General features: G+C 45.8%; 1 protein-coding gene across 8 annotated transcripts; it reads left to right on the top strand.

Moving 5' to 3' along the window:
- The first annotated feature begins 12,686 nt into the window (after positions 1–12,686).
- GATA3 (GATA binding protein 3) lies at positions 12,687–42,164 on the top strand. 8 transcript variants are annotated; one of them, XM_082763749.1, is made up of 6 exons: positions 12,687–12,797; positions 21,783–22,406; positions 25,050–25,586; positions 28,436–28,581; positions 33,680–33,805; positions 40,051–42,162. In XM_082763749.1, exons 2-6 carry the CDS (start codon positions 22,166–22,168, stop codon positions 40,333–40,335), a joined length of 1,335 nt encoding a protein of 444 aa, XP_082619875.1. In that variant the 5' UTR covers positions 12,687–12,797; positions 21,783–22,165; the 3' UTR covers positions 40,336–42,162. The 8 variants fall into 8 exon arrangements, with proteins under 8 accessions (XP_082619875.1, XP_082619878.1, XP_082619874.1 ...); XM_082763752.1 differs by lacking the exon at positions 12,687–12,797 and adding an exon at positions 20,218–21,148 and having other exon boundaries at positions 21,980–22,406; XM_082763748.1 differs by lacking the exon at positions 12,687–12,797 and adding an exon at positions 20,218–21,148.
- The last annotated feature ends 28,993 nt before the right edge of the window (positions 42,165–71,157 follow it).

Raw genomic sequence — 71,157 nt, 5'->3', positions numbered from 1 at the left:
TTGGATACAAGCTCTCCCTCCCCTTTTAATATTTCCACTTGGGGAGAACCCACAGCTGGGAAGGAGCTAGATTTGACAATCCAGGCTCATGAATGCCAGGAGTAGGTTTATCTACTGCCAAATTCTACAGCTGCCCTTGCAAAATCAGAGGCAGGCAGAAGAGGGGCACAGGTATATTCTGACCTTGCTTTGATGATTAGAAAAACTAAAAAAGGGGTAAAAAAAAAATACAAAAATACAAAATAAAGCATTTGCTTAATTCCCCCTTTCATTTTCCCTGCATTGTTTCCAGGCCAGTCATCTGCGAGGTGCATTTCTCAACCAGAGCCTCACATCAGCACTGCCTTTCCAGCAGGAACTCCATGTCCATGCACGCACGCAGCCAGCACGCGACTGTCAGGAGGGAAGACGCAGCGTGAAGCTGAGATGATCTCATCTCCATCAGAAAAACAGCCAAGACAGCCCGCATCTGAGAGGTTTTTTAGCAGGGGAGCCAGAGCTGGAGCCTTCCTTGTGCCCTTGCTGGGTGGGACGCACCAGGAAGGTGCCAAGTGGGGCATCACAGAGGCTTTCAGCATCGCCTCAGCGCAGTTCCCGCAATCTCCTCCAGCCCTCTCCTAAAAGAGACGGGAAGAATAAAACAAAAAAATCAGAGCAAATTACCGACTTCTCGGGAAAGATCACACTGGAGATAGCACCGTAATTATAATCCCTTTCAACAGCTGAAAGGAGTTTTGTTGTTCCACGGCCTCACTTCCAAACCCCGCTGGGTTTTGCAACCGTAGGCTTTGGCGAGGCTCTGCCGAGCACCTCTCCCCCTGCTGGTAATTTGTCGTCGGCTTCAGAGCGGCCTTGGCCTCATCGTAGGCTGGCGTTATGGTGGGGACACCCTTGGGTGTCAGCCAGTGGGGAGAGCTGGGCAGCCCCCCGGCCATGCCCCTCTCCTCCTTGCCATGACTCAGGGAGGGGGCGACCGACTCGCCGCTCAACAACACGTCCCACTGTTGTAAGAGGGCTGGCTGCGACCCGCCTTGCAATTACCAGCTTGTTTGGGGAAAAATGCTAATAAGCACCCTGGGGAAGGAGAACCAGGGAGGGAGGTGGATGCTGCCTTGACTCAGCTCCTCTTGGGGCGAGGGGAGAAGGAGGGCAATGCTCGAGGGCGGGTTTGCGTGGCATGGCCTTGCTCACCCCTCCGTGGTGCAGACCCTGTCCTTGGCTTGGCCATCCCGTCCTGGATGAGCTGGTAGAAAGCCCTGGAGAAGAGGTTTCCACAAGTTTTAGACAGGAGACGTACACCACCATCCTCTCCCTATTGATGCTTACAGCTTCTCTGCCTCTCTCCTTCCCCAGGCATCTTATTGCCGATGAATTTTTCCCTCCCTCACTTTTCTGGTGGCTGCCACTTTGCAGTGATGGTAGACAGCCACATCAGGCCACCATTGCTTCAGAAACAAGGAGCCACCACCAAAAACAACCCCAGGTCTTCGCTCCTGTAGCCCTCGACCCCTCTGTCCCCCCTTGCAGGTCAGCGCTGTGGGTTATAATTTGCACTACAGTAGCTCCAATCAGGATCTGGTGTATTATTTATCGCATTTAGTACCTGCCATCAGTCATGAAAACTTAACAAAGACCCTATTGGGTTTATCTATAGGCAGCTAAACAAACGTATCTTGCTCTCCCGTTATCTTCTTGTTAACAAAACACTATCAGGATGTTCTAAACATCAGCATTTACTGCACAAGAGTCCTTTATCTGGCATGATATATAGAGAGCCCATCAATTAGTGCAGGGGGCTCGGAAATACCTGCCACGCTTCGCTCAAAAGTCCCAGCTCCATCCCAGAGCTGCATCGCAAGCAAATATCCCTGCTTGCTTCCTCATTTCAGGCATTCCTGTGTGAGCTGAGAGAGCTCAGTGTGAGTGGAAATCATAAGAAATATCTAATTTCCACTTTTTTTTTTCTTTAATATCAGACCAGGCAGGATGGAGAATTTCCATGGAAGGAGCTGCACTAGGGCAGCATCAGGAAGCTGGGTAGTGCAGGGGGTGGTGAGAAGGAAATGAGCTTTTATTTTGCAAGGCCAGATGTTGTTTGGGATTGAAGCACCATGAGCTGGGGCATCTTTCTGGCAGCAAGGACTTGTCAGCAGGATCTGTCCCTTTTGGGTCCCTCCTTCACAATGTCCCCAAGCCTGGCTCCTGCTCAGCATCCTCTGCAGTCCACAGCATGGACACAGCAGGTCTTGGGCACAAGACCCAGGACAACTCCTTTCCCCAAATGTCTCCATTAAATCACCACAGGAGAGGAGGATTTGCTCTGCCCTACAGCATAAACCATGCTGCCATGTGTCAGCTGGACCAATAATGTTTTGTCCTCTGCAGTGGTTGAAAGCAATACTTCAGATAAATGACAAATCGGGAGGTCTAACCCCAAATCCATTTTTTTTTCTGAATATTTTGCAAATTGGGAACTTTTTGTAAACAGGCACCTGGCCTGGTTTGGAAACTGCAGTTGTGTCAAAGTAATGGTTTTCTCTCAGGAGATGTTTCCCTCTAGGTGGATCTCCATGCTCAGGGCTTTAGGCACTGGCAGAGGTTGAATACATGTGGAAAAGTGGCTGTCCTGGTCACTTTGGTGGCTCCATGCATCCAAAAGAAGGTGCAGAATGCTCCAAGGCTGTCATTTTATATTTTAATTTATTTATTTTATTTTATTCATTTCATTTCATTTCATTTCATTTCATTGTTTTTTAATTCATAAAATAATCCAAAAATAAGAGGAGAAATCTTGGAGGATCTGGGGCTGAGCCAACCTCTGCATATAGCTTTGAAGCAGTGGCAGCAAAAATTAAATGAAATAGCTGATAAAACCAGTGAAACCAGTGACAGGAGCCGGAGAAGGAAGATGGGATCAGAGCTTTGGGCCAGGTCAGTGCAATTAGGAGTGTGTTTTGCATGAAGCTGAGCAGGACACTGTAGGAGGGAGGCCAAAGGGGTGCAGCAGTACAGAGAGATAAGATCCCGGACTGGTGCTGGAGCTGTCTGGACAGAGACGAGTAGGAGGCACCTTAGATTTTTCCCGTGAGCTTATCGCCATAGGCCATCTTCTCCTCCTCTTTCACATCAGCAGTGGCCCTGATGCTTCAGAACCGTCGGAGCAGGTGCCCAGCCCTTGGCGCCACAGCTCCGAGCCCCCTTGCAGGGGCACAGAGCTTTTTTTTTGTCACTACAAGGTTGGAAACGTGTGGCTCTGGAGACACTGAGCTGCCTGCAAACAGGGTTGGAAAAGGTCAGTAAATGTTGTCTTTTCAAGGGATTGGTGGCCAGCAGGCACCAAATGTGGAGATTTGTAGATTTTGGGGTCAATGGTACACCTACAAAGACTAAAGATGCTTTACCTCTTTTTCCTTCCATTTGCTGAACTTGAGCCCGGGGATATTTCTCTCTTTGAAAACAGAAATAAATGCGGTGAAATGACACCGGTTATCCAACACCACCTCACCCCAAGGAAGAGCTGGGGACCTGTGCTGGCTCAAGGCAGTGGGGTGGCCATGGTCTCCTCCACAGGGCTGCTCCCCACAGTTGTACATCTCCCTGTGCCAGTCTGAAACCAGGACACAGTCCCAGTGGGAAAGGGGCTGCTCGCTAAAAGCCATCCCGAAGTGAAGAATCACATTTGGTCTCTGGAGGCAAAGATTGGGCTGAAATAAAATCCACCAGCATGGCCTCAGCTGGGAAAGGGCTCGTTGGTGCTGGCAGCCCCTGAGGTTAGCGGGGGTGCTTTCCATCAGCATCTTGTCCTCTTACGGCCAGAGCTGAATTTACACCCTTAAGCCATCCCTTAACACCACAAGAAGGACACCATACAACTTATACCCAAAGCCACAAAGCCCAGGTAAGGAACCAGGCAGAAATTTAACTTTAAAAAAAAAAACACCTGGGCAGGGAGTGGTCATTGCTGGATGCTAATTGTGTTCGGGAGGTTTTGTAGGGTGAATCTCCATGTGAGTTTTACATCCAGGTATTCACCTCTCCGCTCTCATCTTGCTGCTGTTGGCTGTTTTTTTCCTCCAGCTGCTATTAAAGTTACTATTTGATAGGAGAACAAAAGGCAAATAGGAATCATTGGTGCAAAACCTCACCATCTAAGCATGATCTCTCTGGACCAGGAACTCTAAGCCCCTGATTTGTATGATATACAGTTTGGGTACAATAATATCTGCTACAGTTATTATTACCTATATTACAAAGATCTCAAAAAAAAAAAAAAAAAAAAAAAAAAGAGCGATTGCACACGTGCCAGCTAGTTTCTCTGTTAGGGGGAGGGAAAAAAAAAAAAAAAGAATAAAAGTTTAATAAACGTGTGCTGTGTTGTGGATGACTTTGTGGCGACCTTTGTTGCAAATGGCCTATGCATGCGGAATAATGGTCTCCGTGCAGAGAGGGAAATGGCTTAGTGCTATCATCGTTGCCTCGGTAACCATCAGAGTCTCCATCTAGCAGAGAGAAATGAGTTATGAAAAGGCTTGAGTGAAGAAGGGATTAACACATGATCCCAGGGACAGCATGTCAATCAAAATCAGCGGAGAAATTACACTGCTCTATTTGAGAATGTCTCCGGAAATGCGCCCTTAGTGGCTGTACGTATGTGGATGTATGCATGGCTCTGATCCTCGTATGGAATATGTATATTGCTGTGTCTTGTGTGTACGGCTTGGGTGTTCACACTAATGCACAAGCTCACCCTGTCTTCCCAGGGACCCATAGGTTCGTGGCCAAGCACACACGGGTGGCACCTCTCCATAGGGACGTGTGTCTGCACCGATGCCCATAAAGTGCTCAGCCCCGTGCTGAGCAAATTAAAACCTTCAGGATAAAAAATAAAAATAAGAAATAAAAAATAAGGAGAAACAGCTCCCTTATTACACACCCTAAATACAAAAGCTGGGTGATGTGGCAAGGATGTCTTTCGACCGAAGATCTCATTGGCATCACTCAAATTTCTCACCTCATTTTCGCACTCCTGCAACTTGTAGGTCAAGGGCATGGGAAGCAGACCCACGCTGAACCACCTTGGGGTTGTAGATATTGCAGCCTCCCTGGTAGTTACAACCCCTGGTGCTGCTCAGCCATGTGTGGCTGTGCACACATTTCCTATGGCAATTGTTTGCCTTGACTCAGCCGACGAGCTTTACATTACCTGGGACCCGAGCGAGTTTTCTGCTAACCACGGGAACGAAATGGGATTGCTGTGAGGGGAGGGCTTCTCTGGGCTCATCGCTGTGCCTGGAAAAGGCCTCGGTGTTTGTTCTGTTCATTGGCCACCCCAGTAATAGAAAACTTTCTCTTCCAGGAAATTCTCTCTCTCTCTCTTTTTTTTTTTTTTTTTTTTTTTAATAGACGATCATCACAGCAAAAGCAAAATTCATCCTACTGCAGGCACCCATCGCCTCCCTGCCATGTGTGGGTGCCTGTCCTCATGTGTCCCATGTCCAGATCATCCTGCATCCCATGCACAGCTCAGGTTTTGGCTCTAGGGAGCATTCTCTGCTTCCCAGCCATACCTGTACATCCCCTACACGCAAAGGGTCTTCCTCTGCCCCCATCCTGATGTACTCCCACCAAACATCTCCATACAGACCCTTTTCCTGCTTATGCACAGAAACCCATGGTGTCTCCCTCAGTCCTCTCCCTCCAAAAACGTGTTCCCTGTGTCAACCTCAGGACCACAAGCCCACCCCAGGACCATGAACCCACCCCCAGTTACCCAGCCCTCTCCCCCAGCCCTGCTCTAATGCACCTTTTTGTGCAAAAGGTGCACACCCCCCTTGCACACTTCTTTGCATTCCTCCTCCATGAATCCCCTGCACCCCCAAAATCACCCCACATCTTCCCCAGGAGTTTCAAAAACCCACAGCTGCACCCACTCATTTGGGATGCACTGACTGGTGTTGAACCGACACATGGGTGCCACCCAAATGTCCCAAATGCTCCCCAAACCAGACACCAATAAAGGACACCCCCAGCCTGGCTAGGACCAGCAGGAAACCCTATGGCCGTGCATTCCCCACATCCCTGACTCTTTTTTGGGGGGGCTGCCCAAGCTCCCCATCCCTCCCCAGACCCAGTCCCTTGCTTTTCCCTGGGGTTTATCCCCCCTCTGCCCTTCTCCTTCCCTCCCCCAGCCTCCCCCCCAAGTTTAAAGCCACCAGCCCAGCCAACGGTTAACCAAATCGCCTTGACCTCGCTGCTATTTGATATTCGCCTCCTTGACACTCATTTAGGAGCGCGCAGCGGTAAAGCAGACATTGGACAAGTCCAGTCTGAAACCAAAGCCCTATGAAAGGAGGAGAGAGATCAGAAGAACCTGATAGCCAGGAACTTGTTCTCTCCAAAGGCTTTCTGGACATTTTAGCCTGGATCAGGGGTCCGTGGAGCGCCAGTTCGTCGCCAAGCAGGGTGTAAACGTTAAATGTTAGCTATTTGTTCCAGAGATTGGCATGAAGATCGAGCCTTTCTGCCTCCTCTCCCCCCCGGCCCCCCTCCCGCAGTCTCTCCAGCCCGTCCAGAGGCTCACAGACACTCATTCATTAGCGGTTTAATAACCCTCCCGACGTGATAACATCCTTTAGTCCCGGCTCTGTGAGCGGAGGTGACCCTAGAGGGAGGGGGGGGTGGGACGGGGACCGGGAGGGGGCTGCTCACTCGAGATGCTTCGTGGGGGGGGGGGGGCTGATCCCACTGCAATTGCCGGGTGAAGAAAAGCATCCTCCTCCTCCCCCGTAATAAAATGAATAAAATAAAATTAAATAAACTTGGTGGCTCCTGTCCCTAGAAGTCCATTGGTCACCAAAGGGGTCCCCAAACCCCCCGTCCCCCCGCCTCCGGGTGCCCGCATGGGCTGCAGAGATGCTGGCCATGCCTCACCTGAGCAAGCCCTATATTATTTTAAGTGGTTCTAATTCAACATTTATCGCCTTTGCCCCGTAACTGCGGATCCAGGCATCTGAAGCAACCTTTCGAAACTCCGATTAGTTCAGCCTCGTTCAGCGCCTTGTCCTCCCTCTCCTTTTCTCCCCACTTTCCTCGCTCCCTTTCTGCGCGACTTTCATGCGCCGCAGATAAGATATAAAATGCTCTGTCGGGATACTGTAATATTAAAGATCAAAAGTGGCATCAATTGAAGACCAAACGCCCGGAAAACAAAGGGGAAGGCTGGGAGATGTTCATCAGCTAATTACAACTGCAAATATTATGCAAATTTATCTTGGCAGAGCAATGGAGAAAGCGAGTTTAAGTGCGGAGATAATGCTGGAATATTGAATGTTCAGCTGAGGGTGGGACGTGGTCCAATAAATTCATCTAAGGGCGAGCCGGCATGATATATATATATATATCTGCATATCCCTATCAACCCATCTGCGCCTCAAATTGGGGGATCAAAAATCAGGGTTATAACCGATACTCGAAATTCCTCGACAAATATTGCACGGAGGGATGGTGGGGGACCCGAGATTGCCTTTCGGGTGGGATTTTGCGTGGAGAAACGGGAACCTCCAGCAAGCAGGCGGGCATCTGCACCGCGCCCCCCCGGCGGGGGGGAGCTGCCCCCACCCAAGTCCCCCTCGACGGGAGCATCCCCTGTAGGCAAAGGGGAAAACAAGTTGTTTTGCAACCCTGTTTCAGAAGCGTCTCCCGCTTCCTGGAAAGAAAAAAAAAATAATTATAATAGAGCCGGTTAATGATTAAACACTGTCCCTGTGCCGGGAGAGGCAAGAAGGGATGAGGGGGAGCCAGGGAAACTTAAACCAGGCAGAGAAGGGCTGGCAGCACCTGTCCCCGGAAATTTTACCATCAGGATTGCCGGGTATACGGGAATATCTATATTATATCTACATTATATATAAAAGCAAAAGCGAGGCGCAGCTCGAGCACGAATTGGGATTTCGACACCATTTTCTCTCCGGTGCTGCCCCAGAAATGAAAAGACAGGGATGCTTCGGGGATAATCATCCCCCAGCCCCTCGGCACGGTTTTGGGGTGCCTTGAGCCCGTATTGACTGGGACCAAGGCTGAACTTTGGGGATGAGTTCCTCTTGCTTTGGGAATCCCCTTTACCCCAAAAAGGGCAGAGAAAGGGATAACGGCGGCAGGAAAGGTTTGATTCGCATCCCTTCCTTGCGCAGGTGAGGAGGCAGCCACTGCCTGCGCGGTCCCTTCAAGGATTCAAAAGAATGCGTTCAAATCCAGCAAAATATCAGATCTCCCCCTCTTCAGGCACATGCCTACACCAATACCAATAATTTCAGGTGGACGCCCCTTTTCCATTCCTGCAGCCCGGAACACAGAGCAGCGTTCATTTGCATACAAAGCAACCCGCGGAATTTCTCCAGTTTAAGAGAAATGCCTTAAAAAAAAAAAAAAAAAAAAAAAAGGAGGCAAAGGAGGCAGACAGAGGGGGAGAGAGAGGGGAGAGGCTCCTAGCAGAAATCTTATCGATTTTTTGCTATGCATGTATTTATTTGGCAATGGGGCGGGGAGAAAATTGAACATTATTGGCAGCCCTCCCTTACACACACAGACATATAAGAAAAAAAAAAAAAAAAAGATGCAAATTATGTTTTATCTTAACCCGGCTCCGTGCTTTATTCAATGTTTATGATGCATTATCTCCCCCTTAAATAAAAAATAAATCATGTAAAATTAGGATCTCGCAGCCGCCGAGAGAAGCAGCTCCGGTCGATTTTCTTAATTTCAGCCTGAAAGTGACACACTAATTAAAGCGCCTCGTGTCCCCCCCCTCCCCAACTTCTTTTTATTATTATTGTTATTATCAGATCTACCTTATATTTTCCCAATTAAAAAAAAAAAAAAAATCCGTCTCGCTGCCCCCAGGATAAAACTAAACTAAAATAAGGACCCCGGGTTTTTTTTTTTTTTTTCCCCCAACGTTGCCCATCGCTTTCCGCCATCAGATTCATTGTGATGTATTAGATGCAATAAATTATCCCATGTAACAAAACATTGGGAGCTGAAAGGGTGATAATCTGGAAAGCAGAGATAAGGATTCATTATTCCGAATCATTATGAATCCAACGTTGCCTCTGACTTCTTTCTTAATCAGCTCCTCTGATCCTGGATATGTGAGCAGCACAGATAAGGAAAGAGTCATTTATAATTCTGTACCTCGTCTAATATTTTAAATAAAGTCAGAGGCAAGAAAACGCTATAAAACACAAGCAAGAGGCGGGCTCCGAATGAAGTATCACTTCGATGTTGTTAGAGCCGCAGTAAGATTTAATTAAAATTCCCCACTTCCACGTGCTTTATATATTTTTATAAATATATTTTGCACCTTGGCCGTAATTGATGGGAATTTGCAGTTGTGGCTATTTGTTGGGCTCTGGGGTTGACTTTATTTCCAAGCCTCCGCTTTGGATAAAGGCAGATCGGGGGCGATGGAGAGGGAAAGGGGGGCGGAAATTATTTTAATTTGCGAGCCCCCCCCTCCAGCCCCGCTCCCCCTCCCCGAGCTGGCACCAAGTCCCCGGGTCGATCGCACCGCTGTAGGATGCTGCGTTGAATGGAAATCGTTTTCAAGCGAATATACTCCGCGCACACAAAGCCCAGGATCAATGCCAAGCCGGCCGATTTGGGGAGATCGAGCCGGTGGGGGCTTTCTCCCCCCTTCCTCGGCAAGGGGGATCGAGGCGAGGATATTAAAAAAATAACCTCCGTGGGGCTGGGGTTTCACACCTGGAGGGGGGCATTATTGATTATATGGGCAACTTTTCTCCGGGGTGGGGGCCCAGAAGGGTGGGTTTTCTCCCCGGAGCAGGCTCGGCGGTTGAATTATAGCGAATAAACTATCCCCAAGCTCCTTTCTGCAGCCGGCCGAGCTCTTCTGGGGACCAACAATGTATGTATGGGACCGTCTTTACGGAGGGTCCGGCTGCGAATCTGGGCTCAGGCGGAGCCGAAATCGATTGTGTGTATGTGTGGAGGTATTTATTTCCATGCCTGGCCGGAAAAACGGGTGCCAAGAGGCGAGCAAGAGGTGTGCTCAGCCACACAGGCTGGGGGAATCACAGCATCCCCCTTTATTTGGCAAACACGACGCCCACACCGTAGATGTGCGGCTATTTAGTTATTTAAATGACTTCTGGCCATCTAGCCGGCACTTCAGCGGGAAGCTAAACTGCAGGCACCGGGGAAGGGCTGCGATATTTCCGATAAACCCCGGGTGCCGTTTAAAGCCTAATTAGTTATGTTTAACCTGTGAATCGCCAGCTCTCCGAGCTGGGAATGACCGGCCCGGGGCGGGGAGTGATGGCGAGGGGATGAGTGGGGATGGGTGGGGGCGTGCGTGGATGCGTGGATATGGATATATATGGGAATATATGGGTATATATATGGATAAAATGGGGATATATGGATATATATGGGTATATATGGGGATATACGAGGATATATGTGTGTAGATGTGTGTGGACGCGCCTGCGCCTGTGCCCAAATTCCCTTTCTCCCCTTGGTCCCCCCCCTCCCAGCAAGCCCCAGCCAGGGAAATAAGAAATAAGGAGACAAAAGCGCAGGGACTCCATCTCCTTGCTCTTCCCATGTGTCTTCTCCACGAGGATCCTTGAATTTTCGTTCCCCCTCTGTGCTCAGAACTCCGAGATCCAGCTGCCTCCCTCCTTATATTTATTTATTTTTGTTTTATTTTATTTTTATCTCGGTGCGATTTGGGAAGGAGCCGGCAGCATCGTCTTCCTCGCCGGTATCGCCTCCCCTCTCGCAGCTCGATGTGGGGGAGCACAAATCGCGGCGAGCAGATTTCCCAGGGATTTTCCCTGCCCGCTGATGGGGAACACACACCCCGAATGATTTAAGCCGCATTCCTATTTCTTTTTTTTCTTTTTTTTCTTTTTTTTTTTTCCCCGACTTATTCATTTCTTTATTCGTACGAATTTAGCCCCGGCTTCTCCACTCCTTTCGCTGCCAAACACAGCATCGTGGCTCCAAAACACTCCTTTGGGAAGGGTTTTTCGTAACAAAACCCCACTCGTGGGCTTGGGGCTTAGCCCTCCCCTTACCGTCGAGTGTCCGAGCCTCTTCCAGCGGCGTTTGGCTGCGGGAGGGCTCCCTTCTCAGCCCTAATGAGCCCCAAGTTATTACCTTAATTGAATGTGTTTTCTAAAGATAGAATTGGGAGGCGATCGCGTTACCTTTCACCTTACAGAGTCACTCTAGAAGCGGAGATAGCAAACTCCCAGCGTCAGCAGGAAAATTAAAAAAAAATCCTTCCCGGACTCGGAGTGTAAATATATCTATATCTATATATTTATTTTTTTTTCCCACTAAGTGATCATTTTTCATCCCGTTTCGAGAACCTTTCACTCCAGCGGTGGCTATGGGGGGTGATGTTAAATAAGAGGGGGAGAGTTCACCCCACTTTCTCCCCCTCCCCACTTTCTCTCGGATGCCGGGCAGGCTCTGCCCACCCTCCACAACAGCCTGGCCCCCACGGACACACGTTTTTCCCCACGACAGCCCCTCCAGGCTGCTCCTCGGGGGCTCCTCCGCCTCTCCTCGGCTACACCCCTCCCTCCGGGGGGGGGGGACGACGACATGGGAGCAAAAGGCACCGACCTTCAGTAGGAAAAACCAGCGCCACTAAACCTCGGGCAAGTTTTCCAGTGAGCAAATCCGACTTTTTTTTTTTCCCTCTTTTCCTCCAACACACGGCAGGGCTCCCGGGGAGGGCTGCAGGAAGGTGGTGAGGGTATTTATTTTGAAGCGAAATGGGCAAAAAAAATGGGATTTTTCAGCCTCTCATATAAGGGAAAGAGGGAGAAGTCCAGCACCCCTCCGGCAGAAATATGGGGAAAGGCCGGGGGGGAGGGGGGCTTAATGCAGGGACGTGGGGGTTTCTCCCCCGACCCCAGAGCAGCTCGGGGGGGAAGGGGAGATTGCTTTTCGCAATGGGGGGTGGGAGAGGGGGGAAACATGCCCCAACTTTGGGGTACAGGGTCGCTCTCCGTGGGGAGAGAGGCAGCAGGGAGGGAAGGGGGGAAATTTGGTGCTAGGGTCAGCCCTGGAAGGACGGAGGGACAGTGGGGAGAAAGATACCCTCCAGGTGTGGCAAGGGGTGCGTGGGGATTTATTTTTTTCTGCATGGATAGCGTACCCCTATAATAATAATAATTAATAATAATAATAATAATGACTCTATATAACTCCCTCACGAAGGGGAGGGGGGGCAGCAGGGCAGGCTCAGCCCCCCCTTGCCAATGTCACCGCTTTTCCTCGAAAGCTCTCGGTGCAGCCGTGGGCTCGCTCCGATGCTATTTGCACCATCACAGGCACAATTAATTTTTTTCCCCCTTCTCTCTCTCGCCAGGCTCTGCAGGCTCCCGGCAGTGACAGCCGCTGCCGGGACGGGTTTCATCACGCTCACACCTCTGCGAGCCCCAAGGACCCGACTCGCCCCCCCCCTTTCCCCGGCCCGCCCCCTGTGATTTAGCCGGGCTGGGTGTGCAGAGAAATAGCCCATCATATTTCTCTCCCTCTTTCTCTGCCCTTTCCCAACCCGGAAGAGCTCTGCTCTTCAGCCCAGCCCTGAGGAGGAGGAGGAGGAGGAGGAGGGCAGGGTGGGCGTTTGGAGGATGCGGCTCCCCCAGGTTTTCCCCCCGGGTGGGAGCTTGCGCCATGCCAGCAGCCGCCGCTCCGCTCCTCCCGCACTCCTGCGCTGAGAGCTCCAGCGGAGCAGGACAAAATAAAAAGCATCTGCCCAGGTCAGTGCATCCGTGTCCCGTCCCCCCCCCCTCTCCTTGCCTCCCCATCCCTCTCTTCTCTTTTTTATTTTTCACCCCCTCGCCTCCTCCTTTTGCTCCTTCTCCACGTGGAGGGAATTAGGAGGGGAGCTGGGCTCAAAGGGCAGCAGCCGCCGGCTGAAACTCAACCCGAGCCCCCCCCTCCCCGCCTCTTATTGCTGGGAGTGTGCGGGAAGGGGGGGGTGGGCGGCTTTGCCCGGTGACCTTGGGGAAAGACACCCCCGGCCCGGGAGGGACGAGAAATTTAGGAAGCGAGAAGGAGCTGGGCTGCCCCTGGCTGGTGGGGTGAGGATGGTTGGGGCTGGGGGGACACGATATGGGGCACGGCGCTGTCAGCCCTGCCCTTGCAATATTAACCTCGGTATGGGGAGGGAGGTAGCAGGAGCCTTGCCGTGCCCCATTTCGGCCTTTTTTTATGGGGATAAAAAAAAAAAAAAAAAAAAAAAAAAAGAGGTGCAGCCACGCAGCCCCCCATTCCCAAAGCGTTGTGCGCCTTTCCGCGCTGTCCCCACGCGCGATTCTCCCCACCCGGGACCCGATTTTGGGCGATCCGTACCGTGTGTGCGTCCTATAGGCTATATATTTAACGCTATGTATTTAAACAAAGGTATATAACACACAACAAATATATAAGCTTCTAATAGGGTGTAACTAGGGCGAGCTCCCCCGCGTCTCCTTTCCCCAGATCTCCCTTGTTTTATACCTCGCCAGCCCAAATCATGCCTATCCCTGCTCCAGGAGGAGGTGAGGAGGAGGATTGCTCTGCTCCGGGCCCGCACCCCATATCTCCGCGAATACCCGCCCGGTTCCCTGTCCCCAATCCCACCGGGGAGATGGCTTTTGGGTGCCCGAAAGCTAAAGGCTGAATTTCCCTTTTCTCCCGGCTTCAGATCTCTCTCCTCCATCCTCCCCTTGTAGGAAATTTGCCACTGTCCTGCCCAGGGGCAACCTGGGCTGTCCAAAAATGCACGCAGGCTGTCACCGAGCGCCTTTAAAAACAAGGGAAACAAAATGTGTGTGCGCATCCATCTCTCTCCTCTTACCTTCGCGTGTCCGTGCGCAGGCAGCAGGCTCTGGGGGGTGGATTTTAATGAAACCGGCTAATTAATAACCGCCGGCCCTGCTTGTTTTCCCCATTATTTATGGGCCGCAGGTGCGGAGCTGGGGTTCGGCACCCCGGCCACCTGGGCGGGTGGAGGGGGACACGGAGGGTCCTGGCATCCTGGGGACAGAGGGAGAGGAGCAAAAGGGGTTTGGTGAGGAAGGAGGAAGAGGGCAGGGCACGGCATGGCACCCCCCGGCACTTTGCTCCCGGTTGGGGCAAAACACTTCATTCATTTTCCCCGGGGATGTTTTTTATTTTATTTTATAATTATTATTTTTAACGGAGCCGAAGGGGGTGTTTTAATTTCAGGGGGGTAAAAAACGAGGAGAAATTACTTCCCCACAGCTCCTCTGGGGGCTCCGCTCGGCCCCCAGGACGGAAAGGTGCCTATAGGGGCACCTCTGGGGGACAGCACCCCAGAGGAATTAGGGATGAGACCCCTTTATAGCAACAAGGAGTGCAAAATCGGGGCAGACGTGTGTCCCCCTCCTCCAATTTGAATCTGGGAGCTTGGGACACTAAATGCGAGCGGGTTAGGGCCGGGGGGCTCTGGATATGGGAAGTTTGCTTTGGGGGCGTTGGGGGTGCGAAGGCTGCTCTGAGCTAGCGGCAGTCGGGCTCTTCCCGGAGCAAATCGCTCCGGTTTGGGTGCCGGAAGGTCAGGATATGTCCCTCCATCTCGGCAAGGAGCCGGTGTTAATTCCGCCGCCTCCTCTCACGTCGATTTGGTTGTTCTGCTTCATCATAAATCCCAGGGTTTGGGGTTTATGGGGGAAGAAAAGAACCCCAAAAGTCATTAAACCCGACGGCAGCCTCACCTTTTCCACGGGCTGTGTGGAAACCGGTTCAATTCACCTTCACATCTATTTCCTAAATCGCTCCTGGGAGGCAAAACCGAGGCGAGCAAAGCGAGAGCCCCTTCCCCGCCCCGGGACGCACATCCCCGGCGCTGGGAGCCGCCGGCTGATTATTGTAGGGAGATCATTTGCTTAAAGCCTCAGCGGCGGGGAAATACAACGGCTCATTTTCTTTTTTCTTTCCCTTTTTTTCCCCTCTTTTTTTTTTTTTTTTTTTTTTTTTTTTTTTTTTGGCTGGTAATGCGGATTTCCTTAACCTCACCGGATTTTTTTGGGGGTGGGATTTGAAGTATTTATTCTCTCTCTCTCTCTCTTTTATTTTTTTTTTCCTATCCTTCCCCATCTCTTTTATTTTTTTAATCGTTTTTTATCTGCCGGAACCTCTCGGAAGCCGTGCCCGATCCCAGCGCCGTGCCGGGGGGAGTGGTGTCTGCGGATGCTCTCTGTGGAGCTTGAAGCAGGGGAAGGAAAAAGAAAAAGAGGTGGGAAAAGAAAATAAAAAGAGTGAAAGAGAGAGAGTTGGAACCCTTTTTCCAGCCACCCCTCTGAGAAAAGACAGGAGGAGGAAAAAAATAAAAAATAAAAAAAGGGGGAAAAAAGGGACTTACCGTGCTGAGCCTGAAGCCGGGGCTGCGCTGAGGGAAAAAGAAGCAGGGAAACGGGGAGGGAAGGAAGCTGGGCTCTGCCTCCCGTCCCGGAGCAGGACGGGGACAGGCAGCGGGGGTGACAGGGCCACCAGCCGGGACCCCCCCGGGTCCCCCCCGCCGCCTCGCCCGGCTCCGCTCCGGGTTTGCGCCGCGCACTTTGGGGAATGCGGCGGGGGGAGAGGTCGCCGCTGGGACTTGCGGAGCCGGTTTTTGATCTTTCTCAGATTTTTTTTTTTTTTTTTTTTCCTAAACTCCTGCAGTGTCCCGGGGCAGTAGCCCTCCTCTCAGCTTCAAAGGAGGGGGGGAGGAGGGGAAAGAAAAGTCCCGGTTTCTCTCTCCTCCCAATTTTAATTCTTCGAATTTCTGTTCTTCGGCAGAGCAGGGTTTCCCCCCCCCCCCTTCTTCCTCCCTCCTCATCACATATCATCATTTGTGCTGAAAAAAAAAAAAAAATGTGTGTGTGTCTGCTGTGTTGCACGAAGGGAGGAAAAATCGGAGCCGATGTAATCAGAAGTTGATTTGTGCTCTCGCTCGATTTGCATGGCTCGGCACTTCTTTGTGTGCGTGTTTGTGTGTGTCTGCTTCCTCCCGATCTGCACGAAAGGGAGATAAATGAATTATTAGACGCGAACGGAAACGTACACATATGTGCATTTGAAAAAGAAAAAAAAAAGAGAGAATAAATAAGAAAAAAAAAAAACGCATGTGGCTGGTTTCGAAGCAGAGGGGAAGGCTCACGGGGGACAAGCTGCCTTGAAAGAAGAGAAGCAGAAATGTCAGCCTAATATCTCTCTTTTTTTTCTGTAGGACATTATTATTATTACTATTTTTTATTATTATTATTATTTATTTATTTATTTATTACTGGCTTGTGGTTCGTTTATCCTGCTAGAGAGAGGGTGGCGTTGGGGGAAGAGATCACAATTCCTTGTCTGATTGACGGAGGGGGAAAAAAATAAAAACAAGAAGAAGAGAGAGGATAAAAAAGAACTATTCCGTTCTCTCCCCGTCTTTGTTTAAGCCGGCCTTGTTTAAGCCGGCCTTATCTCAGCAGCTCCCCGCACACCGGGCTGGTCCCGGCTGCGTGCCCCGGGAGGGGGCGATGGATATGGGGCAGTGCCTTTCCCTCCCCGACCCCATTCCCTCGGTAGAGAGCAAGGCAAAAAAATCTTGGGAGCTCTGCCCTGGGCCGTGTCCTCTCCATAACCCTCCGATTCGTAGCTCCCGGCTGTTTGTACAGCTTTACCTGTACTATTCTGGTACCCTGTAAAAACCCCAGCCCGGCAAACGTAACTTAATCCGCTTGCAGTCAATTGTCGTCTAAAAGGAGGGTGCGAGGGGGGGTAAAAGGGGAGGAGGGGGCTTTTTCTGCCTGTCCCCGCCCCAAAAAAAGGCAGCGAAACCCACGCCGGTGCCACTTGCTCGGGTGGGCATCGTTGGGGATGGAGCAGAGGGGGCCCGGAGGCAGCGGGGCGGCCCCGGCCCCATAAAACCTCCTCAAAACCTATTATAACAGCAGGGCCTGGGGATAATAGTGCGGTGGTGGTGGGGGGGGGGGGGTCGTGTCTTTTGAATGCTCACTTTTAGGGGAGAGGTAGGCTGGTACCCGCCCCATCTCCCTGAGTCTTATTATTATTTTTATTTTGGGGACTTTTGTCAAAGGGGTTTTGACTTTTCAGGGGCAGGGCTCACCCCATTGCAACCCCCCCAACGCGCAGCCTGACAGCCCCTGGCTTGGAGGGATGCTGGAGCCCGGCTCCCCCGGCAGAATTAACCCCCGAGAGCCTTATGGGGCGGCTGGGGGGGGCGATCCTGAGGCTAATTGCTCCAATAAAGGGATCCTATTAACGCCGGGCTGTCACTGGAAACCCTGCTGGGGGCTGCCGGGTGTGTGTGGGGGGCGAGGTGATGGATCTGCGGCTACAGCCTGGGAAAAGGACGGTCAAGGCCAGCGATCATGGAAAAAAAAAAAAAAAGAAAAAAAAGAAAAAAGGAAAATAATAATAAAAAAAAAAAGGAAATAAAAGGGGAATCACGAGAAGGGAAGGGGACAAAATTATGAATTTGCGCTTTATTTCTGTATTTATTTATATATTTCGGGAGTGTGTGTGTTTTTGCCCTCCCCACCACGGTTCTCCCTCGGCCGGGAAGGGGATAGACAGATCGGGGCTGCGGAACCGGGAGGAAGAGGCAAGGGCAGGCTGAGCAAAGCGGATCTGAAAGCGGGTGCCCTCCCCCCAAATCGGGACTGTGGCAGCAGGGGGGAGGCGACGAGCAGGGTCCCCCCCCGTCACCCCCTGCCCGCCCCGTCGGAGCAGCCCCCGGCACCGAGCAGGCTTTGGGGCGACCGATTTATTTTATTGCTTTTATTTTATTTTATCTTTTCTTGCAACCGTCGCTTTTATTTTATTGCATTGCATTGCATTTTGTTGTATGCTGCTAATTTGATTTGGCGTCAAGCTCTCCTCGCCCTCCAACTAGCTGAAAGGTGACGACTGCAAAAACCTTCCCCTACCCGTGGACGGGGGCAAAAGCTCATTTTCTCGAGGGTTTAGCAATTTTGTGACCTCTTCAGGGAAATTCCCCTCCTGCGATCCCACGCTGTAGGTCCCGGAGCTGCAGCAGCGGTAGCGGAGCGGGGTGGTCTCAGCTCACCTGCCCCTAGCCCGTGCCACCTCCCTCCCCCTAACACTTCCCAAAGGATTGCTTTTAAAGGGATTTTTTGCGAAGGGCTGGGGACCAACCCCACCCGCAGCGATGGCTCGGGCTCGGGGGAAATGCAGGGAGGAGGGATAAAGGGAGAGACTCTGGCCTCACCTCTATAAAACACGTTTAGGGTTGCGGTGGGGGGCGGAAAGTTTCTGTTTTGCCTTTAAATCAGTATTTTGCAAGCGAGAGGCTTCCCCTGACCGCTTCTGTCCAAAAAAATATCTCCCCCCAGGGGGAGGGTTTGAGGCGCGGGACCCTGAAAAATAAAATCAGGCAAAGCAGCTCATGCAGAGCCGAGGCGAGAAGGAAATCGAGCCCGGAGCGAGTTAAAAATCCACGGAGAAGGCCGTGAGCATCCCCCCAAACCCCCATCTCGGGACCCTCCCTGCACGCCCCCCTGCTCCCCTAATGGGATGCAGCCAGCCGTGCCCGGTTCCCCCCGGAGCCTCGGAGGCGCCGGGCAGCGAGGGGAGCAGCAGGGCTGGGGGGGTCCGGACTTGCTCCCCCTCCCATCCCGGGTTGTTCGCCCCCCGGCCGCTGTCCCCACCGGTACAGAACACCCCCTAGATGCCCCTAACCCCACCGAGCTCGTTTTCCCCCCCGGCTGGGTTGTCCCGATTCCTCCTCACGACTGATTCCCGTCCCCGGCTTTTCTACTTGCCCCAAGTCAGTATTTTCAAAAATAGCCGTCTAAAAATACAGACCATTTTTAATGCTTGAACCGAAAATTCAACCTCAGCGGTGTTTCTGTGCCCCACGCTCACATTCGGGTGGATCCCCCCGGCCCTGCCGGCAGCGCAAGTGAAAAATCGGGGCTAAAAATCGGCGCAGGGAAGCGCGCATCTGCCGAGGACTTGCCCGGCCGCCCGTTCCGCGCAGCCCCGCGCAGCGGCGGGGAGCGGGGTGCGCGGGAGGCGCTGCCGCCGCTGCGGAACCCCGGGTTTTAATTAGACCCCCCCGTATAAAAAGTGCCGAGAGGAGCTGAGCTTCCTCCCGCACACGGGTAGACTCTGGCTGGTCGCTGTGCGGAGACACAGAAGGCTCAAAGCGGCCCCGTGAGTGACTTTTTGCATTGCTGCTTTTTCTTTCAGTGTTTTGCCTTTTCTATCATTTCATTATTTCTCATTTTCTTTTCTTTTCTTTTCTTTTCTTTTCTTTTCTTTTCTTTTCTTTTCTTTTCTTTTCTTTTCTTTTCTTTTCTTTTCTTTTCTTTTCTTTTCTTTTCTTTTCGAATTTTCACACTTCTTTCTTTCTTTCTTTCTTTCTTTCTTTCTTTCTTTCTTTCTTTCTTTCTTTCTTTCTTTCTTTCTTTCTTTCTTTCTTTCTCTCTCTCTCTCTCTCTCTCTCTCTCTCTCTCTCTTTCTCTTTCTTTCTCTCTCTCTCTCCCTCTTTCTCTTTCTTTCATATTTTCTTTTTTTTTTTTTTTTTCCTTTTTTCCCTTTCCCCCCCTCTCGTTCTGTTTTACTCCCTTCCTCTCTTTCTCCCTTCATCTCATTCTCACTTTCTGTCTCCCTCTCTTCCTCTCTTTCTCCCCTTCTCCCTTCCTCCCCATTTCCCTCTCCCCTCTCTTCATCTCTCCCCCATAACCCCCCTCCATCCCCCATTTCCCACTCCCCCCCTCCATTCCCAGCCCCCTCCATCCCTCCCCATCCCATCTCCCCCCATCCCTCCCCGTCCCGTCCCGTCCCGCCCGGTCCCGTCCCGTCCCCGCTAGGGGATGCCCTGGCTCAAGGCAGCGGCTGGGCTGGGGGGGGCGGGCGGCAGCCAATCAGCGCGGCCCGCGCCCGCCGCCCCGGTTCCTGCTCGCCCCCCATTGGTTGAGGGCGGCGGGAGGCGCTGCGGGGAGCCGCGGGTTCGAGACCGGGGGTGGCCGGGACGGAGCGGGGACACGGTGGGGGGGGGGGCCTTCTCGAGGGGTTCTGATGAGCTGTCCCAACCCCTGATGCATGTCCCCTCCAAGCCTCGGTAGGTGTCCAGGAGAACCAACATCTCCGGTAGAACTGGGCAAAAAAAAAAAAAAAAAAAAAAAAAAAAAGCCCCCAAATTGTATTATTTCCTTGTTGGCATTTATATCCTAAAAGCAAATCCTCAGAGGGAGCAGCCCTAAAGCCGCCGGCAGCCCTTCGCAAAGAGAAGCGTTCGCCTTTAGGGTCGCCAGCCCTCGGAGGTGCTGCACCTGCCGATGCAACCCGAAGTGGGATCCGGCCGCTCTTGAACCTCCAGGCCCCCGAGGTGCTGGGGGGGAGGAAGAGGGGAAACAGCCCCACTCCATCGCATAACGTCTGGGAGCTGCGTGCCGCTCGCAGAGTTTGGTGGCCAGCGGAAAAAGTTAGTTAAGCCCTAAAAAAAAAAAAAAGGAAAGGAAAAAAAAAAGGGGAAAAAAAAGGAAAAAAATGAAATAAAGACAAAAAAAGAAGAAAAAAAATAGAAAAAGGAAAAGGAAAAAATAGGAAAAGAAAAAGAAGGAAAAGGAAAAAAGAAAAAATAAAGAAAAAAATAAAATAGGAAAAAGGAAAAGAAAGAAAATTAAGTAGTAAAAATAATCAGAAAGAACAGAATAAGAGAATAAGAAAAATAAAGAATAAAATAGGGGAGGGAAAAAAGAAGTTGGTGAAATTGCGCCGCCCGGTGCGGGGTTCTCGCGGGTGCGCGGCGGGGGCAGCGCGGAGGCTCCGGGTGCGCCCCGCCGGTCCCCTCCTCAGCCGGGGCCAGGCTCCGCCTCCCCGTGCTTATGACACTGGAACCTCCTTAAGTTGCGTCTCGCCACAGCTGTCTGTAAGCACTGAGCCGGCTGGCGCCATCCTGCTCCTTTCAGAAAGAATGCCTTCCCTGTAAAAAAAAAAAAAAAAAAAAAAAAAAAAAAAAAAAAAAAACAGAGAGAGGGAGGAAAAAAAAAAAAAAGGGAAAAAAAAATAGGGCGAGAGAGCACAATCTGATCTGATCAAGCACTTTCAGCTTCATCCCTCCTGGGTCACATACTGCTCCTCCACCAAGGTTTGTGCGGAATTTCTTTAGCGACTTTATTTTTTTTTTTTTCCTTCTTCCCCCCTCCTTTTGCCCTCGCTCCTTCCCTTCACCCCCAACCTCTTGTCTATCGCATTACCCCCCCTCCTCTTCCCCCCCCCCCCCACTCTTTTTCCTCTCTTCCTCCCTTTCTCGGTTGCATAATAATTAATGAGCAATCAAAGTGGCTCTAGGCTGCAGCGCAGCGAATGGCACAAGTTCTCACCGGGCTTAAGCCGCCGGAGCTTCTCAGGTGCAAATTGAGCAAACAAATAAATAAACAAACGACCGCGGCGACACCGAAAAAAAGAAAACAGGGGTGGGGGGGGAGAGAAAAAAAAAAAAAAAAGAAAAAAAAAAAGCCAGAGCAAGAGAACTGCGGCGGCCGGAGCTGCTGCGAGCCGGGCGGGGAGAGAGCGAAAGAGAAAGAGGCGCTGGGAGAGGTGGGTCCAGGGCAGAGCAGGCGCTTCCCAGGGATGGCTGCCGCGGGATGGGATGGGTTTGCTGCTGCCTAAAAAGTCAGGTGCTAAAGTTCAGAGCTTCTCAAGCACGTTTCTCTCTGCCACTCTCTCTCTCTCTCTCTCTCTCTCTCTCTGCTCCTTCCCTTTCCTCTTTCTCGTTACAGGTGATCAAAGAAGAGAAACATCTGCAAAAGAGCGGAAGATACCGAGGGGATCTCACTTCGTAGAGATATTTTTTCCCTCAGTTTATTTGTTTTCCTTTTTTTTTTTTTTTTTAATTACATTCTCTTTTTTTTTCCTCCTTTATTTTTATTTTTTTTTTTTATTTTTTATTTTTGGAACCGGCCGCTCATCACCGCAGCCCCCCTCCCTCCGATTTAAAAACCAAAGCAAAACAGAAACAACCCCGAACTCGCCGAGCAGTTTTCCCCCTCCCCGACTCCGCACCGTCTCCGCACCGTCCTCCCCCTCCCACCGCCGGCCCCCCGCGCCCTGCCGAGGAGGAGGAGGAGGAGGAAGAGCAGCGGCGGAGCACCGAGCGCGGAAGATGGAGGTCTCCACGGACCAGCCGCGGTGGGTGAGCCACCACCACCCGGCCGTGCTCAATGGGCAGCACCCGGACTCGCACCACCCCACCCTTGGCCATACCTACATGGACCCCACGCAGTATCCTCTCGCCGAGGAAGTGGATGTACTTTTTAACATCGACGGACAAGGCAACCCCGTCCCCCCGTACTACGGCAACTCCGTGCGAGCCACCGTGCAGAGATACCCCACGGCCCACCACGGTGAGTGCCCCCCGCTGCCCCCCGGCCCCCGGCGGCTCCGAGCAGCCCCTAGCCTCGCTGCCGGTGGGCAGAGCCCCTGGGAAACTACTGCAGGGGGGCGATTTGGGGGTTGGTTTGGGAGAAATGCATCCCTACCCGGCTACTTTTCGCTTTCTTTTCCCGCTTTCTTTCTTCTCTTTACTTTTTATTTATTTATTATTACTATTCTTTCTCTTTTCCTTCTTTCCTTCTTTTCTTCTTTCCTCCTTCTCTTCTTTCATTTTTTCTCTCTCTCTTTCTCTCTTTCTCCTTTCCATCTCTCCTTCCTTCCTACTTCCCTTCCTACTTCCCTTCCTTCTTTCCTTCCTCCCTTCCTTTTTTCTTTTTCCTCACTCCCACTTTTCCCCTTTCTTGCTCTGTCTTCCTCTTTCTCTTTCATCTGTCATACTTTTTCCTTTCTCTTTCTCTCTTCCCCTTCTCTCTCACTTAGGCATTTTCCTCTTTAATTAGGCGAACAAGCTTTTCATACGGTGTTCAGTTTTTGCACAAGTAGCTGATCTTGAGAAGAAAAGCAAGCTGTAGAGCAGGGGTGTGAAAATGACCCCGCTGTCCTCACGCTTGGGATATTTCATTTGCACCTTGGGAGCTTGTTAGGCTTGATTTGAAAGTTTTGCACATTCACCCAGGGCCGCACCACGGCGCGTGTTGAAAACAAGAAAGAAGAAAAATCCCGAGGTGCAACCAGGTTAGGCACCAGCCCTGTTGTGTTTCCTTGTCCTGCAGGAAGGTAGTGAGCCACAGCCTGAGTTTTATTGCTGGGCCACAGCTTTTAGAGAGGAGGCAAAATACCTGGGGCCGATGGGGCCCAGGTCTGAGGAGGGATGAAAGTTTTGGTGCTATCTTTTTAAGAAGGATTGGAGCAACCCAGTGTACGTGGCTCGAGTTTGCCTCTATGGTTAAAAATTAGGGAAAGGGGGGAAAATAATAATAAAAAAATGAAGGAAACAACCAGTCGCTGATTTCCAAAGCCGCAGGGTGACCTCTCCGAAGTGGCGGAATCTAAAAAGTCTGAGGCTTGCCGTAGAAATCACCCCAAAATCAAGGCAAAGAAGGTGGGATGAGTGAGCTGGGCTCAGGGGGCTGCTCCCGGCCCTCGGCTACTCGTTGAGTGCGAGGCTGCATTAGGCTCCGCTCAGTAACTGCATTGTTCGCCTATTAGTCCATTTAAAACAATTATTTCTAAGGATCAGCAGCCTTTGTCCTTTCTTTCTTTTCTCTTCTTTTAATTTTTTTTTTTTTTTTTTCCCCCAATATATCAGCAGAAAGTGGAACTGCGGTCTCTCTGATCTAGCCTGAATATTATTTACTATGCTACTTCCTGGAGAAGATAATGAATCTTGACCCTTTCTACTCGTATAACCCACCTTCCCTTCCTTTTGAGCAGTTACTTTCAGTATTGTTCACAAATGTCTGGTACGGTGAAAAGTAGCTTGGAGATCTTCTAGACATGCACAAGCTCCCATGCAAACATACGTGTCCACACTGCACCCACTCCTTTGCTATCTGTAGCTCGATAGATCTGTGTTTGCATCTCTCCTTCTGTATATTTAGCAGTCTGTACACACGTATCACGATACCTAAAGAGGTTAAGGACCTCTAGATGTCAATGTGTTTCAGAGCTTTATTAGCAGGCACAAACTTGCTCTCCTCCAGGTGAATAACTGTGTTTTTCAGCTTCTAGCGATTTGCTCAAGTCGCTGTGGATTTGGGTAGATTTGATTCTTTGAATGTTTTTTCACCAGGGCAGGAATTATTTTAAAATATTAGGTACGATCTCTTCAGAACATTTACAACCAAAGAAAAAAAAAAGTTTGACTGCATAAATTGAAATAGATCTAGTGGTCTCCCTCAACCCAAATCCAGGTCTGTATTTTAAAACACAAATGAAAAGCCTTTTGTGATACGAAGGAGATGGAGAGTTTCTTCTCAGACAGTTGGCACTCTGCGTGTACCATGAAAACGCTGTCTAACATGTGAGGACAGCCTGATGGATTAAAAAAAAAAAAAAAAAAAAAAAAAAAAAAAAAAAAAGAAAGTAAACTGGGGCAGTATGCAAAGTTTAGTAGCCCTGTTGGAAAGGTTATAATTCCGTTTTTGGGCATCTTCTGGTCTTCTTCGTTTGGCCAGAATATGCCCAGGGTTTGTAGCCCACGGCTGCTTTTGGGAAGTGACTGACAAATTATTTTCCTGCTAAGAAAAATAATTTCTGCAGCAGGGGCTTGGCAATTTCACACGGGATCTTTCCTTCGAAGCTTGCCTGGGAATGTCTGGGAGGGAGAGGGTGAAGCAGGGCTGGCCAAATCCCGCTTCTGTGTCCCAGGGCATCTTTGCTCAGGGGGTCCCAGCCCAGCTACTCGGTCCTGCATGATCAGGGCGGCCACCTCGGAGCTATGACACCACTAAAAGTTTAATTTTAAATGAGGGGAAGCCGAGGGGTCTGCACCAGATGCGATTTTTCTTGCTCGCCCCGCACTCAGGATCCAGTGGAGCTTTTGGGGAAGGAGGGGAAGGGATGGGGGGCGCAGGCTGGCATCCCCCCTGGCGGGCTCACAGGGGTGCAAGGGGAATGTAACCGGCTTTTTGCTGTGCTTTTTTTCCGCGCAGGGAGCCAGGTGTGCCGCCCCCCGCTGCTGCACGGCTCGCTGCCGTGGCTGGACGGGAGCAAAGCGCTGAGCAGCCACCACAGCGCTTCCCCCTGGAACCTCAGCCCTTTTTCCAAAACCTCCATCCACCACAGCTCACCGGGACCCCTCTCCGTCTACCCACCCGCCTCCTCCTCCACTTTATCCGCCGGCCACTCCAGCCCGCACCTTTTCACCTTCCCGCCGACCCCTCCCAAAGATGTGTCCCCGGATCCGTCCATCTCCACTCCCGGCTCCACCGGCTCCAGCCGGCAGGACGAGAAGGAATGCATCAAATATCAGGTGTCCCTGGCCGACACCATGAAGCTGGAGTCGTCCCACTCTCGGAGCAGCATGGCCTCTTTAGGGGGAGCCACGTCCTCCGCGCATCACCCCATCACTACCTACCCGCCGTACGTCCCAGAATATGGCTCTGGACTTTTTCCCCCCAGTAGCCTCTTAGGAGGATCGCCTACCGGGTTCGGGTGCAAATCCAGACCGAAAGCACGGTCAAGCACAGGTAGGGTTTTTGGCTTCTATTTTATTTTATTTATTTATTTATTTTGTCCCAAATGCTCGGGAGAGGAGAGGAAGCAATAGGGGTGGCAAAGAGGGTTCACGGCCACATCCTCCACGCACAGAGGGATGCGCATAAACACTCGTGGGAAGAAAAAAGGGGGAAACTTGCTGACCCTACAGCTTGCCCTGAGCCGAATCCCCCCTTATGTAGCCTGAGGGATGCGGGATCTCCCCTTCCCTTCCAGGGCTCCTGCCCCGGGGCCGATCCTGCCCCCTCCGCCGGCCCAAAATATGTGTGTTCAGCTGCGGAGTCTAACGAGGAAGCGAAACCGAGGGAACCGCAGCATTAGTGTATCTCTCTGGATTTTAATAATGCCACTTAAATCCCGGCCAACTTCCCCCGCCTGCCCTCCGCCTCGCTCAGCCCAGGGCCTCTTCCCATGCGGCGCCGGGAGGCTGGGAGATGGAGAGGGAAAGGGGGGGTGGGGGGGCGGGATTTGCCCTGAGCTCACCCCCGGCCCCAGCTAGCTTCTTTGCCCCCGGATCGGACCCCAGAAGCATCCCCCCTAGGGAAAAAGACAAAGGAGAGGCTGCTGGGGGGGTCCTCGGCTCCCTGCGCATCCTGCGCGGCTCCGCTGCGCCTGGGGGGGAATTGTGAATTTGTGGGCACCAAAGGGTGCTGAGTGAGCCCGTGTGTGTGTGTGTGTGCAGAGCAAAGGGCGACTAGTCAAAAGGCTTTTTTTTTTTTTCTCCCTTCTTTCTATATATATATATATATACACATATATATATATACATATATATATGTATATATATATATATATATATATATTTTTTTTTTTTTTTTCCGTGGAGGCTGCTGCAGGGTTGCCTGGCATGAATGAGATCAGTTTTCAGGGTTTTTCCAGGGTGACATTTACTCTGTCTGTCTGAGCAGGGACTGTCTCTATTTAGCTGATATGTTTGAGCTAATCCAATTATTTTCAGACTGCTGCACGCGACAGTTGCATTGTTTATCCAGCGCCAGGAACTTTAATAGAGTCCGGATGCGGTTAGAGTGACAAAAAACCCCAGACCTGTATGTTTTGTACATGAAAGCAAGAGAGAGAGAGAGATGGAGTGAAACAAAAGAGAGGGACAGACACTCAAACGCTCTCAGAGTGGCTGCCCCGGCTAACCGGAGGGAAAAAAAAAACGACCCGGGGATGACCGGGAGCAGCTCCCTCCCGGCCCCGGCACGGACCGGTGGCTTCTGCGGGGCCGGGCTCCGGCTTCGTCCCCTGCCCGGTGCCCTCCGAGCCTCAGCTCCAGCCGGGGCACCGGCTGCGCGGGATTTTCAAACTGTTTTGCCCCCCTCCTCCTCCTCCGTCTTGTTTTCCTTTTGCCACTTTCTGTTACTTTACCATCTAGAAAGACATCTGCGGTTTGAGATAAACCAACCCCGAGAGCAACACCTATTTTTTTTTTTTTTATTTTTAAAGTCGATTTTAGCAAGCTGGGAAGCTCGCAGACAAAGGGGGATGGGGCTAGGCGAAGGGCTGCAGGAAAAGGAGGGAGGGGGTGTTTTTGCAGGATGAAAGAGGGAGAAACGGCTGAATTTTTTGTTTAATCATTCTAAGGGTTTTTTTTTTTTTTGGAGTGTGGGGAGAGAGGGTTTTAGTGCAAAGGTGCTGGAAAAACGGCTGCCGTTTGTGGTTAGGGTGCGGATGCCTCTCGCTCGAACGCAGCACGGGCTGGGGCAGCGGGGAGCTGTGTGCTGGGTTAGCTCTGCTCCGGCCAGTGGAGGTCTGCTGCAGCTCTCAGATGGCCTACCAGTGTCTTTAGGTGCAAGAAATACAACAGCAACCGACTACCTAGTCCTCTGAAAGTAGCTGGAAGGAATGACTGCATCCCCTAAATCTACATCCCCTCTGTGCTGGGAGCCAGTGGGTTGGGGGAGACCCCCCATCACCAGAGAGAGGATAAACGGGTGTCAAAAAGGAGAGGGAGAAGATGGAAAATACTTTAAACAGGCATGGAACCGTTTGGGATCCCCCAAATTGGTGTTGGACCATCAGGCTCTACATGCAGTGGGAAAGGCAGAGAGGTTTCTGCAGCCCTGACTGCTGAGCAGTGAAAGCTTAATTGCAAACCAATATGCAAACCAATTGCAAATCAATAGTGGGTATCAGCAGAGTGATTGTGGACTGGCTAGCGATGGAGGGTGTTTGGGTTGTTCTGTGGTTATTTTGGGGATTCCAGATTTGACTTGACCTAAGGCCAAAGGAAGAGCCTTCCTGGGTCGTGCACCCCCTGCAAGCCAGGGAGATGTTCCAGGAATGACTCTGGGGTCCCCATACACATTGGGAAGGGGTTCATGGACAAAACTTGGGTATCTCAGGAGGGTCAGGAAGTCCTTTTATAGCTTGTCAAGGTTTGTCTGGTCCATATAGTGAGATGGGGACCACAGAGCCATAGGAGCCCTTACGCCAGAGGGGATGGGGACCCGCCAACCCCCTAACATCCTTCCTGCTGGAGGGCCCCAGGGATGGGTGAGAGTTTCATGGGAGCCCGTCGAGCTGCCCTAGGGTTTGGATGAGAGAACAGAACACAATACAGCTGATGGTGTGGGGGTGTGAGGATTGGGTGGGCAGAATCAGCCCCCACCAGGTCTGAGTGCCCCCACCTCTGCCCAGGATGTCCTTCAGACATGACCTCAGGACTTTGCTTCGACATCCTGAGCATGGACAGGACAGGCAAGGTCTGGCACAGATGGGTCTTTTGGAGGGTTTTTGGGGGGTGGGGGGAGCTTTCTCCATCCCCTTTCACCTCTGCTTTCCCTAAGTGATCCATGCGCTCTCTTGTTTCCAGAAGGCAGGGAGTGTGTAAATTGTGGGGCTACCTCAACCCCCCTGTGGAGAAGAGACGGCACTGGGCACTACTTGTGTAACGCCTGTGGACTCTATCACAAAATGAACGGACAGAACCGGCCCCTGATCAAACCCAAGAGAAGACTGGTGAGTTTCTGCATTTGTTTTCTTTTAAATGTATTTATTTATTATTATTTATTTTTCTCTGCAACTTTTGCTTCTTCTAAACAGCCTGGGATGGAGAAGGGAAACTTATCCAGCCCCAAAATCTCGGCCCACTGTGCCAGAGGGCTGGAAGGGAGGATGCTCAGAGGGATGCTCCCATGTGGCACGAGCCTCAGTTTTCTGTTCCTATTGCAAATTGCAAAAGAGGTTTAAAAAATCAAGATCCAGGACTTTTTGTAAGCCAAAAATGAGCTTTCTCCTATTTTGTGATAGGGCAGAGGTCTTTGTGCAGTGCTCCTGCATGGCAACCCAAGGATGGTGGCTCTCTCCAAGGAACACGGGCACTTCCCAGTGACCAAGGAGATATCAGGAGAAGAGGGTTTCTCTGCCCCCCCCCAGACAGCTCCCTGTGTATTTTCACATTCCTTGGTGCCATGGAAGGGGACCTGAGCTGATGCTGGCTCAGCTGATGGTCCTGGTAACTTTTGTTCCTGGTGTGGTCATTTGTCCCCGGGCACCGTAGGTCTCCAGCCATCCCATTGCTGCCACCAGGTAGGGGATGGCAGAGGTGCGCATAGCCAAGTGTGCACCCACAACAACACAAGCTGGGGGAAGGAGAGATGCTTGAATAACTATTTGAAATAACGAACTCATAGTTTCAGGCCTCATGACCGTAATGTACACAGGCAATATATTATAGCATCCCCAGTGATCTATTTATGAATTTCCCTGGAAGCCACAAAAAGGTCTGGAAGCTGTGGGCACGGCTAATAAATGCGCTGAAGTATATTTGGCAAATAATCAGGCAAACCACAAGGGGAAAAATATATCAAGTGGGGGAAAAAAATATGTTCCCTGCCTGGGAAGTTATTGAATGTTTCGAATCAAGGCACGTTTGGTTTCATTTGGATTAAAAACGTGAGCAGGCTCCTGGGGGCTGCTCGGAAGGTGGAGGAAAAGTGGTTCTTGCATCCCCACAGGGTTTTGGGGCTGATGGAGTGAATGGGATGTCTGCGGCGTGCTGGTGCGGGAGCTCGGCCGTGCATGTTCGGGGATGGACGCTTGGTGCCTTCCCCCGCGCTTTTCCAGTGCAAGAAAATGTTGGTCTCCCTGGGCTCAGGCTTGTCTTTCATAGCCTCATTAGGAAAAAGGAAAGGCTTTCTAGGGAGGGAAGTGCAGGTTGGGATTTTTAATTTTTGGGCAGCTCTCTCATTCTCTTCTCCTCCTCCCCCCGGCCTTTCTGTCTTAAACACACACACACTTCGTTTTCTTATTTTTTTCCCCTCTCTCGTTCTCTCTTTATGTGTAAAGTTAACTTCCTAGGAAAAAGCTGCCGGATATCTGGGCCCTGGAGATAACTCATAAACAACAGCTCCGTTTCCCCAGCCCAAACACACAGGAGCTTGAGTGTATCTAAACAAGCAGAGGGGGAGGCAGGATAGGAAAGCGGCTGGAAAGGGGGTAGAGTTTTCACAAAGTGTCTGATGGAACCATGAAAGAATGTCCCGAGTCACCCCAAGCCTGGCACATGTAAAATGGAATACATAAATAAATACATTTTGAAAGGTCACTCTTGAGAAAAAAAAAAAAAAGGAAAAAAGAAAAAAGAATGAAAAATGTAAAGAGAGACCTTGTCTTGCACAATCACTCCTATCTTGGGCATTTCAGTTAAAGTATAAGTTGCAAAAATTTCCCGTTCTGTGCACATAACCTCTGCTAAGTGAGAACTTTGGATTTTTATTTTTTCTTTTTTTTTTTTTTTTTTTTTTTTTCCCAGCACTGCCTAGAAAAACATACATTTATTTCTATAATTGTATATATTTCTCCTGCTTTCTCTGCTTTCTCTCTATATTTATTTCTCCTGCTTTCTCAAAAAAAAAAAAAAAAAAGAGAGAGAGAGAAATCAGAAGGCACCAGAGCCAGACCTGCATTCACATCTCATTGTAAAGGGATGGGGACACATGTGCCCATGGCTTGACTTGATCTTCCCTGGCGAGTGGGCAGGGGCAGGCAGTGTGCGCACAGAGGCACAGGGTTGGGGGCAGTGGCATGCACCTCTCGCTCTGCCACAAACTTCCTGCCTGACCTTAGGGTAGTTTTGTAGGCTCTCATCCCCGGCGCGTTACAACTAATGAAAGGGCTCCGATGGGCTGGAGAGGGAAGTCAAATAAACCCTTAGATGCTGAGAACCCAGCCCAAGCTTTGTTGAGTTTAATGGGTGGCTTTATGGGAGATGATGAATCGATCTTTGCAGCTGAGAAGGTGCAGGGAGCTCAGCTTCATTTTGGGGGGGAGAGTTGTGGCTCTGGAGGCATTGGTGGGGGGGCCCAGGATTAAGCAGGTGGTACTGAGCCACCACTGTGGTTGGAGGGTCTCCATCCCTCTTGGAGACCCTTCCCATCCTCATCAAAGCCTGTGGCAACCCCATCACTGCTGAGACAAAACCTTCATCTGAATTTTCTCCCTTTCCCTGCCCATGTGGATGCAGAGCTCTCAGTTTCCCTGTCCGGCTGCTCTGGTTCTGGAAGGACTATAGGCAGTTTCTCTGAGGGAATTGGTGAATGGAGTCTAATTTAGGAAGCTGTCACCTACAAATTTTTGGACACCATGTGTAAATTTGGACACAGAAAACACCCCTAAAATAAGTACCTTTATCAGCGCTTGTTTCCTCTTTCTGCACCCTCCTTGATTCCACCTTTCCATCAGTGTCAGCACAGCCAGCTTTTGCATGAAGTTGTGTCCTCGCTGCTATCCAACATCTGGTCCTGCAGAGGACACTGGGCACCCTATTGCCATTCCATAACATGGTTAAGATTGGGTCAGTGATGAGTATCAGTGGAAACCATTCCCGGGAGCTTTTACAGTAGAGTTATTATTCATTATTTCCTGCCTGCTGCTGGTGTCTCTGGTTTAAATTGGTGCCACGTAAAAGGTACAGTCTGGGACTGAAAGAGAACAGGCTTTAAAATATTCAGATTACGATGCCAAAGTTTTGTAGGGAGAATGTGGAAGATGGAAGAGGTTTTAGAGAAGACAGTGGACATTGTGATTTATTTGTGTATTTAAAGTTAGCCAGTGAGGATCTGCTTGAAATCCTGAAAAGGTAGCAAGGTGGTGACCAAGCTTGTCTTTAAATGCATTTACCATATGAGAAATTACGGTGAGCGCTGCGTAGAAACCCCAAATGTCTTCAAAGGGGATGTTTCCCCTGTGTGGGCTGAGTCAAATATCACTGGTTTTTAGAAATTTCCTTAGGCTTGATTTTTGGGTCTGATAAGGGCAAAGCTGCCACAGAGAGACTCAATCCAGCCTCCAAGACATCCGTGCATGGCCCCTGGGTTGTGGCGAGCACGCGGCTCTGCATGGAGGTATGTCCATGCTGTACATGAAACATGCCTACCAACCCAGGGATTTTGATGGGAAGCAAATCTGGGGCCCTGGCACAGTCTCTAGGAGGACAGGACAAAGGTGTATGTGTGCAAACATGTCTTATGGCTCTGCTGTTTGTGGTGGGGTGCCTCAACCTCTTTGGATGGATTTTTGCAATCAAAAAATTTTCACACTGCCTGGTGAGAGCCCCTTGCTCTCAGAGCAGGCACTCTGTGGTACTTCCTAATGCTTGTGGGCACAACGTTATTTATTTTTCAGGCAGTTCTTTTTGTGTAATTAAAAAAGAAAAAAATATTCCTACTCTATCTAAAACAAAACCAACCCGTCCTCTCTCCACCTACGCCACATTCAATTATGATTAAAATTGCAACATGACCTAACAAGAGTTGGTATTAATGCTAGCGCTGTGCCAGTGTCCATGTTTGCATTTTGGGTTTGCTGTACGGTATCCAAAGATGCGGTACTTTTTTTATTTTTTTAAAGTTGGATGTGCTACAGTGTGCTGCTGTGTGGGGTGAGGGGTAAATTTGAAACAGTAAGAGCACAAAAGAGAGCATTAAAGGCTCAGTTCTGCAAGGTGCCAAACATAGCTATGATCTGGCAAATCGCTTAAGCACATGTTTTAACTTTAAGCACATGAGCAGTCCCATTGAAAGCAGCACATCGGGATGAAATCAGAGCTCTGGGACTGTGTCATGTTGATGAAGAAGAGATAGGAGTGGGATCTAAAGGTCTTTTTTGGGAGCTGTAGGCACTCGCACACACGCAGGCATGCATCCACATTCATATAAAAGTGTGCAAACTCCTTTTCCTCCTTCAGTGGCAGAAGGACAATTTGTATGCCAAAGTTACAGTTTTTAAATGATAAGCACGAATTCATACATGTGAATGAGAAGTGACTTGGCTAGATTTGTTTTTCCTAAATCATTATCACAGCTAACAAAAAAGCTTCTTTATACACCTTGACACTTATACTTTTTTTTTTTTTTTTTGTTCCTCCCCTTCTCCCCTTTTATGAAATGGTAAATTCTTTTTTCAGCCTCATTACCAGTCCTTAAATAAACATGAAGGTTGAGGCTGCAAAAGGGTGTAATTAAAAAGTCGGGATTCTTGCTCTTCGCCGCAGTGTTATTTCCGATCTGGAGCACGTATCCTTTGAAGCGGAGCCGAATTTATGGGACCAGGCCACACTTGCGGTCGGACCCAGCTAGCAGCTGCCCACCAAGCACGGCGCGGGTCTCATCCGGCGCTCGCCGGAGCTGGCGTGACTCATGCCATTGACTCCTGCAATTGTTGGTTCAGGCCCTGACTGCAGAATTAGACCCCTGGGGGGTCTGAGGGAATTAAGATGGAAAGACATGTTGGCATTTAAATACTATTTTCCCCTCTGGAATGGGCTGTGCCAGCAGTGCTAATTTTGATGAGTCCTATCAGAGGTTTAGCACTCACTTTTAGGATGCCCTTTGGCACCCGATTCAGTTCATATATAATTTGGGATTAAAGTACCTCGGGGATTTTTTCCAGAATTATTATTTGTTCTCACAAGCCAGTTTCTGGAGGCCTCTGCCGACGTGCGTCAGTCTTGCATAGTTGATGTTTTCTTTCTCAGCGATTTTGCTGATTGCACCTTTTTAATGCGGGCATTTTTCTCTCCCTCTCCTCTCCCTCCCGTGTCCCCCCCTTCCCGCAGTCTGCAGCCAGGAGGGCGGGCACGTCCTGCGCGAACTGCCAGACCACCACCACCACCCTGTGGAGGAGAAATGCCAACGGTGATCCCGTCTGTAACGCCTGTGGGCTCTACTACAAGCTGCACAATGTAAGTGTGACGGTAGCGCTCTGTAGTGGGGCCTCCCTTCTCATGCTCGACGACGGTCCAAGCTCTTCCCCGTCTCGAGGATTTCCAGTCTTGGGTGGTGCTGAGACCTCCTTTATCCCTTTGGGGACCTTGAGGGTTGGAGCAATGAGCAGACATCCCCTCGAATGTAGTCGATTGGACTTGGGAAGGTATAAAACAGGACAGTCCATGGGGAATATTAGAGTTTTCCCATGCCTGAGCCAAGAAAGGAGGGGTGGATCAACACAGAGAGACGTTATCCACTGCTGATCGGGTTCAGTGTGCTGGAAAAGACAACACGCCGTCCTGCAAACCGATACCCCTTCTACGCACAGCTTGGTTCCTCCAGCAAATATAAGCTCCGCCAAAAAAGCAAAATGTGCCAGCAACTGTTTAGGCCTTTCTTGGGTTTGTGACTATCTTTGTCCTGTCCCTCCGCCAGTCCCCAAAGATGATTTATTCAGGTCTCGCATTTGCCCCATTTGACGCAAGCGATTCCTAAACCAAAAAGCTTGATTTAGTTAGTGGGTTGTAGTCTGCTCAACCTGTGATGTGAATTTTAAGGCATCTGTCATGGAAGGGAAGGAGAAATGAAATGCCTGGCAGATTTAATCTAATATCACCATGCAAAGCCAGCTTGCAGGAACCAGAGATATGTGCCCCAGGGAAAGAGCTAAAGGGATCTGAAAAGTCTTCTCCCCAATAATACTGGTAAAAAGGAGTCTTAAGGCAACTCGTGTTACTCTCATTCCACATGTGGCATTAGAATAATTATAATGTCAGAAGAAGGAAGAGACTTGCAATTTCTGTGCTTTGATATCACTCTTTTTTGGGGTTTTCTAGCGGTCGTTTGCTTTATGTTTGACTTAGAAATATCAGGCTATGTTTTGCCCTCATGTCTACCCACACAAACACATCAAAGATGGATCGGGTTTCATGGGGCAGCCAAACCTTGTGGTGTTTCAGTCCCTTCCATTTGTTATTTCAGGCTCTTTGGTTTCTTGGGATGAGTAAACAAGTTTGGATTAAGTAGGAAAAAAAAAAAAAAAAAAAAAACAGGGTAATTTTTCACCTGTTCTGTGAGAGGCATCTCCCCTGGAAAAAAGGAGAATGTGTTTACCCTTTAGTGGGCAGGCGTCTCAGCACGTTTTGAGTCCTATGTAGCAAACAAAGCTTGTCATCAAACTTTCAGTGTGATCACTGCAAACAAAAGGCTGGCCTAGGCAGGAGGAGTGAAACCTCTTAGAGTATCACAAGAAAATATTCTCTGTTTGCTATTTGGCAAGAAGGCAGCAAGGTCAGCCAGCCTCACTGGAGGAGTCTATGCTTGTGCTCTGTTTTCACTGGGGCTGTGCAGCCACCAGAGGTAGGACTTATATCACATAGCTCGGGATGGTAGCAGCAGGGACATATAACTGAGCTGCTTCACTTGTACCCCAACGAAGCCGTTAGAAGGAAATAGGGTCTTCTCAGGTGCCACTTTTTGAATGTGGTGGAGGTGCTTGTGTTTGGACAAGATGATTTGCACCCCCAAAGAGGGTTCAGTTTCTCCCCATGACTACAAAAGGGAGGTAGAATGCTAAGTTCAGGTGCATCTGCACTCTAGTCATCAGACTTGAGGAATTCCCCTAAAGTGTCTGAGTGCTGGGGTTCTCCAGAAGCATGCCTGTGAGAGCACCCGTTCCCTCTCTCCTTCTCTTTTTTACACCAACTTGTGAACCTAATTGGCCCGAATTGACCCCTAGATCCACTGTTTAGGGAAGCTCTGATCCAGCTGTGAAATTTGTGACATGGGGCAGGCCTTGAGCACATTGGAACTGTTTTCACACTCATTAAACACACCGTCAGCTGCTGAAAAGCTCAGCACAGCTACTTACTGAAGTCAAGTAGTATCTTGCCTTATGAGCAACTCCATTAATGGGACCTGCTTAAATGAAACCCCTAGAGGACTGAGATACTGTGTGCAGCAACAGAACTAGGCAAGGGTACTACAATCTAGCTATGAGTGGGTAGATCCTTTTCTTTTTCACGTTTTCCCAGTAGCTGATGCATTATTATTACAGTGAGAGATGGGCAATGTTGCCGCTGATTGTCCTTGAAAATACCACCCTGAGCTTTAAAGATTTACAGGGGCAGAGCACTTAAACATTATTCTGCAGCCCAGTGTGGCTTACGAAGTGTGTGGCTGTGAAGGCTACACTGTACTTCAGAAATAAAATATAAGCTTTTTAAAAATATTTATTTATTTATTTATTTATTTACTTATTTATTTTTTCGGGGACTGGTGGTAAGGTGGTGGTAGCTTCACTGAGATGCCTTCTATTTTCTGGCTGCTGGGAGACAGGACAGTAGGAGCTCTGCTAACTGCCTGCTGAGTGGCACTGGCATCACCCTTTAATCAACTCAAGGACAAGTTTCCTTGGCTTGTGTAAATTGGTCTAGTAGATTAGAGTGAAAGACTAATGTGTATAGGCTGTGGTCCTTCTCCTTTTGTATGTTTGTGTCTTCATTGGTTCTCCATTAGGCGTTGGATATACACAGATTTTGAAGACTCACCATAGCATGTCCCTGCCGAGCAGCAGAATGTGTCTGCACAGATCTTATGTCAATGCCAGCTGAAGTCCTTCGGCTGCTTGGAAGGCTGCTTCACTGTGATTTAGGCTGGGCTGTAGGAAACTCTTTTTTTTTTTTTTAATTGCTTTGAGTTTAATGAGTTTTTCTTGGACCTTCAGATCATTAGGTTGTTTTAATGGATTGATATGAAGATGAAACTTGCCTGTTTTTTAAGTCCACGCCAGGAAGGATTACACCAAAACTATTTTTTTCATGAGCTACATCAGTTTGTTTTGCTGTTGATTCCCAAGGCTGAAGCTAACTTATTTGTCAGTAGGATATTAGCAATAATCATAACAGTCTTGAGGTGCGTTTAGTGAAGCTGTTTGCTTTTCTCCCACTGACTTCAACAAGAGCCAGCTCCATTAACACCAATATTAACAATGACTAATATTTCACATTGATATGATGCCTTTCATCCTGTGGCATCCCAGAGAGCTCTCTAAGATACAGCCACTCTCGAAGATTAACCCAACGTTGTAATGACTATGTCTAAAGGATAAATCCGCTTCAGTGACAGGACCTTATTGAGGTCAAAGGCAAAATCCCATTGGCTTCAGTCAGAGCAAGATCAGACCTATAATATCTAAGACCATCCCCTGGATTTGATCTGTTGAATGTGAGGCTCTTGTCTTTGTTATTTCAGTCCTTCTTAGAAGTGGGATCGGCCTTCACTCACTTCAGAGATGGGTAGGAGTGCCTGTACCTCACCTGAGGTGTGCAGCAGACTGGCCTGCACCCATAGAAATGAGTTAGCCACCATTAATTTTGGTTGAAGTCCTCAGAAAAGGTCTTTGTTTCACAGTATCCAAAGGCAGGGCAGTCAATGCTTTGCATATGATGAAACAAAGAGCATAATTCCTGCCCATAATTAATTGGCTCCATCTGAAATTAATGAATTTCATATACATGCTTTGGGCTGGTTTAATTTTAATTTAGCATGTGTTTGTCATTTTTATCACAATGAATTTTCATGGAGAAGGTCTTCCCTCCAGGTCTCTCATTTCTCTACCCCAGAAGCAGAGATGAGTCTGTGGCTTTGATGATTTGGGGACCCCTTTAACTTTGCTATGACTGGCTTTTGAAGTCAGCACAAAACATTTCCAGCTTTCTGTTGTGACTGCTGGTCTCTCTCCTCCTGACGTTTATCTGAATCTTCATCTGTTTGGGTCTGGTACCTGCTAGAAGGGTGAGACCATGACAGCAGGATGATGCCATCAGCTGGGATGGCATCTCTGATGCAGGGCTGACCATGGCTTGTCACTACCCTCAGCAAAACTCACATCCTTCAGGTTCACATCAAATCATGGTCAGGGTTGATCTGTTCTCTGCGATAGAACAAGACATGAAAGATGTTGCTTTAAGGAAGTGGTCAGTGTTCTGCAGGACAGAGCACTAAGCATCACAGGGCCAGGACCCCTGTTCTTGATCCCAGGGCCAGCACAGCACCAGTCCCAGCACCAGGCTAATGTAGCTTTGCCACCACAAGCTCCTGAGCTTTTGTTTGCTGCTTCACCTGGAAATCAGTTCTGGCTGCCCTTGAGCCTTCACATCATGATGCAAATCCCTGGATTTGAGTTGAGTTCATCAGAGATCAGGACTTCCAGGTCTGCTTTGTCATTGCTGCCTGGTGGGATTCACCTGGGGCTGCCTCCTGCTTTTTAAGCATGGGCAGCACATCCCTGCTGGGTGACTTACAACAGAGCAGGCAAAGTTTTCCCATCTCAGGCTGGAGCAAAGGGCCTTCCTTGTGTGCGTGTCCCAGTTCCCTTGGTGAGGACAGGAAGCCAAGGAGAAGGACGATATTGTATTTAAGGCCTATGACATTTGAGGTTTTGGCTTGTTGCTGCCCTGAGGCTGCTGTTGATCTGCACATGGGCAGCTTCATCCCTCCCACCTTTAGCTGCTGGCAAGCCAGGCTGCTCCCTCTGGCTGCCTTTATCCAGAGGTAATCAGCCTTCCATTCACCCATTTTTTTTAGGATGAGGTGAGGTTTCTCGTCACTGCTGGTGTGGAGAGCCTGGGGTCACTCATTGAGACTGAGATGACGAACTTTGGGATGCCCCTTCCTCTCCCCGTGCCCCTGTCTCCACCAGTAACAGGGAGCTTTTGTATCCTTGCCCCCCTGGGGAGAGAAATCACTGAATGGTTCTCATGCTGTGGGGAAAGGCACCAAGCAGGGGCTGATAAGCAAGAAGCTAAACTTTTCTGTGATCTCAAAGAAGGGAGCGCTTTGTTCCTTGCACTGGCTGAAGATCTTGCAGCTGAAGATCTGCTCAGGATCCCTGCAGGAATCACTTTCCATTGTCCTTCAATAGGGATGAAATGGTAGTTCTTGGTGGACAGCAAATGTTTCTTCTCCCTTTTCTCCAGTTTGCAGAACACCCACCAGCATTGCTGTGTGCCCACATGTATTAGAAGAAGTGGTGCTCAGCTCTGTGGGGTGCTGGGCACTCCTGGGGGCTTCCTTCTGCCTTGGGTGGAATTCTGCAGAGGAAGCACAGACTCATGTCACTCCCCAAGTACAGATTTTTAAGGGATTTTTATGGATGTTGGATGTAGAAATCCCTTCCCAAGTGTGTTTTTTGTGGGCTTTCATGACACCTGTGCTAATGCATGTTGTGATGCTGGCTGGCTGTACAGCAACAGGAGTTTCTTATAGAACCTTCGCTACCATTTCCTAGCTGGGTGTGTGAACAGTCATTGCTGTTGCCAACAGCCTTGCAGGAGAATGTCATGCTTTAGGTTTGAAGGATCCGAGAATAGCTGAGGTGGGAAGGGACATTTGGGTCCATCTGCTCCAACCTCTGCCCAAGCAGAGCCACCCAGAGCAGAGTGCCCAGGAACCAAGTCCAGGTGGCTTTTGGAGATCTCCAAGGAGGACACTCCACCACCTCTCTGGTTTTCTCCAGATATATCTTAATTCAAGCAGGAAATGCTCTACTGTGCAGCACAGATACCTGTTTCAGGCCAAATATAAACCTAAGAAGCCTTAGAGATAAAACCAGATCGGATAAGGTAAACCTGAAAGGATGGTCAGTGCAAAATAATTCCAAAACAAGCAAGGAATTCAAATACCTGTCGCTTTTATGAAGACTTTGAGTGGCACCCTAATGCCACTGTGAAAGTCTGAGACCCCTGGGAGCACTGAAATCCCAGCAGCTGTTGCCAGTAATGGTTTTAGATCAGTCAGGAAGCCTGGGGGTGAGTTGTTGTCTGCAGGGAATATTTCAAGGTGATAATGATTGGTCTTGTTCTTAAACACGTTGCAATTACCTAATGTGCAGATAGCTGAAATTTTTCAGCTGCTGCAAGTTATTTGGGTATGGTTTGCTCCTGTGAGGCTCTGTACTTTTCTGTTGTTTTATCTTTAGAAATTTCAGCCAAACCTGGAATTTTCTGCAACTCCCAGGGGTGGGTTTCACCCTGGTTTGAATTTTTGGGGTGGTATGGGGTTGTGTAGCCATGGTATGTGGGGCGGGCAAGGGGAGGAGGGGGTTGCTGGATGTTCAGCTGAACCTGGGCACTTTTCTGGGTATTGGGGTATGTGAATCCCATGGTGATTTGGGGAGAAGGGATGGAAGCACAAAAAAAAATAATATATTTTTGTTTAGATTAACAGACCCCTGACTATGAAGAAAGAAGGAATTCAGACCAGAAACCGAAAAATGTCTAGCAAATCCAAAAAGTGCAAAAAGGTCCATGACAACCTCGAAGACTTTCCCAAGAGCAGCTCCTTTAACCCTGCTGCCCTCTCCAGACACATGTCCTCTATCAGCCACATTTCACCCTTCAGTCACTCCAGCCACATGCTGACTACACCGACACCGATGCATCCTCCATCCAGCCTCTCCTTCGGACCTCACCATCCCTCCAGTATGGTCACTGCCATGGGTTAGCGATAGACTCCCCTGCTGAATGCTTACAGTCTCAAAATGAGAATTACTTTATATACTTGCATTTTTGCAGGCGTGTGGTTATGGGTCTGACGTCCCAAGTCAAATGGGAGGGGGAAAAAGAATAAAAAGTAAAAATAAAAATGTTATTTGAAGGCGTAAGAGCGAAAGTAATAATAATAATAATAATAATAATAATAAAATAAAAAGAGAAAAAAAACTACAAAAAGCACAAAAAAGGAAAAAAAAAAGAAAAAAAAGAAAAAAGTAAAAAAAAAAAAGTTTTAAAAAAGTGATGTTTGCCACTTTTTAAAGGAACTCACTATGGCGTCTATGTATTCTTACCCACTGAATCTGGATACCATTTGTGAATAAGCCATTCAGAACTTGCATTCCCTATTGGACAGGATCTCTAGTGCTGTGAAAAAAAAATAAAATAAAATAAAAAATGCTGAACATTGCATATAACTTATATTGTAAGAAATATTGTACATTTGAGGAAGACTTTATTGCATCTGGAGAGCTGTAAAGATAAAGGCATGAAGGACTTCGAGAGATTTTTTTTAAGGAAAAGAAAAAAAAAGAGGACGGGAGGACAATTTAAAAACAAGAAAAACAAACAATGCAGACCAAGAGGAAACGCGGTCTTATGAACAAATGGACCAACTGCCAGTCATGTCTTCTCCTTTTATTTTATTTTTATTTTTATTTTTTTCTTTTTTTTCTCTTTTTTTTTTTTTTTTTTAATTTTGGTTTCTTTTTCATTTCCGGGGAAGGGGAGGGGGCTGGCTAGAACGGTTTTGAAGATGCATTAACTAACTAACTAACTAAATAAATAACTAATTAAATAAAACCTGTAGGGAGAACATTCATTTTGGGCCATGGGCCTTTTACATAGGAAGTACCAATGGTGTCAGGCAATCAGTGTTAACATGCGGACATTGCCAACAAGGGGTTTTCAGATAGCCATTCTCCAGGTCTATACGCATTGTGAACAAGTTCCTGTAATTGTTGTTTGTATGTATAATTCAACGCACCAAAATAAGAAAGATGTAGATTTATTTCATCCTATTATACAGACTGAATGGTTGTACAAATTTATTTACTGCTAGTGATAAGACCTGCTTTTTTGTTTTGTTTTCATATTTTTTCCTCTTTTTTTTTTTTTTTTTTTTTTTGGAGAATAAACTAGATTAAATTCTGTTGACTTAAAAGTGTTTTGTTCTTGGGTTTGGAAAGGGAATTTGTTTCTTTTTCATTATTTATTATTATTATTATTTTTAGAATTTGTTTTGATGGTACTTATTGCACAGTTACTATGGGGATGGGGATGTGTGTCTTTTTTGACTCATGCGGATGGTCAATGCAGTGTTTATGGTGGCTTGATAGAAAAAAAAAACACAAATCAAACCAAAAAAAAACCCAAAAACAACACACCACACAAACGAAAACTGACAAAACAAAACAAAGAAATAAATCATCTCCAAATAAATGGGCTGCATGTCACCGTGACCCCACTGCCTCCCATTGTGCTCCCTCCTCCCACGTGGGACATGTCCCTTTTGCTCTTCATTCACCATGGTGCCACCCCTATATCAGTGACATCTTGGGACTGGGGTAAGTGCAAAGGTACAGCAGGACAGTTGTAGTCCTGTCTACTTTTTGGGTAGGGTTAGGAAAAGCCTTAAGACTTTGGAGAGAAGTTGTGTACTTGCTGGTGTAACCTGGAGGTCTAAATCAAGATCTTGATGGGAGACTGAGATGGTCCAAACCATGACCTTGTGCTGGCAGGAATGAGCAGAACTTGCTACAAAAGGCTGGGTTTGATGGTAGACAGAGGACAACCCCAAAAACTGGGGGAACCCTTCCCTGCATGAGATTTTTTGAAATAATACAGTTTATCTTAATATTATTGTTAATAGTAGTGATTAGCTCTTACCATATGATTTCTGATGGTTTAATCCTTAGGAAACAGTCCTTTTAGTCTTTGGTATTTACCCACACAACTTCTTTAAACTGTCATATGGTTTGGGCATTTACTTTCCAAATGAAGGGTTAAACTTCTTATCATCCTGGTCCCTTTGCTGGAGATATAAGCATGATGTGATAAGACAGAGGTTTCCAAGACTGTGAGAAAATGATTAAAAAACAAAACAAAACAAAACAAAACAACAAAAATACACTCCCACCCTCCAACCTTAAAACCCTCAACAAATGTGACCTGCAAATACCTATTTGCAAAAGATGCTATTCTGAAACCCTTTTTTCATGGGAGAAAATCCATGGAGGGTACCAGTGACATGGGCTCATCTTCTTCTGAAGGATGGCTCATGGGATTAAGGGTGTTTCATGTGAGAAAGGCTCACAAGACCACTTCAAAACTTTCAAGGTGATTGTACACAAGGTCCAAAATTCTTTTGTTTTGGGAATTGGGAAGAAAAGAAGGGAAGAGTATTAACCCTTATTTATTTTGTTTCTCCTTTATTTCTAAACGAATCTACTTAAAATACCTCTACCACAAAGGAGGATTTGGCAGACGTAAGCGGAACAGGCAGTAATTGTTTTGTAATGTTGTATATTATTTCCTTTTGACTCTGTTGACAAAAATATGTAAAAAGCTCAGAACAAATGGCACACATTTAAAATCCTATGTTAATCAACTTTTTACTTTCTCAAGGAATATTTTAAGCATAAAGACTAAATGTTGAAATAAAGCACAGTGAAGAATTACTAAGATAAAGATGGGGATCTTGTTGGCTCCTAATTAATCATCTGCTAACTAGAAAGCTATTTTCAATTAGTCTGACAAATCAAAGAAAATAATAATCTTTGCTGATATTAAGCTTTATTATTTTTTAATTCGTGATGCTACAACCTTCTCCTCTTATAGCTCATCAACAGATTGCAGTTGAAATAAGATATTTGTTTCAGCTCCTCAGCAATGGTGTAAATCAAACAAAATCTTGCACTCATGTATTATTATGTTTGAATATTTCCATTTGCTTTAGAAGGAGATGGCTCTTTATTTTTTTTATTTTTTTTTTCCTAAAACCTGGGAACACTTTCTTGCAGTTTCCCTCTGATGTTGTTTCATTGGTCTTAGGGTCATTGAGTGAGAGGAAGGGGGGTTGGAGCCAGCTCGGAGAATGAGCATCCTGAAAAGGTTTTTAATTTTTTTTAGGGAGTCCTTACTTCAGATATCTTATATCCGAATGCTGGGACCTGAATGAATGGGATTACTTACATTGCACATACTGCTTACTGTCCAAGATGCTAAATAACACAAGTGGCTGCCAGTTTCTCACTTATGCCTTTTATCTTTTCCCTTCCCTTCCCTTCCCTTCCCTTCCCTTCCCTTCCCTTCCCTTCCCTTCCCTTCCCTTCCCTTCCCTTCCCTTCCCTTCCCTTCCCTTCCCTTCCCTTCCCTTCCCTTCCCTTCCCTTCCCTTCCCTTCCCTTCCCTTCCCTTCCCTTCCCTTCCCTTCCCTTCCCTTTTTCCTTCCTAAAGGTGGATTATGGAAAAGCCAAGAAGCATTTTTCCTGGGCAAACATCCTGTGAATAGTGACTCTGCATTTCTTCATTTCTGAAATTGCAGAGAAGAACTGATGATGGGCAGGTTGTAGCAGGAAAGACCTCTGAGTCATGACTCTACTTCGATAATCTATATTGTGTAGAAAACAGAAGTCATTAGTGGGGGTCAAATCTTGTGCTCTTTATGCAGGCAAACTACCTTCTGTGAATTAGCATGAGTAACAGTTGCTGTGCTGATGTGACTGTGGCAACCACTTTCTACTGAAGATCCCTAATGAGTGCAATAGGAGTGCCTAAGTATTAGTTTCAGTTTTATTACCTTGACTTACCTGCTTTAGTTAAGTTCTCACTTGCAGCGTTGCTATGAGAGTACATATGTGCACACATACATATGTGCACACAAGCACACACGAAATATTGAAGGGATGTTTTTAAGGTTGCTGAGGCTGCTTCAAGGCTGAGAGACACAAAGTGCTGTTGTAGAAAACAGTTATTTTTCTTCTGTGCATTTGAGTTATGTGTTGTCTTAGGGTGCATCTACACCAGCACTGAGGTTTAGCCACTTTTGAAGCAATTTCACAGTAGGTCCAGTTTAGGGTGATGGTGTTGTACCTTGGATCATCCAATATGCTTTCCTTTTAGATGATCCCTTCTTAATGTGCTACTGCCTGTAATGGGAGCTGAGGCCATGTGCCTAGACTAGAACTAACCTGAAAATACCTCCTCAGATACGGCCTTTGTGTCCTCAGTGCAGATTGGTTTTCCCTCCAGATTCACTCCTATTTCACTGCACTACTTGCTAACTCACACATTACCCTAAATGGTGTGTTCACGTACTCCTTTTTGGTCACTGAGACTTCTGATTTGCTTGGGAATTGTTGTAGTTTGTGGGAGAGTGAGGGTGGGCAGTGATGGGACTAGAGGAAACCTCTCTTGTTTTTTTTTTTTTTTTTTTTTTTCAGTGTTTGGGATAAGAAAGTGGAGATGTTTTTACGGAAAAGAGCTGTAAAGTAAAACTTAAAATAAATCATATTTATTCTTACCTCTTCTACAGAGGTGCTATATGGCATTGGGAAACAGCCTTGTGTGAAACTTCCCACGTGTCTTGTCATATAGGAATGAGCACTAATTGTTTGATCCTCCTTCTTGGGGATGTCTGGTTTCACACCCTGAGGTCTGTTTTGCAGAAATGTTCAGTGTTCTCGGTGGTTTCTGAAGCAAGGGGATCTTGTGCCTGGGTTTAATGCTGCATAATTCCAAATTCTGTAAAAGTTTTTTTTTTTTTTCTTCTTTTCTTTTTTTTTTTTTTTTTCCTTCAATCTGAAGTGCAAATCCCAGGCTTCATTTCTTCCATTTCCCTCTGTCCCCAAATCAGGAGAACAGATAAAAACTCCTCTCCTCAAAGATGTGCTGTGAAAATAAATACACCACTTGTGAAACGCTTGGATGCAGGTTAATGAGTGCCACTGAAACCCCACAAGCCTGTGGGATTTCCTTCCCTGTGCCCTGAGTGAGGCAAAGGAAAAAAACCTCGGGTGTTAGTGCCATATGCAGAAGGAAAAATGGAGGTGGAGGGAGGGTGAGTAGTTCAGTCTGGTGTTTCCTAATGCTTTTTTCTTATTTTTTTAATCTTCACGCTTGTTTTATGAAAGTTTTTTTTTGGTCATTGTTGCATTCTTCTGGAAAAATATACGTGTATATGTATAGATGGATTAGTAGTGTGTTTTCCATACCGTATCAGAAAAGGAAATGTGGTATGTGTCATGCCTATGTGAAAGAGTGTCTAGACCTAGTGAACTGGGGGATGACTGTTGACATCTGATGGTCTTTACTGGTTGTCCAACATTTTGTGTGTGACCACGTGGATATCTAAGGTACTCCTATATGGCAACCAAGACACAGCACAAATGTATAGCAAATTTATACCTGTTTCACACAACCCCCTGAGGCCACGCAGACTCTGGGTGGATGTTGGATCACTCCATCTTAGGTGTATATTTCCCTTGTTATAAGTTTAAATTAAGGCTTTGACCTGCAGCTCAACTCATTTTTTTTCTCTCAAGGTACAAAACACCTGGTTATTTAACCTGTCCTTTTACATTTCCAGTCTGGGTTACTGTCGACTCCAGAGGCACTGAAATAATTTATGAAAAGCTGTCCTCTGGGAAGACAGAAGTGACTGAAATGTTGAGGGAAAGCTTGCTTGTGAGCCTCACAGACTGACATTCATTCTAACGTGGATAATTAGCCAAACTTCTGGATGTGTATTTAGGCTTAGCCCATGAACTGTTTTAGTTTCCAGTTAATACTATATTGCAGTATTATAGTGCAATCATTTGCTTAACTATTTCTGTATTAGAACCACACTAATCTTCTTACACTACTTGACTGGATAACTTTTTGCTTTCTAAGCCACAAATCACCCAGTGGTGTAAATTGGGCTGGTCCCCCTGACTGCAAGGAGAAGGGCTTGTTGATAGATGAGCCATGTTGCTTTATTCCAGGTCAGGATACAACCCTTCAGCTCCAATTCTGCTTTTAATTACCCTCTCCCCTAATATTCACCAGTCATACAAAAGCTTCCCCTCTCAGCTGAGACCATTATGAATAATTAAGAAGTCTGGAGAAGCAATATGAACTGCATTAAATGCATGTGTGTGTGTCAATGACTGTTGGTGGCTTCTCAAGATTGTTCTCTTTCCTCCTCAAGACTCTTCTCTTTCCTCTAATACTTGGACTGCCATGGCCAGTGAGCCAGAGGAACCTTCTGTGCGGAAGGTGAATTGAAGAAGATGCCAGTTGCAGAAGGTCATCCCTTTTCTGCATGGATGCAAAAATGGTTGCTGATGAATTTATTTCCTGCAAAGTCATGCTAGAGCAGATTTATAGATTTTATGATAGATTATAAACTATATTTAGGGACTCTGAGGAAACAGTAATGAATAGGCACAGGTCCTGAACTGTGATCTTGGGTTGCAGCTGCCTCATAATAGATTTTTTTTAAAGTACCAGTTTGGGACAGGAAGTGGAGGGGAATACAGAATTATGCTGGGCCTTGGGAGAGGAGGATCCTCAAGTAGGAGTTGAACAGGACCCATGGGAAAGCCAAAAATGAGGAAGGAGAGACAGAACTTATGATGAATTTCTGAACAGTCACCCAGGGCCTTTCCATTAATAGCAGGCAGGATGTTTTCCTTTATGAAAACACAAGTAAGTTTGTCAGACACTGATAACCTTTCTATAAGAATTTTTGTACTGTGCATACTGTATAGATGTACATAACAGGGATATTATTGTCTGTTAAATTTCCATAGGGCGGCTTTTCTATAAAAACCTGCACATCAAAAAATGTTATACATGCATATAGGCCTGTCAGCCTTGTCTGTATTTAGTTGGCCTTTTCCAAAAGAGTCATGGGAGAGAAAGGTGAAGACCTATGAGACTCAATGATGTATATCTGTCCCTGTTGCATATGTATGGGTCTTTCACAGAAGCCACACAGGAATGGCTGTTCTCTTTGCTCTGTGGAGTTCCCTTTTGCATCTGGGCATGTCAAAGCCAGTTGAAAGCTCTGCTAAGGACACCTCTCATTTACTCATTGGCAAAGTTACTTGAAGTGTCATGCAAATGCTGAGCATCAAATTCAGTGTCTATGCTTTGAATCACTGTTCCAAAATATTATTTTTTTTCTGTTCTAGTCCTCAGACTGGACAACATGCAGGTTTAGTTTGGCTTCTGGCTTTAGCAGCACATTTCAGGTTTCACTTGTCCATGATACAGAGAAAGTCTGTTCAAATTGTTCCTGACCTGTTCCAGAGGAAGCAGCTGGCTTCTGGGGGATTTTATTTATTTATTAGAAGACAACTGGGTTGGAAGACAGATAGGTTCCAACAGGCTTTCCAGGCCTTCCACTGGTATGTCTTCAGCCCCCACGCTTGAAGATGTCAGGCTGGTCAAGCACATAAATGCTTATTCTACTTCAGTAGGATGGGTCAGGGTAGAGTGTGTTGGTAGCTTGGACGATTTAAAATGTTTTACAACGACTTGTATGATTTACAAATGAAATCCCGTGTTCTCATCACATTTCCTTTCCATTCTCTCTGGTCTACATGATCCACATCTCTGACATGATATCATGCATCCTTAGTGTGTGTGTAAAGCGAAAAAAACCTCAGGCCTGCCTTCAATCTTTGAGGGCCAGGTCTCTATCCCAATCTTACTAAAATCAGTTGCCGGGTCTTATTCTTTGCTCACTCCTAGAAATTACCAGGTTGCTTTGACTAAATTCCAGGCCACTGGATACCCAAATCTTCTCTCTACTCCACAGTAAATCTCCTGCTTGGTTGGGAGCACAGACAATTTTTCTTTTAAGACAATGAGAAAATGGTAGTTGATGTGAATCCAGTGAGAGAGGCTGGAAAACATCTATCACACCTATAGATTATTGATTTTGATGAATGTCTGGAATGAGCCTGACCCAGATAAGTGGATTCCCATGGCTTTAGGATAATCACAACAATTTCTATGTGTTTTTAGATAGCTCTGCAATGTATTCCAAATGTCTTTGGCCAATTTTCAGCTTGGTATCTGATTATAGCTTAGGAAATATGGGCAGAGTGCACTAACCAAGTAGGGGATATTCTCTTCACACTGCCCATCTGCAGAGCCATTTGCATCATTCTAGCTGCAGGAGTGGGTGAGGAGCAGTGATATCTGTGATAGACCTAAAGGCCTACATGAACCTTAGCACTTCTCAGCATTTCAAAACATATCTCAGGAGGAACAACACCCACAAACATAACTCAGCAGACTGAGCTGCAAAACAGTCTATTCTGTACCTCTTCTACTAAATCAAACCCAGTCTTTTCCTGTGTGCAAAAATGTATGATCTCATTTCTAATTCACCTACAGTCAAGTATCTTCTGAGTTCATTCCCCTGTCTTAAGCACTCAATCCGGAAGACTTTCCCATGACCTTGGGCCTTCACCCAAGTAATGACTTGCTGCCACTGTTATTTGTGTTCAGCAAAGCAGAGGCAGCTTGCACCAGGAAGTACAGCAGGATTGATCCAGTTGGTTCAGCAGTTGATTCAAAAATATGAATCTACTCAGATCTACTGGAAGAAGAATCTTCTGAAAAGTCCCTCTTCTTTTCTTTAAGGCCCATCTCCTGAGACACAAATGCTCATGGAAAGACTCCCATCTTGATTGTCAACCTTGGATCATGAGCAAAGGGTGGATGGTGTATATTCTGGGCTGTCAGCCATTCTGTCCTCAAAGGAACAGACAACCTGTCAGAGGTGATCAATAAATACCATTACGTGCCCTGGAGTGTGAGGCTTTTCAAAAAGAAACTCTCAGGAGAAGATGCAAGCCCAGGATGTAATATTGAGCACATTCAACTGATATTCAGCGCAGGAGGTTGTGATGATGGTGGTCTTCCTTTGAAATGTTCACAGTACATGTATCCTCAAGCAATGAAAAAAGAAGTGGAAAAGTGGTGAACTGATCCTTCTTTGTCACATTTATTTTTATTTATTTTATTTTATTTTATTTTATTTTATTTTATTTTATTTGTTTTGTTTTGTTTTGTTTTGTTTTGTTTTGTTTTTTGTTTCACTACCAGTATCCTGATATATTCCTTTATAGCTAAGGAAGGTGGAGCTACACCTTATTTATAATGGAGTGGGATCAGCATTAGGATTGTGTCCTTTTACATTTTTAGATGGTCATCTCTGTCCTTTTACATTTTTAGATGGTCATCTCTGTCCTCAAGTGCATCAATGTAATTGATTCTGGTAGTGGTGGAACTGTAGAACTAAGGCTGGAATTAATGAAAAGAACAAAGTTCTGTCCTAAATTGTAGCCACCGGTGAAGCTAGGTCAAATAGGAAATAACACTTGAGTTAAAACACTTCTTGTAGTTAATTTCCAGAAACAAAACAAAACAAAATAAAAACACCAACAATGTGTACTTAAAATCTCTGCATCCTTCACCAGTGACTATAGGAGATGATCAGTGACTCACTGTAGACACAGAAACTAACTGACTTTCCCCCTGAGGTCTCTTACAACAGTTTTCTGAATGTCTATCATGCCACCTGGTTCATTTTGTATATTCCTCCACCTCCTCTTGCTTGAAGTTATGTCCTAGGACTAGACTAAATATCCAGTGGGAGAAATGTCCTTTTCAGGTATATGTAGTCCACTGTCATATGTCATCAGGCTTGAAGTTCTTCCCAGGCAACTTTAAATCCTGCAGAGGAGAGATTTATTTATAGGTAGTTCTCTGGACTCTCTCAACAGTAAGTGGAAAGAAAAGGCAATGCTAAGGTTTCAATCTTATAGTTATTTCAGACAGTCATTTTAGGATGAAGTGAACCACATCCTGGAAGTGCCCATTTCTTTCCACTGAGTAACTCTGCTGAAGATATCTGCTTTGCCAGTAGCTAGAGGTAGGAGAGATAACCCACCTCAGGTATCAGTCCAAAATTTGCAAGAATTGCCTTTGTGCAATGCAAGGATGACTTTGATGGTCCTTAACCTTTGCACAGAAGATTTTCTCGTTAAAGTGATCTGGCTCTACTCAATAAAAAAGAATTTTCCAAGGAATATAGTAGGTAGAGAAGGACAGTCTTGCACCGTTCCTCTCCTGAAATAATGTCCCAGCAAAATCCCAGGACCTAGAACTTTTCAGGTCTGAGCCTTTTCATTTCTGACAATGCTGCCAATGTTGCACTTGGTGCTGCAATGATTTTTCCTTAGCCCTATTACGATGAACTAATTCAAATGATTTTTATTTTTTTTTTTTTATTTTTTTTTTTTTTTTTGTGTTAGACGTGGTATCAAAAAGCCTTCCGGCATCATCAGCAATAATTATAGACACATTATTTTAGCATTTATCTTATCTAATATCTGAGCATGTAATTGGAGGATGTCCAGGCACAGCAATGATGCTAAAGGAGCTTGAAATGCCATTGTATAAGTAAACAAACAAACACATAAAGACTTTGATTCTCAGCTACGTAGAATTTAATGCTCTACACAACTAAAGGGGGTGTTATTTCACTGTTAAAGTGCTGCTAAAGAACAGAAATCTAATCAAGAATCCTGAGTCCTGTTTTAATTTGTGCATTTGCCCAGTGATAAAATTACCATCATTTAGACACGTATTTATTACAAAGGAAAAAATATTTCATTATATTCATTGTTTTTCTTGATCACATTAGATTTCAAAACTATCTGGGATGATGGAAGAGAGGTTTAGGATCTGATGCTTAGTTTTGTAAATTATTAGGTTCTATTTTTTTTTTTGTACATCTGAAAAATGAGCTGAATTAGTATCATCAAAGATTGTGAAATCATTTGAGATGTGAAGTACTGTATCTACTTATGCAAGAATAACAATACTTTTCTGAGTGTGATGTTAAAAGCTTCCAAGCTAAAAGCACAGCATGCAGTGGCTTCCATAACAGTACAGACCCAGTCCAGCTCCAATTAGTGACCTCAGAAAGGCCCAAATCCCTTTTACAATACTTGTACTTAATATTGTTTCTCCATGGCAGGAACTAGGTGATGTTCTATCTGAGAAATACTGTTATCCGAAGGTAAAGACCTGATAGTTCTTCTAAGTCTGCAAGCATGACTACCCACAAAGCATGACTGTACAAAAATTGGTGAGCCATTTCAGTCGCCAGTCTGAAAACCCCAAAGATTAATAACATGAGAGGTAATTCTGGCTTCTAAAGATGGTATTGGATTATGTCACTGCATTCATTTCTTTACACAGGAACTAAGCTTTTGGTGAAGCAAACAAATAATTCATGGTCTCCCTGGAGCTTTTTTTTTTTTTTTTTTTTTTTTTTTTTTCTTAAGTCAGACAAACTAGAAAAATAGCATGCCAAAGTGATGGGGACTCATTTCAAAACCCGGGCTTGAATCTGACTGGCAAAATCTGTGAGGAAATGAATCCCCAAATGTCTCTTTTCAACATTCTTGACATGGTTCTCTCTTGGAAATGTGTTCACTTTGATGTTTCCAATGTAAAATATTTTAATTTTTCATTTTCAAATGGTATTCTTCATTAAAAAATGATTTAAATTTAAAAAAATTAATTAATCAAAAAAAAAAGTTTAAACCGAACAAAATATTTTGTCTTGACCTATAATTAACTTTAAAAAAAAATCATCACAAAACTAAAAATTCCAGTTTCAGTTGTATTGGAACTATTCTTTCCCCTCCTTAGCTTTTGATTCAGTCTCTGAACCAACTCCACCCCTTTCTTCTACTGAAGGGTAAATTTTTCCACGTCATACTTTGGCTTAATCTACTCTGTTTTTGATCAATAATCAAGCCAGTCAACATGGCCTGACTTTAGAAATCCCAAAATCCCACATTAACAGGGATCGTGACATTTTACTGTTCTCACTAGACATCCTGTAGAGATGTTCAGTGTAAGGAAAGCTTTATTTTGTCTGAGTGGCATATTGACCAATAGCAATGAATTGAGATATCAAATTTCTGTCCAGGCAGAATGATGAGCAATAATAATGATGCTGTGTAAAAACAGCACATGCACACAACCAAGAGCTGGACTTCTTGTCTGAGCATATAAATCTAAAGGGTTTCGAATGCACAGATATCAATTCAGCTGGCAAATATTTGTACTACTCCCACTAGATTTTTGGCATGAAGATCTCTGTGCCCATCTTGCCAGAAGAGCACTAATAAGTAGAGGAGCTGAGAGGTTAGGCTACCTGGAGTAACTTAATAGCTGCTCAGTAGGTATCCTCTCCTCTCCTCTCCTCTCCTCTCCTCTCCTCTCCTCTCCTCTCCTCTCCTCTCCTCTCCTCTCCTCTCCTCTCCTCTCCTCTCCTCTCCTCTCCTCTCCTCTCCTCTCCTCTCCTCTCCTCTCCTCTCCTCTCCTCTCCTCTCCTCTCCTCTCCTCTCCTCTCCTCTCCTCTCCTCTCCTCTCCTCTCCTCTCCTCTCCTCTCCTCTCCTCTCCTCTCCTCTCCTCTCCTCTCCTCTCCTCTCCTCTTTTGGTGGTGCAGATCTACAAGGACCTTTCATCAAGCAAAAGAGCACTATTGCATCATCGTCCTTGAAAGAAGGTGGTTTAGATCAACAGAGAAACTCTAGGGACAGAACTAGGTTCCATGCAATGCAAGGAATCATCTTACAAAGGGCCCCAAAGTTTCATACTAAAGGGTAGGTATGTCAGCAGGTTCATAGATTGGGCATTACTTTAGTATGTTAGGGCTGAATCTGGATGACTGCTAAGACATCAGGATGCATTGACTTCTTCCAAGGCACTGGGTACTGGCAGGGAAAGAAAAGTGGGTCTAGATGAACCGAAGTCATGCATTTTCACAAGTCCTCCACCTGCTCCCCTGTAATCCAGGAATGCAGGGATGTCTCAGCGTAAATCCCAATCTAATATCATAGTTATACTTGACCTACTGCTAATAATAGCTCCACCTACTTGACATGGGGCAAAGCTCACTGACATTTGTAAGGCCATCTGGGCCTTAAGAGTGAAATACAGCATGAATCAAACACACTGTACTAAAAGCAGTGCTGACATTGTTATTTAATTTCAATTCCTGCTAACAGGGACCTCATCAGCCTGGAACAGGGGTTTCTGCATAAGAACCCCAGTAGGGAACCTGTAAAAATCATTTTCTCATGTCGCTATTTATCTCCCATTTCTAGAGACACTGGCTCATCCAAATCCCTCAGGAACATGCCCAGCCTGTGCCCAGAACTTGATTTAAAGGGGGAACAACCTGTTGGGTCAAGAGAAATGGTTAATTGCAGCAGTGCTTGGTTACCTCTGCATGACCTTCCTTGTAGACATGGGCCGGAGTCTCTCGGCAGTGCCGCAGATATTGGATGACTCCGCTAGCACTGTTGAAAGACAGGGGTGATAAATAGTGTTTGAGCCATGTTTCTCCCCTCCTTCAGGCAGAATTTGAGAATCTCAGGTATACGGCCTTGGGAGAGTGATTCACGAGGTACCACTTGCACCAGCTTCCTCCGAGGGCGAAAGCTGACACTTCCAGGACACTGACCTCAAGCCTGTATGCATTTTAAATGTTTCAGCACCCTCAGGAAAACCACAATTAGATGTTACCTCCCTGTACTTAACACCCAGAGACCAGCGAAGCACATGGCTGGGGAATGAATGTTTGAAAACATATGTCAGAGGTAAAAGAAAAAAAATGTAAAAGAAAAAAATCAAGTAAAAAAAAATATAAAAAATAATTGCTGACACCAGTTGAGAGAATTTAAGCTTGTTTGGAAGCAGGATGGTTACTTTTTTGTACTTCCCCACATATTCACCTTGTTGAAAAACAGCCCCCCAGCCAAAAAAAAAAAAAAGCAAACCCACACAGATTTTACACTTTGTGCAAGCGGGTGCTTCAAATCTGCCTTCATTATACAACCATGTGGGGCTGGGCTGAGCCGTGCAGCCGCTCCTCATGCATTCCCCTCCCGTGCAGCACACGAGCTGTAGATGTTGGCAGCTGAGTGTAGGCAGGATCTCAGATATCATGGCAATATAAATAAATAGAGAATGATGATATGAAATATACAGGCAGATGGAGGGGCTGATAAAGAGATAGGCTGATAGGGTGGTCAGGGTAACTGCGCTTTAGCACATGCATAAACACGTGGGTTGTGCCCCTTACCCTAGGGGCAAAATATCCAGCATCCAACATGACACACACATGGGGCCATTCAGCCAAAAGCACTCCAATAGTAAGAATAAATCTTCATTTGTGCAGCATGTTTCAAGCAACAGCACTTTCTTTAAGATTTTTTTTTTTTTTTCTGGTAGATATTTGTAAGTGGGACAGGTATAACTCGACCCTGAGATTTCAATAAAAAGTTAAAAATATAAAATGGCAATATTATCTCCACCTATCTTCACCCTTTTAGATGGGCAAATACCCAGATTCCATGGGAAATGTGATTTTTTGTTACATTTTCAAACTTTATGCTGTGAAGACCACAAGGGAAAATGTGAGGGTCACAAGACTGAAGCTTTTTGCTTGACACTTGACCATTCTTTTGGTGTGCAAACAGTCCTGTAGTCCTGTGCAAGCTCAGTAGTGACCCTGGATTTCTGCTTGTGGACATCATGCTTCTGCAAGCCTTTTAATATAATGGCTACTAAAATTCTCTCTACTTTTGGTCTGGTTTGATACCTTTTTACCAAAGACCAAAACTCAGGTTGAATTTGTTGCAGAAATTTGTGACCAAAATAAACAAAGGAACTGTTTAAAAGTTATGGAATAAAAATATTTTCAGGGTAAAATGTTTCCTTTAAGAAAATAACAATTTGATCTGACTTTTTTAAACTGAAGCTTTTTTTTTTTTTGCGTTTTTTCTTTCCAAATGGCATTTACTTTGAAGGATTGACCTAATTATGAAAAGAAGATAAGAAAGAAAGAGAAGTTTTAAATGACTTCCAAATGATACTCAGCATTTCATTTTCAGCTGAAAAAAATATTTTGGGCTGACTCAAATGATTTTTTTGTTGTTTGTTTCATTAAAGCCAAATGAAAACCTTCAAACTTCCCGTTTTGCTTTGCTTTGAATCTGTCATTTTTTTATTTTTTTATTATTTTTTTTTTATTTTTTTTTTCTCTGCACTTATTATGCTTGGCCACGCCACTGGAAAATACAGTAATTCACTCAAGTGAGTCACCACTGGTGACCTCTTTGAAAATACTTCTGGTGATACACCTCAAACATATCCAATCTTTCACGACGTCTTTCCTCAGGTCTGAGCATTTGTTAATTAAGCATTGCCACACAGTGCTGAGGGAAAAAGCTATTACCAGAAAATGAATGCAAGACGCGATGTGACCTGGCCCATGGTATCAGAACCATCAGTTTTCCAGGCAAGTAGAAAATCTGGGATTCTTGAAGTGTTTCCTCCTCAAATTACAGTAGGAGATGGAAGTTATCTGTCCACATAAAACAGTCAAGAAAGCAGTCACTACAACAACTAGGCAAACTGGGCTAAGAAATGACCTTTTTTCCCCTATGGATAAATGGCATGTTCCAGAGGTGTCTTGTCTGAGACATTTCACAAAATGTAATCAGGTCCTGGTGCAAAAACAAACAAACAAACAACAAAACAAACAAAAAATAACACTGAACTTTCTGTGGATGTGCAATGCAAACAAAACCGCAGCTTTGCCTTCCCCACCCTTGCACCAAAACTATGTTGAGGTTTTGGAAAGTATATTCATATTTTCATTTTCACTCCTGTAAGGTAGGACAAGAAGCAGGATGTGCTGAAATACCACATGAGGCCATCTGGTCTGGGTGGGTTTCCAGCACACTTCTGCAGAGCTCTTGTAGAACAAAACCCAGGCTCTTGTTTGTGAGTGGCTTTGGAGGTGGGGCTTTTCCCAGGAGTTGAAACCTTCACCCAGCTTTGACATCCTTGACTGAAAAGTTGAATCTTCACTGTGGGTGACAGACCAAGGTCCTGGTTTATAGAGGTAAAGGGCAAAATAAAATCTCCCAAAATAATTTTAGAGTTGAGGCTGAAGTGAGCTGCACAACTTTCTGCTCTCATTGAAACTGGGGCAAGTTTTGCCCCTACCTTGAAAGAGAGCAGAAGTGGGCCAGCTGATAGGGATGGGTAGTGGAGGAGTCAGAGAGAATAAAGCAAGATTATTTAATAGGAGAATTACATTCTTTTATTTGCATTGTTTCTTTTCCTAAGCTCCAAGCTTTACATAAAGCTGTCTCTGTTAAAACATCATGTAGGGCTTTGGCATTGGATTGACAAAATGACGTTTATACTGGGGCTTAATGCAGCACAGAAGCAAGGTATAGTTGCTTTAAATGAAAAGCAAGGGTAGGCAGCCTCCTGAGAGCCCCAAAGTTTAAACAAATTACAAGAAGTATTTCTCAGGTGAAATTGGAAAGGGTGCTCTGTGATGCAGAAGAGTGGTCATGAGTCCGCTGTGTTCACACCGTCTTGGGTATTGTAAGGAGCTTTCTTGTGAAACTGTTTGCCAAACCAGAAGTCCTAAATTGAAATGTGTTGACAGAAAGAATCTTACTACTTATTTATAATTTAAATACATCTTGAGGCAGGTTATGAGATGATGCGGGTAAGTCATAACCCACCCTCCTTCCTTCCTCCCTATGTCCTGGCTCTCCTTCCAGCGCTGGCCGGGTCTGCCAGGGTGCTTGGCATTTTGGGTGCTGATGCTGGGCACCGTCCCTTCACCCTGTGTTTCAGAGAGGCACAAGGGTGCAGGGGACTTGGCAGGATCAGGTCCTTCACCTCATGCAATCCTATGACCCAGGGAGCCCACACACAGATTTGTTCCGTAGCACATAAACAACTTCATTTTACTTGGAGGGAGGGAGATGAGTGCTTTGAACAAATGATGCATTAAATCAGGCCTGCCAACTGCACCTTGATATGAGTACTTTATGCCAAGATCTGTCTATCTATCTATATAATCTCTTATATTCCCAGCTCTTCCTGCTCATCTATCTATCCATCTCTCTCTCTCTCTCTGTATCTTCCTTATTTCAAACTCTTTCTGTCTATCTGTCTGTTAATCTATCTACTTATTTTGATGGCTGTCATCAGAATAACATCTATCATGGTGTTTTAACTATGCTGGCAAAGGACACATTACAATTCCCTTGACAAAATAACAGTTGCGTGCAAATTAGGCCCCAGTTTAGCATAACTGAAGTCAAGTAAAACAGCAGCTGGGTGGCGGGTTTTATTGCCTAGTGGTTGGAGCATGGAGCTGGGGCTGTAGGATCCAGGCCATGATCTGCTGTGGGATTGTCTTTTTGTAAACTCTCTTGCCTTCATAAAGTTTTCCTCTTCGTTTTCACTTCTATGCTCTCATAGCCTGCTGTGTGTATCATAAACAGGTTTCTATTTTTCACCCAACAAACTGATCCACGGACTTTGTGGCAACTCTGGGTGCTATCGAAAGGATATTATATCTCTTCTCCATCCTGTGCACTCATGTGTGAGAGGGCACCCTCCACCACTCTTTAAAGGCATCTGGGAGTCAGCTTCCATTTTGTATTTGGGCACAGTGCAGTAATTAATTGTACTCTTTCCTTTGAGTCGACCAGACTTTATTATTATTATTTCTTTCAATTTTTTACTTCACTTTATCTGAAAGAAAACAAATCTGCCCTTTTCTCTTTTTCCCCCCACTCCTTCCTGCTCTGTTGTCCCCATGTTTTACTCTCTGTATATAGTAAAACACATGCTTAGCTTACTTGGACTGTATTCACATGTATTAACTTCTACAGCCTGCAGCGAGCAATGAAAACCCATCCTAGCAGGGAAATAACAGTAGCTGCACATTGGCTGGTAAAGGCAGAGGAAGAGTTTCAATGTACACAAGGAAATCGAACCTCCAATTTGCATAAGACTAGACTGTACTAATTTGTTGAGTGAATAGATAGATGAGAAACAAAAACATGCCTTAAAGCGTGCATGGATGGTTACTGCAGAAACCAGTACCCAAAATGGGGCAGATCCAAAAGGGAAGCCAGCAGATCCCACTGGCTGCACTGGAAGTTGTTCTTGATCAAAGGGTGAATAAAGAGCAAATCTTAATCTGCTCCATGAAATCACAGCCCTGACATTTAAAAGGCAGCAGGGAACTACCTGGCACTAAGGGACTCTACAGAAGTGATGGTATATCCAGGGACATTTTCAGGATTTCCTAGGTCTTCCAGAAATGTATTATTATTATTATTATTATTATTATTATTATTATTATTATTATTAATTTATTTATTTATTATTATTTTTTTTCAGGGTTTACCACCTGCATCAACCTTCCTAGAGCCTGGCAGAGAGGCTTTGCTGGTGAAGCACAGAGTGAAGCAGATGGGAACATGATCTCACTTCCTCCCCTTCTCAGTGAAGTGTTTGCCCCTCTTGCAGACAAAACTTAAATTTCCCAAGGGGATGAAGTCAATGGAAGTGTCTGGGACTTTTTGTCTTTGTTACCTATGAAAGAGACAGTCTTTAGGTCTGGGCTCAAGAAACATGATCTCCTCCAGCAGCAGAGAAAGAGACTTGATAGTAATCACTACATATACATGTACACAGACACCTATGATATTTATATGTATGTATACATACATATATAGTATGTGTGCACGTATATATAAATAAATAAATATATATATATAAATCCAGCTGAGTAGGTTTTCCATGTAGAATAAATACCTGGGATCCCCAAGATCAGACAGTTTGATGAAATACACTTTTGCTAAGCATTTGCTATTTTCTTCATGAGTTTGATTTATTTAACTAACAATAAGGAGTGATCTCAGAGCAAGAACAAAAATAATCATTTCTCGATGCGAAAAAGCTCTAAAATAATAAATGTGAAGAGCTCACCGAGATGAAAGACCTGAGGTGGTTGTTCTGGAGGAAGGGAAGTTGCTTTGTGGAAGTGCAATAATATTTTCCTTGCCTTGAGACTATGAAGGCTTTTCTGTTCAAGCTTTCCTCTAGAGCTTTAGCAGGATACTGCCTTGTTATTACACCTTTGATAGCACATAGCCAGGCGATAGCTGCCTTAGCAGGTGTGTTAGGGGTTGTAAGGAACTTCACAGACAGGGCTTGTTTTCAGGAATCCATTTGATTATGTCTTTAAACAGTACAGCTAGGTGGCAAGAGACCACAGCAAACTGGTCCCTGTAGAAGAGGTCCCGGGTGGCTCAGAAACACTGCAACTTTTCCAGCTAGAGATTATGTGAGCCCCCAGGTCGCTGAGCTAGGTATCTTTGAAGGTTATTGCTGCTGTGGCCTGCCTTTCAATTGCTTCTGACTGACACCACTGAATAGGAAGATGCTGGTCGTTGTCCTTCAAGTGCTACTGAAAGGTGTCCGAATGCCTACGGATGGGTGATGTACTGAGACCTGTTGAGAGCAGAATGGAAGTAAATATGATGTTTGTCTAGAAAAGTAGCAAAGGCAGTAAATAGCATGTGAAGGAACTTTGGGATGAGGAATGTCAATCCCTTACTCTCACCTTTAGGTATCTGAAGACAGGTTCATCTCTATTCCTTATGGACTCATATTTGTCAGTGGTTCTTAAAACCTCCTCTTCCTGTGATTAATACAATCACCATTAGAAATAATTTCTCTCGTCTTGTCTGATGTCTCCCAAGGAAAAATACAAGGCTTCATAGTATCCGTAAACCACCAATTACTTGTAAGTTACATGGCAAGCCCAGGAGATCACAAGTTGCCCTGTAGGCAAACAGCCGTTACCCATTATGGAAAGTAATGATCTGACTTTTGGATAACTGAAAGGGGAGGATCATGAGTGAGGTTCTTAATTTGTCAGAGAACTGCCAACCATTTTTTGCAGCTGGGAATGGCTGTGAAGGCATCTCCTCTGCCTGCAAACCACAAGGAAAAAATATGCAGCTATCAAAGGGGTTCATGAACCTAGGTGCGTTGCTGGGCTTGTTGCTTTTCTTCTGGGCAGTGGCAGCCCTCTGTCCATCTGCTATATGGGATATCTGAGGAAGGTTGATGAGATAAGGGATTTGAATGTGGGTGAGGACCTGGGTCTTCTTTGGGAAGAGCTGTGTAATACTTTGCCTTGTCAAGAGGTCTATGGGAATTGCATTAGAATCTTAATAATATTTACCTAATTCATTAGCTATGCAAAACAAGCTAACAGGCATCTCTTCTGTAACAAACCCATCATATCGAAGAGTGGATGAGTGTCTCCCATTTCCATAAATGACTCTGCATGTTCGGGTTCTGTATGTCCTCCTTGCCCAGGACCTCCCAAGGAGAGGTGGCCTATCCAAAAGTTTGCTTTTCTCCTGAATCAAAGGGGAACTCTAACAGGAGGCAGTAGGAAAAGGCAATTCAATTGATTTTATTATATTACATTGACGTTCCTGTTGACATCCTTTCTGATTCCTTAAAATAATTCCTTGAATTCCCACCATACCAATAACCACATCAGGGATCGATAGAGTTGAAAGCCCTTTTGTACCATCTTATCCAGAATATAGTTCAAGATCCTAGGAAAATCCTTGATGGCTCTGGGTGGGAACCTGTGTCTCTGGGTGGCCTGTTCTTTCATGAGGGAGAATCCTCTCTTGGCTCAAAAAGTCTGATGTTTTTTGGGCTATTTCTTCACTGCCCACCTTCTGTATCCCACCCCACCTCTTAACCTGAATTGTGTACCCTAGTTTGTGATCTTCTTTCCTTTCTGCAGCCCGACTTTTCCATAGGACTGCTCCCAGTAGGACAGCTACTGCTGACTTACTGTGTAATATGCATTGCTATATATTTAGGGGAGCATTTGCTGTAGGACTTTTGTTGTGCTAAGTGGTTCCACCCTTGAATGCCCACCTCATGGTTTTTTTCCTGTGTCTGTGTGGCTGAATATCTAGGAGGCAATGAGTGCTCGTGGACATGGCTGCTGTCTTCTGTCCATCCACCCAGTTCTCATCATACTCTCTCAGAAACCTCATCAGGTGAAGTACCCAAATATCTTGAGACCTTACTGCATGCCTTTTCCAAAATCCTCCTGCCAACTCCAGCCTTCCCCAATCTCTCACTGAAGCACACAGTTTGGCAGAGTTCTGCGAGCCATTTTGTAGATCGTAATGATTGTGCAGCCCTCATTTTGAAGGCTCCCCAGTGTTTGCTGCAGGTATGCCAAAAAGAGAGGGCGTGGTATGGGCCTCAGTGAGTTGGCACCCGCTGACTTGAGTCAGTATTTTCAAGCCCTCAATTTTGCAGACGGTGGAACCTGGAACACTGGCTCTGCTCACCATCCTCCTCCTTGCTCCCTTCACCAAGGAGTCTGGCACATGAGTGCATGGAGACTGATGGAAGCCACCAACCTGACATTTTGGCTTTGGGGTGAGACATGAGTGGGGAAGGGGGAACAACACCCCGGGGGCAACAGCAACCCAGTGCTCCTCACGGATCAGGGTGGCTGCTGGGCCAGGAGAGGCCCACATCTCTGAGAAGAGACTGTGGGCTTGAATCATACCACTTGGTTTGGAGGTATCTCCACTTTGTAAGTGTGCTGTGATAACCATCTAGAGATTTCTACATGTGTGTAGGGTTATCTTTGGTGATACAAAGTGTGGTACCAACAGCAATGAGATAATACAGTGTCATGGCTACATAATATAACAACAAGCGATGGGGCAAAGCTGAGCTTAAGTTGAACCTGTGTATCAGGAGTTTTCTTGCTGTGAGAGCTTATGGGCAGTGAAGCATTTGTCACAGAAAAGCAGGCACTTATCATATTTAGCATTTAAAGCTGGACAAGACACTAGGGAACATAGCAATCCCGCTTTGTCAGACTGCCTGACCCAGCCTGCCTTTTCAACCTTTCCATCATGTTGTCTCACCTGAGATCACCCAGATCCCAGTGACAATAGACTGGGGAGGCCATGCAACCTGGCCTCCAACCAATGCAGGATTCTTCCACCTGCCCTGCCTATACCACACACAACAAAGGGATGGCTGTTAGTTCAGGATCATTCCCCCCCACCCTCCATTTTTTTTTTTTTTTTTTTTCATTCTGAAGTAAACAGTCTGCAGCACAGAAGGGATGGTATGCAGACACCGGGCCAGGCCTGGCTTCCATCGCAGTGGTAGGAATGGGAATTCCACTGCAGGCTAAGGGGAAGAGAGAGCCCTCCAAGCAAACGTGATGTGGGAGGTCTAATTCCTACCATCCCAGGTCTGACTTGTAGGCAAGAGATTATTCCACTGGCTTTCACGATGGTTTTTATATCTTAGGTTATTTTTTTTTTCTTTTTTTTTGACATGAAAGCAGGAGCATGTGCGTTTTGCAGGTAAATTAAAATGAAAGTTGATGGGTGCTTGTGTAGGCTTGTAGAGGGTTTGCGCACAGAAAGCAAGCAGGGGCTGGAGGGAATAGCTGAATGCCCAGGGAAGGTTTAATTAGCATATAGTGAAAAATCTAAAGGTTATACCTAGCCCCATTTCAGTGAAAGACAAAAACTGACTGTTCTCAGAACATACCCCAGCAGCAAGCTGTGTTGCACCTGATGCAATGCTTTCCTCTTGGGCCACCCACCTCCAAGACATGATTATGCAGTGAGAAAGGAGCAGTGCTTTGCACTTTCTGTTATCATGGTCCTTCTTAATTATACATGCGTAAGCATTCAGACACAGCCACAACGAGCATGGTACACATCCAGGGGAAGTGAGATTCATCTGAGAATCTCTTAATGCTTGGCAAGAGCTTATTAACTCAGGCTCCCAACACCCCCGAGAGGAAAAATGTGTCGAAACCCATTTTCAGTATTAATTTAAAAAAAAACAACAAACTTAAGCAAGCAAAGTGATTTGCTCAAAGCCAAACAGCAGGTTGGTGTGAAAGAGCTTGCCTGAAAAATCCAGAATAAGGGATTTTGCCTTTTGTCTCTTTGCATGAGGCCATGTTCCCACATTGCTCTGCGTTTCTACAGAAACTACGACAGGGGGGTCCTGCTCTGTGACTCAGGGGCTTGGTCCCAATCCAGAGAGCTGTGATTCCATGATTACTCCTTCTTTATGTAAAATGGCCCTTGTACAGGCTCATCTTGCTGAGCTGTTTGGCCTTGTTCCTGGGCCTGACTACTACCATGAGGTAGGACTGTAGGATCACATTTCCATTTTGTAAGAAGATGCACTTTCTCAGGATATGTGGAGGCCTGGCTAATTTCAGTAGGAAGTCTGCTTGAACCAGAGCTGCAAGCTTAGGTCTACTACATTATTATTAGCATTAATATTCATTGCAGTAGTGCGCTGGATTCCTAATCAGCAATCAGAGCTCTAGAGCCAGGAAAATGTAATTGTTCTTAGTGATTTCAGGCCTGGATCCACCAAAGTTTAACTTCTAATTATGTGCTAACGTCCACGGGTTTTATTGGAAGAGCCATAAGTTGGGAGCAAAGCTACCTCTGCAGACCTTGGTGCAAAAATTCGTGTCCTTCCTTGCATCCCAGTGCAAAATGGCTTTCCATCTGAACACAGAATCACAGAATCACAGAATTTTCTAGGTTGGAAGAGACCTCAAGGTCATCGAGTCCAACCTCCAACCTAACGCTAACAGCCCTCCACTAAACCATATCCCTAAGCTCTACATCTAAGCGTCTTTTGAAGACTTCCAGGGATGGTGACTCCACCACTTCCCTGGGCAGCCTGTTCCAATGCCTCACAACCCTTTCAGTGAAGAAGTTCTTCCTAACATCTAACCTAAAACTCCCCTGGCTCAACTTAAGCCCATTCCCCCTCGTCCTGTCACCAGGCACGTGGGAGAACAGGCCAACCCCCACCTCGCTACAGCCTCCCTTGAGGTACCTAAAAAGAGCGATAAGGTCACCCCTGAGCCTCCTCTTCTCCAGGCTGAACAACCCCAGCTCCCTCAGCCGCTCCTTGTAGGACTTGTTCTCCAGGCCCCTCACCAGCTTTGTCGCCCTTCTCTGCACCCGCTCAAGCACCTCGATGTCCTTCTTGTAGCGAGGGGCCCAAAACTGAACACAGTACTCGAGGTGCTGCTCTCTGTGTGAGAACTGTCCCATGCATGCTTCATATTGCAGGATCAAGGTCTCTATTAATGACAAGGCTCGACAATGGGGTGAGACGTACAAAGAGAGGGAGAAGGAGGTGCCAAGGGTGTCTTGTGATTATGTGGTTAGCGTGTGTTTCTCCACTGTGTGCAACAAACAAAAAGGGAAAGAAAACCAGCTAGACTACAACACACATCCTTGTGTGGCCTCCAAACTGCAGCGTCATTCACAGGCTCACTTGGAAACCCTTGAAAAGTTTTATTAACATCTGCTCCTCTGTGAATAGTGATATTTTATGCACAGAAACTCAAATTCACCTCCCTCTTCTCCCTTTTTCTTTCTTATGTGTATGCTGATTCTGTCTTTTTTTTTTTTTTTTTTTATTCTTTTTTTTTTTTGGTGGTTGCCTAGTAGCTAGCAGTTCACATTCTACCTTATCAGATTGTGCCTAGTTACAATCTTTCTCTATGTGCCCAGGGCAACCCGCCATAAGAGCATATGGAATATTTTAGTGTGCATTGTTGTTTTTTTCTCTTTCTGTCCCTTTTTTTTTTTTTTCTTAATAGACTTCGGTTTTATTCCCAGCTTAGTTTTGTTGCCATTCAGATTGTCTTTTGTCTCTGATAAAAGCTGACGTCCACAGCCTGAAAGCTATTAAAAGAATCACGCAAACCGAGGAAAGTGGTAAGGTTTGATGACTCTGGAGCCTTTTTCATCTTAAAAACAAACAAACAAACAAACAAACAAAAAAAAAAACACATTACTTCCATTGTAAGCTGAATTCAACTGCGTTTTGGGCTCCTGACAGAGAAGCCTGTGTTCAGCCCATGTAATGTCTGAATTGCTCTTTGGAAGTGCCTACATTTCTCACCATCGGCAGTTTCAGCCTCTGAAACATGCCTCGGAAATTCAGGCTGTGCAGTATATCCAGCAAAAACCCACACACATAGCATGCTCTTCCAGCTCTGTTTTACAGTGCTGAATGGGACAAAAAATGAAAGTCAATGACACCTCTAGGTTCAGGCTAGGCTCTTCCTTAAGCAGTGGCAAAGGAAAGAAAGAATGCAGCTTTTGGCAAGGCATGACACATGGGCTAAATGAGGGCTGTCAGGTTCTTTACAAAGAGTGATCTGCAGTGTGGGTGCAGATCAGTGTTTCACACCCCGGGAGCAAGCAATGTGGAGTTGGCCATGTCCCTCTCATTAAGCTTCCTTTTGATGGAAATTTGGCCTATAGGATCATGTCTTGTGCTGGGATGGGTGTGCACCTCTCCATGTCTGTCCACACAATAACTCTGGAAGCCATTAACCAAATTCAGTAACATTTTACAACAGAGGTAAGGATTTAAAGATACTCAGCTCCTGTAGGTTGTAGGGAAGCAGGCAACTGACTGGAGCTGGAGGTTTTGTTGAAAGAAAGGCCACAATGGGAGATTTGTCACTGTAAGACATTAGAGAATCCACACAGGAATGACGTGAATGCTCTACCTGTAGGAAAAGCTTTACTCTGCTAATGGCCTATCCAACACCATAGAATTCACTTCCTGCTTCAGTTTTCTTTGTGGCATTTTTAAATAAAATGGCACAAACACATGCTTAAGTTCCTTCCTTCCTTCCTTCCTTCCTTCCTTCCTTCCTTCCTTCCTTCCTTCCTTCCTTCCTTCCTTCCTTCCTTCCTTCCTTCCTTCCTTCCTTTCTTTTTCTTTTTCTTTTTCTTTTTCTTTTTCTTTTTCTTTTTCTTTTTCTTTTTCTTTTTCTTTTTCTTTTTCTTTTTCTTTTTCTTTTTCTTTTTCTTTGTTTCTCTTCCTTTTTCTCTTCCTTTTTCTCTTCCTTTTTCTTTTTATCTCCCTTTTTCTTTTTCTCTTCCTTTTTCTTTTCCCTTTTCTTACAAATAATAGGGGAACTCCTTCTATAACCTTAGTGCTATTCTATCAGTAGTCAATCAACTGTGAGATAAAAATCTTGGAGATGAGCTCCATGAGACCTGCTGTCCACTTGCTATTTTTCCCTCTTCCAGTGTCTTGGAGTTCCAGAGGCTGGAAGAAACGCTTATTAGCTTATTATTTGAGGTAAATCTAATCAGTGCATGATCTATCATAATGACATTTCTCCGAACATAAGAGGAAAAAAAGCCTGAGGACATATGATGATAAGTTTCCCACCCAAGACAATCCCAGGTAAGCCCTGTTGGTTCAGAACATGACTGATCACTATGGTCGTACCCTGTCGCATATCTTGTAAGGAAGCTCACATCTCCTTGTGGGTAGGTTAGTACTGTTTCTCATTATTAATATGGCTCTGTAGGTGTGCCAGGCCCTTTCCAGACTAATTAAATAAAAGGTCTCTGCCCCAAGGAACTAACCCAGCTAGGGATGACAATAAACAACAAGAGGAAGAGGGTTACGCAAGTGAAAGATCATGAGATACATCTCATGTTGTACCAGTATGTTGGGCCAAATCCTCAAGTAATTACATAAAGCCCAATTTTGCCAAGTTGTTCATTGTTAAGTTACTCCACCCTCATGTAAGAAATCCCATTGAATTCACTTAATGAGAAAAAGACACAGAGCTGTACTGAGAGTCTAACAATCACACCTTGCATCCCAAGTCAATGGAAGGACCTGCTTATAAAGCAAAAGAACCACTAATCAAGAGATAGAGTACAATTGAGCTTTAAGCTGTTAATTAGGCAATATATGGATACTTTATTTTATTAAGCACTATAATGAGGTGAAACAAAGCACTCAAAATTAGCAAACAAATCTTGAAATTAATTATTTGCAGGTTCAGTCATTATGACTGGATCTTATAAGGCACTTAGGAATCAATGGGAGACAAGTGTCCTTGAGAATCTAGCCTCATATCTTTAAAACTGGATCTTCTGCATAAGCTATCAATTGTCATCTCTCAGAAAGACCTTGTCTGAGAGGTTCCTCCTTACCGAAGCCGCAATGACTCACACTTACAGTTGACATTCAAGGAACAAAGAAGTCTTCAGCATCTATCTTGATGTTCATGTGGGCCAAGAATGCAAGTCACAATCTGCCTTGCTTTGAGCTTGGAGAGGGGCTGATGCTATAAGGATCAAAAGGAGGTCCAGATTCCCCTGACGTTATCCTGTTTGAATGTAGGGTTTGGGGATGATTCCCAGTTCGAGTTCCAGGGAAATCTCAGAACTTTCAGCTGTGAGTCTCGGACTATCTAGGAAGCAAATGGTCCTGTACTGAGAAAACCCAGGTCCATGGCAAACAACTGCATTGGCGCTGGAGATTTTTCTTTTCTCCATTGGATCCAAGCCATACACAAATGAAATGTAATTCTGAGAAGTGGGCAAACAACTGCAGGGAGGAAATAGTTGGGAGTGGGACTATGTTCAGGTACGTAGGTTGAAGGCAAAGGAAACTTTGTATATGTTGGCTCTGAAGCCATGTGAGGTAGAGGGTGGTACAGAGAAGAGCTCAGACAGTAGCTCACCTCCTTCTTCCCTGGGGCAAATGCCTTTTTTTCAGTTAGGAATGGATACATAATGAAAGAGCCAACTCTAGCCGTCATGATGCACAACCTGGCAGTGCCTGTTTCAGAATGCTGGTTTAAGCATAAACAAGACCACATGAGAGCAGGCAGAATGATGATAGACCCAAAAAAATTTAACCTACTTCCAGAGCACCCATTTTTGCCTATGTTTTGATAATTGTGCATCTTCCAAACCTTGCTCAGCTGTATGGATTCCCAGGGTGTTTTTTGGTCACTGTAAGTAAAGTCTTAAGGATGCTGTGATTTCATGGTTCCCTTTTGGCCAAGATCAGCTCACAGAGAAAAGGGAGCTGGACATCAGGGATCCTAGCAAGAACATCAAACTAATGTGGTACCCCATGAAATCCAGGCACTTGCCTTTATCAGTCCACTGCCACCACCTGTTCCAGCTCTTGACCAATGTTGTTCAGCCACATCTAGCCCTGATGGGGTATGTGAGCCCCCAGGAAGCACAGCTGGATGTCTGCTCAGCACCATCAGGGACTTGTGTTACCCTGCCTGTGCTGTCTGTCAGAAGTGATATAACTTGACATCTCAGGCCTTGGAAAGGAAACTGATACAGACCGGTTAATACAATACCACTCCTTTACACTGAGGATGAGCCAGTCACTTTCGAGCAACACAAGGAATCCACTTCAGTTGGAGAGCACTTTTTTTTTTTTTTTTTTCTCCCTTTACAGCAAAGCTCCCATTTCAGGCCCAGGTATTATTTGTTTCTTGAAATCCCCTTTCCTGCCTCTGCTTTGCAAATCCCCTTTCCTGCATCTGCTTTGCAGACCTGATCATATGAGAGCCCTGAGAGTGGTAGTTACTTCTTCCTACTATTGTTTGCTCTCAAGACTAGTTTGGAAGTGCTGTGTGTGTTTTTGTTTCTCTTGATAGTTTTTTTTTTTTTTTTAAATTTTATTTTCCTGGGCTTAGGTGTACACAAATGCAACAAAGAAATCAGGAGCTGGAGGACTGTGGCATGCAAATCTGTCAATGTGCTATTCAATTAGTGTATTGTTACAAGTGAAACACCAACAGTCTAGTGAGAAAAAGGAAGTACCAGGTGCTAAAAGGACAACCATGCAGTTCTGGTGTAGCATACCAGACAGGTTTTTCCCTGAGTTTACTTGTTCTCTCTCCCATACAGACAGAAAACTGGAGGGCATCTCTTGAGTCTCTAAGTTTCTTCCATTCTCTCTTTTAATCTTTTCCATGAAATGAAAAATGTTCATGTGGAAGGAAGTTTCTTGTGTGCACGCTTTTGCTCTTATTATGCTAACTGGAAGCTGTTCAGATCCTTCATCTTAGTCTATGTTATATTTTTCAGCCTGTGTTTATTTAGTTTCAGTTTATGCCATTTGTTGTGCCCATACTATATTTTAGTTTAAAAAGATTTTTTTTTTCTTGTTTACTTTTCTGATGCATTTATATAAATCAATGCTATTGTCTCTTATTTTTTTCTTTGTTCAGAGCAATAAGCCAAGACATTTATTCTCTTCCCATGACATTGGATCACCATTTCCTGACATCATCTCAGTACTTCATCTGTGTATTCTGAATTCATCTCCTAAATATAGGCAACCAGGAATTTAACCAGCTACCTTGGACTACATGTTCAATGCAGATAAAGTTAGGTGAGATGCATCGCCCCTTCAATACTGAACCTCCAGTTCTCAAGCATGTGCACTTCATCTTCTATTACAACTTGATATCCTAACAGCAGTGCCTTTTGAATTTCTGTTGGCAGCAAATATTGATAACATTCTTGTGCTTTTTGTGACAAGGACATTTGGTGAAATATTAAATAAAATCAGTCCCCAAACTGATTTCTGAAGAACTGTAGTCATAAGTTCCTTCTAGTTCAATACTTCCTTTCTCAACGCTGTCTGTTGTCATTTCCTCTGTAGTCACTCCCTTTTCCATCATAAAATTCTACTCCTAATCTCTATACTCTACCACTTAATAATTTCCCAGGAGGTACCATAATAAATGCATTTCTGAAGTCCAGAGAGATTAGATCTACTGCATTTCCTTTCATTAGAAAATCAGTGATCTTATCAAAGAAAACTATCAGGTCAGTTCAGAACGATCTATCTTTGTCAGAAAACATGCTGTGTTTTATTGCAATTTTCATTTACATCCACGTCTTTAATTATTCTTTACTGCTGAAGGTGTTCCAAAGTCTGACTGATTACTGATGCTAGCCTGCATTTTCTGGATCAACTACTTCAACGTGTGACTTGATAGACCTCTTAACATTATTCACAACCAGACTTTGTGCCTATATTTAGACAAATAAATAAATTGGTCCAGGGCTCACTCTTTGATCTTAAAGATGTATGGCAGAGCTTGAGATGGCACACTGAAACTCTAAAATCCACCTCCTCACCAAAGAAGAGTGATCCATGGGTACTGGGAATGATGCCTGGCACATAACGTCTCCTGATCCATGCCGCAGCTTGCCAGTGAGACTGCTTGGTGCCACAGGAGAAAAGTTGCTAGGGACTAAGGTTTGAGCAGGGCAATCACATGCCCTGGCCTTTTTTAATATATTTCTCTAGGCAAAAATAATGATTCTCTGTGACTTTTCTCTCAGACCTCCATAGGGAGATTGTTTATTTTTCCCTTTAGCTGACAGCAATTTCAAGGTGTCTCTTTCCCCTCCCATCTCCTCTTTCCCATTAGCTTTTATGCCTCTAAGCCCATGTTCAGTATTAGCATCCTTTACTGGAATCTTCTGTGATTTGTTTGAATTTCCTTTGCAAATTCTACTTGGTTTGACTTGTGGCAATTCTCCTGCTTGCTGCATTTGTTTCAGTCATCATACTACAACTTCAATCAGAAAGTTTGGTGCTTAATTTGGGATGGGGAGAATATGTTTCTCCACTGTATGTGGAGAACTGTAGCACTGATCTTCATTACTACTGCTTAGAAGTTGGGAAAGATTAGTCTTATCCTATATTTGTACATTCCTCTTTATTTTTCGCACTCTTATTCTGGCTATAGTGAGCTACTAAACAGAAAATTGAACATTGTAGGTGAGGTCTTCAGCTGCTGTAAATCTAAAGCCAGTTCTGTTGGCTTGATGGTAGTTTCCACCAGCAGAGACGTGTGCCTGCAGCTTTCCCTGGTGAGCCAGAGTGAGAACAGTTTGACACCGTTTTTTCCTACGCAAGTC

Source organism: Aythya marila (assembly GCF_965140915.1).
Source record: "Aythya marila genome assembly, chromosome: 1".
Lineage (NCBI taxonomy): Eukaryota > Metazoa > Chordata > Aves > Anseriformes > Anatidae > Aythya > Aythya marila.
This window is presented reverse-complemented; position numbering and strand designations above follow the sequence as displayed.

Coding starts and splice junctions, on each gene's coding strand:
- GATA3 (XM_082763745.1), top strand. CDS start 21,653: ATGGGTTTGCTGCTGCCTAAAAAGTCAGGTGCTAAAGTTCAGAGCTTC. Junction 25,587..28,435: donor GAAAGCACGGTCAAGCACAG/GTAGGGTTTTTG, acceptor TCTTGTTTCCAG/AAGGCAGGGAGTGTGTAAAT. Junction 28,582..33,679: donor TCAAACCCAAGAGAAGACTG/GTGAGTTTCTGC, acceptor CCCTTCCCGCAG/TCTGCAGCCAGGAGGGCGGG.